General features: G+C 35.4%; 8 protein-coding genes across 22 annotated transcripts; 5 read left to right on the top strand and 3 right to left on the bottom strand.

Annotated features, from left to right (window-relative positions):
* The first annotated feature begins 6272 nt into the window (after window positions 1–6272).
* On the top strand, window positions 6273–18584 carry G2484-1 (protein). 12 transcript variants are annotated; one of them, XM_078299670.1, is made up of 17 exons: window positions 6273–6698; window positions 7601–8610; window positions 8962–9144; window positions 9518–9664; window positions 9978–10288; window positions 10953–11308; window positions 11395–11447; window positions 11543–11656; window positions 11898–13442; window positions 14424–14530; window positions 14617–14725; window positions 14833–15013; window positions 16652–16719; window positions 16798–16913; window positions 17226–17900; window positions 18016–18109; window positions 18248–18584. In XM_078299670.1, the coding sequence occupies exons 2-17, from the start codon at window positions 7611–7613 to the stop codon at window positions 18262–18264; spliced, it is 5076 nt and encodes a 1691-aa protein (XP_078155796.1). In that variant the 5' UTR covers window positions 6273–6698; window positions 7601–7610; the 3' UTR covers window positions 18265–18584. The 12 variants fall into 12 exon arrangements, 10 of the variants coding, with proteins under 10 accessions (XP_078155796.1, XP_078155795.1, XP_078155793.1 ...); XM_078299669.1 differs by having other exon boundaries at window positions 18245–18584; XM_078299667.1 differs by having other exon boundaries at window positions 14830–15013; window positions 18245–18584.
* Window positions 18585–24091: 5507 nt separating this feature from the next.
* LOC144551616 (DNA-directed RNA polymerases II, IV and V subunit 9A) lies at window positions 24092–26516 on the top strand. 2 transcript variants are annotated; one of them, XM_078299657.1, is made up of 4 exons: window positions 24092–24245; window positions 24914–24989; window positions 25111–25269; window positions 26229–26516. In XM_078299657.1, the coding sequence occupies exons 1-4, from the start codon at window positions 24217–24219 to the stop codon at window positions 26307–26309; spliced, it is 345 nt and encodes a 114-aa protein (XP_078155783.1). In that variant the 5' UTR covers window positions 24092–24216; the 3' UTR covers window positions 26310–26516. The 2 variants fall into 2 exon arrangements, with proteins under 2 accessions (XP_078155783.1, XP_078155782.1); XM_078299656.1 differs by having other exon boundaries at window positions 24182–24336.
* Window positions 26517–27200: 684 nt separating this feature from the next.
* On the top strand, window positions 27201–31772 carry LOC144551615 (DNA-directed RNA polymerases II, IV and V subunit 9B-like). Of its 3 annotated transcripts, XM_078299654.1 has the most exons (5): window positions 27201–27317; window positions 27422–27537; window positions 30223–30298; window positions 30418–30576; window positions 31498–31772. In XM_078299654.1, exons 2-5 carry the CDS (start codon window positions 27470–27472, stop codon window positions 31576–31578), a joined length of 384 nt encoding a protein of 127 aa, XP_078155780.1. In that variant the 5' UTR covers window positions 27201–27317; window positions 27422–27469; the 3' UTR covers window positions 31579–31772. The 3 variants fall into 3 exon arrangements, with proteins under 3 accessions (XP_078155780.1, XP_078155779.1, XP_078155781.1); XM_078299653.1 differs by having other exon boundaries at window positions 27248–27537; XM_078299655.1 differs by lacking the exons at window positions 27201–27317; window positions 27422–27537 and adding an exon at window positions 29694–30011.
* A 3710-nt stretch (window positions 31773–35482) lies between these two features.
* On the top strand, window positions 35483–37874 carry LOC144551614 (2-oxoglutarate-dependent dioxygenase 11-like). Its single transcript, XM_078299652.1, is given in 6 exon segments — window positions 35483–35751; window positions 35883–36087; window positions 36090–36129; window positions 36634–36802; window positions 36918–37073; window positions 37536–37874. Coding segments are annotated over 6 exon segments (1053 nt in total). The 5' UTR covers window positions 35483–35517; the 3' UTR covers window positions 37785–37874.
* A 744-nt stretch (window positions 37875–38618) lies between these two features.
* Window positions 38619–43535, bottom strand: LOC144551869 (anthocyanidin 3-O-glucoside 6''-O-acyltransferase-like). The gene is made up of 2 exons (XM_078299967.1): window positions 42809–43535; window positions 38619–39329 (listed from the first exon to the last, which is right to left on the bottom strand). The coding sequence occupies exons 1-2, from the start codon at window positions 43472–43474 to the stop codon at window positions 38619–38621; spliced, it is 1377 nt and encodes a 458-aa protein (XP_078156093.1). The 5' UTR covers window positions 43475–43535.
* A 968-nt stretch (window positions 43536–44503) lies between these two features.
* LOC144551974 (phenolic glucoside malonyltransferase 2-like) lies at window positions 44504–47808 on the bottom strand. The gene is made up of 2 exons (XM_078300083.1): window positions 47090–47808; window positions 44504–45344 (listed from the first exon to the last, which is right to left on the bottom strand). Exons 1-2 carry the CDS (start codon window positions 47753–47755, stop codon window positions 44634–44636), a joined length of 1377 nt encoding a protein of 458 aa, XP_078156209.1. The 5' UTR covers window positions 47756–47808; the 3' UTR covers window positions 44504–44633.
* A 2970-nt stretch (window positions 47809–50778) lies between these two features.
* Window positions 50779–51624, bottom strand: LOC144551094 (uncharacterized). The gene is made up of 2 exons (XM_078298902.1): window positions 51451–51624; window positions 50779–51150 (listed from the first exon to the last, which is right to left on the bottom strand). Exons 1-2 carry the CDS (start codon window positions 51583–51585, stop codon window positions 50788–50790), a joined length of 498 nt encoding a protein of 165 aa, XP_078155028.1. The 5' UTR covers window positions 51586–51624; the 3' UTR covers window positions 50779–50787.
* Window positions 51625–61773: 10149 nt separating this feature from the next.
* Window positions 61774–63317, top strand: LOC144551613 (metalloendoproteinase 1-MMP-like). Its single transcript, XM_078299650.1, has one exon. It carries the CDS (start codon window positions 62096–62098, stop codon window positions 63143–63145), a length of 1050 nt encoding a protein of 349 aa, XP_078155776.1. The 5' UTR covers window positions 61774–62095; the 3' UTR covers window positions 63146–63317.
* Window positions 63318–67335: the final 4018 nt, after the last annotated feature.

Genomic DNA, 67335 nt, shown 5'->3' with positions numbered 1-67335 from the left:
ACACCAGCCGTTAGCAGTACTATGCCTTCTTTTCTTATTGTGCCGGGTGGGATGTTATGCCACTGGACCCAGACTTCCATAGTCATCACTTTAGGTGTCATTATGTCAGATTGTCATTGTGCCCTTTTGAGGGTGACCGTGTCTCATCTGTATGACCAGACACCGCGATTCATTGCCCTTGTCAGTTCTTGCTCAGTTGGAAATTCAACAAGATAGATGTTTCTAGCCACTGTGGTAAATGCAATATGAGAGTTGGACCCCCATGCTCTGATCATATTGGAGGATAATTGATTATGGATTGAGGTGCGTTATGATATTACTCTAACCATGGCATATTTTTTCCAGTCACGGCTAGTGAGGGCCTATTGCGGCAGGGAGACTGTTCTCCGTTGTCTCGTGGGAGAGCCCATTGTGGCAAACTGGGCTATCAGTGCCTCATCTGCATCATCCATTGGGTAGGAGCTCTTGGTGTGATGTGAAAGAGGGTGGTTTGTGTATATTTGTGAGATTAGGGATGAAAGGGAGTTAGGCCCAAAGAGATTGTGTTTGGCAGATATATAACTTACATGTTCTTTATCTGCATTAATGGGCCTGGTGGCATTAAATGTTTCGGCATGTTGATAGCACAGAGGGGTGGCATTAATGGGCTAGTGGTGTTTGGGGTTTCTTTTTTGAAGGGGGAAGATTATTGTACGCAGTCCAAAGTGGTCTGGGTTTTTTGTCTTGTAGTAGGGGTTGTATCTCTGTTTTGGGACTGTTTTTCTGGCCTTTAGATATTTAGACTTATCTATCCCTATTGTGTTGACACAAACTTTAGAGAATTTTTTTGGCAAGTGGTTGGGGGCAAGAGGGATGCTGCAGGTGTTGGGGAGCAGTGTATCATGATTTTGTGGTTGGGGTGGACAAAAGGGGATGAATCTGAGCACTAGGAATTCTCACACCCTGACAGATGTCGTTTTGGTGTAAGTTGGTCTGGTTTTGATCAGATCATTGTGGGGATTTGGTAAGAAGAGTTTCTGTAGAGGTGCTTTTGGGTTGATGTACCCGTTAGCCGGTGGACCAGGTGTGGGGGATAGTTGACTAGGGTCAAAGTTGGTGTGCCACGGTTCATGGCTTTCCTGGTTTGTTCTTGTCGACGGCGGGGAACTGCTCGGAGTGGATGGGGCTTGCCTGAGCATATGTCTTATTCTCTCGTGAGCGTCGATGAGCGACTTTCTCATTTCTGATTCCCCTTGGCCTGATCCTTCATCCACATCGCGGCCCCAGTTGTTCAGATCATTATAAGGAGGGTGTCAGTATTCCGGTGGTATCCAGCCTACATATTTCCAGCTGTCACACCCCAAATCCACCGGGGTCTGACAGCCTGCCGCGTGTATCTATCAGGGGTCACATATACACGCAAGGCAGTGGATCTTTTATATGCATTGCCAATATCCTCACTCGCTGTCTCCGTGTAATAAACCTGAAAAATATCGGGAGGGTGGGGGTGAGAATAAATTCTCAGTGCGAATTTGCCACAGTTCAGACTATTGAACTTGCAATCAAACTCCATATTCAAAAATGAAACCCAAACAATAATAATGCAAACATATATATATATAATCATAAATAACAGAATGCCAATGCTCGACAACAATTAATCAACCTGAAACACAGTTCACGGAATTTCCAAGATGAATTTCAAAACACAACATATATTTGGCTTAACTTATTTCATTAGGGCTGGTAGCAACTACAGATGTTCTTTCGAGCTGGACCGTTATCAAACCCACATCTGTAGGGTTACAGACGCCTACAGATGGCCAACCAAGCTGGACCCTTTATCAGACACCCATCTGCAATTGCCGTTTGGCTTAACCATTTCCTAAGGTCCGGTTACAAGTCACCAATACAGGTCAACTTGACAAATGCAATAACATGGAATCAAAGTTACCAATACAGGTCAACTTTGCTAAATCTCAAGCAAATATATCAAAGCCACACATATAGGTCAGCCTCGCAAAATCATCACAGGTCAACGCATAAGTCAGCAGCGTCACCTCATCCAGCCGCCTAAACAGGTCGGTCTGGCAAATTCTCACAGGTCAACGCATAAGTCAGCAGCGTCACCTCATCCAGCCACCTAAACAGGTCGGTCTGGCAAATTCGAACAGGTCAACGCATAAGTCAGCAGCGTCACCTTATCCAGCCACCTAAACAGGTCGGCCTGGCAAATTCGTAAACACAGGTCAACGGATAGGTCACCGTCACCTTATCCAGCCACCTAAACAGGTCGGTCTGGCAGATTCATTCACATCAAGAACAATTTATAGAACTAATCAAATAATAACCATACCAACATGCCAAGTAATCTTAACCAACCAATTCAAATCATTCTCAGTTATGCAAGAATCAATCTACAGCATGAATTCCAAAATATGCAACAATTAATCATTCAACATGACAAACGAATAAACAGTTTAATTCCTGAAAATAAAGTATCAAACAAGTCCAAGAATCCCGCACCTTAGTATGACGAGCGTACCGCTTAATTACTGATTGGGCGTCTCGAATTACCTCGCGATATCTTGCTCGACTGAGCCTACACCTATATTATACGATTACTTGGTTTAGTTCGGTTACATTCTCAAAACTTAAATTCCAAAAGCCGTCTTTCAATTCGTCAATTCTTTTATACCTTTCGGCTCATTTATAATCATTTTAATTCAAGTCCAATTCCAAATTTACATATACACATCATGTCATATTCATTTTTATCACTTAACCTCCATAAAAATTCACACACTTGCACCTTAGTCATATAAACCATACACCTTTCCATATATAGACACAATTTGCAAAATTTACCAATTTAGTCCTTGTTCAACCCAAGGCCGAAAATATAAAAGAGATGAACAAGAGTTATCAAATATACACATCTAATCAATTTATTCTCATACTAATTTGGTGGTTGTACGTATAAAAGATTTAAGAGGCACCCAATAATTTTCCCCAATTACACAAACCATAAATCAATCAAAACCAAATAAATTTCAGATTTTACAATTTTTCCAACTATACAAACCAGAATTAAGAGGTGTTAGAGTAATCGAGAGAGGCCAATTCACACAAGAGGAAGTCACAAGCAAGCCGGTGCCAAGAGGGGGGTCTTGTTTCACAGCTCCTCAAATCCGACAAATCAACGAGTCTCAAACACCTCTAGAAATCAACAAAGACAGCACCACGCCAACACCAGCACGACACTAAGCGAGCATCGGGACAGCATCAATCAAGCACCGAGGCAACACCAAGCCTAAACCCTAGTTTCTAGGGTTTCACGGGAGGGGAGGGGAGGCGGGAAAAAAGGAGGGGCAGGGGTTTCGGCCGGGTCTGGTGGGTCGAACCGAGAAGGAAAGAGAGAGAGATGGGGCGGCGGGCTGGCCATGGCAGCGGCGGAAGGGGAGGGGGCGGAGCCCCCCCTGTTTTTGGCGCTGCAGAGAAGAAGGGGGCGGGAGGGGCTGGGGCCCACGGACAGGGAAGGAGAGGAGAGAACGGGGGCGGTTCCGGTGGGGATCGCCGGCGACGGAAGAGGGGAGGGCGGGGCCCTCTCTGGTTTTGGCGGAGAGGAGAGGGAAGGGGGGCGGGGCTGTGGGGATGGGCTCACGGGTAGGGAAGGAGAGGAGAGAAAGAGAGAAGGGAGGGGTGGTTTATTAATGGGACTGCTTTAAGATTCGTGCTGGCTGAGATGAGTGTTTGTGATAATTCCAAAATTCACATTATAACTTTTAAGATCCGTGGTAGATTTAATCGGATGGTCCAAACAATTTCAGAATTTCATTATGGCCCTTTTAATTGGTTTCAACTCCGTTTCTTTTATAAATTCGAATCGAAAATTCATAATATTTTTGTAACTATATTTGTACATATAATTTGTGTATTTATCTCTCAATTTAAGATTCACATAATTCGATCTCTTTTTATATAATTATATATATATTCAATTAGTTCTCTAAAAATTCTAAATGAACTAGTTTTATAAATTCTAAAATCCAATTGTACGAATAATTTCGTATAATTTTGTTCTTATTTGGAATTCAATTTATTTATTTATTTACACAAATCAAATTAAATAAATTTCTTCTTTTCTACAATTTCAAGGAATTGTAGCGAATTTTCTAAGTTTCTAATTTACCGAATAATTATAATTTTATCCCTAGTGCTATATTTTATTTTATTCTAAATCTCTAAATTTTATTATACATAATTTCATACATTATTTATATTACGAAATTTTAGTTTCGTTTTAGTTGGTCAGAAAATTTCTGAACGATCGTTGAGTTAATTAAACTTTTTATTTAAGTCAATTGATCGATTTATCAAATTAAATCAAGTTTTAAAATTTCAGAATGTAACACCAGCCTAATACTTGGATGAAGTATTTTTTCCATTTTCCCATAAAAGGTATAACAGTAGTGTAAGGAATCCGTTTGGGATCAACATAGTTTACCCATAAATTGATGATGCTCCTGTCCTTACCCGTCATTGTGTTGTCTGCCATGTGGTCAACTTGACCGAAGTCTGTGACGAGCTGATGTGTGAAGTATGGATGCCAAAATTCATGGGGGAAATTAGTAATTCGAATTCTGACCTGATAGTTCTTTGGTTGTGGTAGGGTTGTGGCGTCAGGATCCTAATTGGTGAACCACTAAGCAAAAGCTGAACCCCATGTCATGCTATTATCCACCACCACATTCCGATCGACAGACTCCGGGAGCTGGATACGGTAACTATCGTGTGTGCATTGCCAATGGGGGTAGTTTGTAGTGGTGCCTCCATAAGAGTTCCTGAGATATGTCAGCACTTTCGTTATGCGACCAAATCCATGTCCATTGTGTCGTTGCGCGGTGACCATAATATATCTCTCCAGAAGGGGTAGCAGTTGGTGGTAGATGCCATTGGCTGGGAGGTAGATACAATTTTGGTGGATTTGGTGATCAATAAAGGGGAATTCGCCCTCTATGTGTTTGTGGAAATTACTGGGTTTGGGGGCGGGTATTAGTTTTCGAGAGGAGATAGGTAGAGAGGAAATTCGGATCTCTTTAATGGCTGTAATAAATGTAACTATATTGAATGATTGTAATAAATGTGAAAAAGGATAATATGGAAATAATTGGTAGAAATGAAATTATGCCGATAGCGAGAGAATTTCGTTAAATTGGTTAAACCAAAGAGTACAGGTAGAGGAGGATAAGTGAGCTTGGTAAGAGAGATGGGTTACGGTGTGGCAGTTCAGGTGAACTCACCGGGGGTTTGAGATTTTTAGGCCATGGTGATAAGGTAATTTTATTTAAAGCAATTGATTTATAATAAACCGAAGTATATAAATAAGCCGGGGTATTAAGAAATAAATTGGGATATTAAGAAATAAACTGGGGCAATCCAAACCAAATTCACAATATATAAAAGTTTGGTCGGTTTGGTTATTTCTGTTTTGCAAATTTTCGAACCAAACTGAACCAAAATTATACTTCAGTTTTAAAAAGCAAACCGAACCATTTGATCTAAACTAATTCGATTCAGTTCAAAACCAACTAAACTGGACCTAATAAACACCCCTAGTCACAATCTTAGAGCATCTCCAATCACCAATTAAAGTTAATTGCTAAATAGCCACGTCACTGAATTTAGCAATTAAAGAGATTCATAATTGCTAACCCCGCAATTACTTCTAATTTCTTAACATGTCTCCACAGCGATATTATTTTAGACAATGAAAATTAAACATTTCAACAGTGCATCTTTAAAAAATGATTTCTTATGAAGCAATTTTGCTGAATAATTGCTAAATAAACAATCCTTCTACAACCCACAAATTGAATTAGTAATTACACGTAGAATTTAGCAAACGGAAAAAAAGCACGATGCAGATGCTTACATACGATGCAGATGCTTACATAGTTACATTCATATTTCGATTTCAAACAAAAAGTTTTTCTCGATTACTGAGACCGGTTTGTTCCGGGTGCAGCGGAGTATCCCTCGTATTTGACGGTTCGAAATTACCAGGCGTGCGACTGTGCCAGCTTTTAAGCGACCTGGGCCCAAAGAGGGTGTCGAAGTTCCGAAGAGAACCGGTTCGTAGTCCAGGACGACCCCACCGAACAGTTTATTAGAAACTTTAGTATCTATAGTCCAGGTTTACGTAAAAATTGATACTAATCGACGGAGCACAAATAAGCCATAGGCGCAACTCCAACACTGCCTACGGGCTACAATCAAAAAAAAAAAAAAAAAACTCCAACACTGACAAGTGTCCCTACACCATTGCAAGTACGTGGGGTCTATGGTCAGTTAATGATTCTTCTCTGACATCATCGTTTTTGCCACTGGAAATCCTAACTCCGAGGTAAGAGTCTGAAAAGAGTTGGTGCAGGTGTGTTTTGTGCGCATTACAAGTGCTTTTCCTACTATTTTTCCTCGCTCTTTCTTTCCCTCTCTCTCGACTTCTCAGTTCTTCTAGTTCGGTTTGTTATTTGCTACTAGTGGTGGTTTTTAATTTGGCAAAACGAGCTCTCATGTCGAGAATTAGCTGTTCTAGGGTTTTGGTCTTACTAGGTGATGAAACCGAGGAGAGCCGCTAGATTTAGGGTTCCAAGGACTAACGACTTAGATTTCTTCTACGGATGGAGCGGGGTGCAAGCATAGACTTCCTTTTCCAGGTATTAGCCTTTTCAATCCCTTTTTCAGGAGTTTTTTTTTAACTTTTGTGCTCGACTACATGCAATTGCTCCCTGTTGCTAATGTTTCTCTTCCATGGTTGTGATAGGTCCAAATTAGGTTGTTTTTGACGTAAGTTCAAAAGTTTTAATTAGAAATTAGGGTTTTAGTTTGTCCAAAGGTCACAACCATGTCCAAATTAGGTTGTTTTTGACGTAAGTTCAAAAGTTTTAATTAGAAATTAGGGTTTTGGTTTGTCCAAAGGTTGCCTTTATTTTGAATTTGGGTTTCTATCGGTGGGAATTTCTATCAGCAGACAAAGGAAGGGAGCTTTGCCAATTGTTGAGCTGGCGATGATTAATTTTAATTACAATATTTAATTGATCAATGGAACTTCTTAATTGACGACGGATGCGTTTTCTTTGACTGCAATTTGGGCTTTGGATGCCAATTAATTTCTTAATTTATAGGGCTTTGATTGTGCAAGTTGATGTACCCAGATTTGAGGTTGGTTTTGGCATGGTTGGACAAATCTAATCAGTTTTTTTGTCCATGTGATGATAAATGTAAAATACATCCCCTCCTGAACATGCCAAAGAGCACAAATTGAACACAAGTAAAATGAAAAATGAAGGAATAATTCCAGAGAAACATTTTTTTTTTTTTCATTTTAGTCTACTCCCCAATAATTGGTTTTCCTTTATCAAATTCAACAGAACTTAATTTTTAAAAGATTCTGATTATTTCATGACTGTTCTAAATTTTTGTCTGTTCCACTTTGGAATCTCATGGGTTTTAAATGAAAACCAAAATTAATGGAACTTAAATCCTTAGGAGTCTGATATTGTTATGCTATGAGTTTGTTCTGCCTTATCAAAGGACGTCAACTGTTTTGTGTTTTCAGGTCTCTATCCATGGATTATGATGAGAATGACTTTCAGAACCAAAACTTTGAACTAACTAAAGAAGACACTAGCAAATTTCCTTCAATTTTACTCCCATTTTCTCTTCCAAAATTTGATATTGACGAGCCTCTTCACGTCCCTGTCAGGTTCGATTCCCTAGCTGAACCAGACTGTTTATTCACCATAACAGGCCTGTGCTCGGGTAGTAATTGGATCAACGACTTCTCACCTCAGAACAGCACAACAAAATCAAAAAATGTGTGGTCGGAGGCCACTTCGTCAGAATCTGTTGAGATGCTGTTGAAGTCTGTCAGAGAAGAAAAGCCCATAATGGACAGCGGGGTTCCACGTGAGACTTTAAATGGTACTGATTATTCTCACATGATGGATATGGATCCAAGTGGTAGCATGCTTGACCATTCTAATGACCGTCAGATGAGGTCTAGTGCTGAGGAGTGCATTACCGAAGAGAAACATATAGAAAATTCTCTTGATTCGACCAAGTTGCCTGAGAGCTCTGAGGGTTTGTTAGAGGCTATTACTTACCCAATCAGAAATTTAAACAAGGAGATGCAAAACAAGGAAATATCTCCTTTAGCTGAGCGTTATGGTATAGATGCTCAGTTTGAAAATGTTAGCTACCCTCGAATAGGTACTCCTCTAGTAAGGTCTGGCGAAGAAAACAAGGAACTTTCTGATGAAATTTTAAATATGGGGGAAAAAGAAAAAGCCCATCTGGAGACTGAACAGTTGGTTAAGGAGGATTGTGAAAATACCAAAGATCTTACCAGTTCCATTGATGAGAGAAAACAGAAGGATATGGCTGCAGCAAATGATGAACAGGGTGTAATTGGCAAAGAGACTTCTTCTAAGGAGAGAGATTTAACTTCTATTACTGACAATGTTGTATCTGATGGCATGGTACATGATTCCCTGAAAAGTAAAAGTAATGAACAGGTCACGACTAGAGATGGCTCAGTGGTGGGTGATGCTATGAAGGAGCAATCTGGTAAGCTTATTTTCTTTGTGACTTCATTTATGAACTTCTTATTACTGTGTTCTTTTGTAATCATGTGCATGTACAATTCGTTTTCCCTTGCGCCCTCAATAGCTTATAGTTTGCACACCGTTTGAACCTTTGATTTTTCTATGTTTATACAAACTTTTTTTAGAAATGATATTCCTCTTCATTTTTATTTGTTTATATGAAATTTTTGGAGCACACATCCAAGTATGAATGATATTTTGCCATTTTGGAGTCTACCGATGCAAAAAGGAAGATTTTTTAATATTGCATGTGTATAGAACCCTTTATAAAACAATATCCTTGCCATGGAGATCAATAATGACATTTTAGCAGGATCTGATCGTACTGCAGAAGTTGAAACACCACCATCAATGCCAGCACAGGATAGTATGAGGCCATCTGAGCATAGTTCTGGAAAAGGAAAAGAGGCTTCTACAGACCTTTCAGACTCTGTTATGGCTCCTGAAGCAGCTAATATTGGTTCAGTGTCAAAAGAGACCCTTCCGCCCCAAGCAGGTAATTTTTTAACTTCTTGAACTTCTCAATTTCAGTTGGTACTTGCTTGCATATGATTGTAAGGTAATGATATGCTCAGTTTTTCACTATATAAATTAAGTCTCACTTAAATCTCAGTTGTTCAATTAAGCCTTAATAACCTACAATTGTGCAATTAAGCTAAATATTATATGTTGCCTTAATGATGTTATGTTTTGTAATCTTCCATGAAATAAAGGACTAATTTGGCCTCTGTTTAATTGCAAACCTGTAACAAGCACAATGGTTTGCCAAAAATAAAAGCACAATAAATGGGGCAAATGTGATGTAGCCAGTGCCATTTTTGACCTCAGTATTGACTAAAGGAGTCTTTGTTTCATTGCTGTTTACACAGATGGTGACAAGATCTTGACCCCTCCACCTCCATCTATGGAGGGCAAATCTTCTCCCATGGCGTCTGAAACTGATCTGGATATTGGTATAGGCAAAGCTAATGCTATCTCAGCGGATGAGGCACAAGGATCAAACCCTTGTACAGAAGGTCTCTCTCTCCCTCCTCTCCTCTCCTTTCCTTTCTCTCTCACTCTCACACTCTTCCTCTCTCTCCCTCCTCTTCTTCCCCTCTCTCAGCCTTTATTCACACAAATACAGAAATCCTGCTTTTATGGCAATTTGCAACTATGGTTTGCTTTTTTCCTGGATTTTTTGGGTTATCTTGGTCCAATTTGTAGTAAAGTAAGAGTCGGTTTATCAAAAACTGATCTCAGTATGTCCTGCTCAAGTGTAATGTTATCCAATGAACTTGCTCTGAGACATATGTTTATACATAATGTTTTGATCTCCAATGATCTCAGATGTTGCAAAAGATGACACCATAACAGCTGGCACAGGCACTGACAACAACCAAAGTTCTACCGAACTAACTTGTGGTTCACCTACCATCATTAGTGGTCGTCTAGATGAGACTAAAGAAGATGGTGTTTTAGACGACCTTGCTCAGGATGCAAATAAAGCAAAACATGGTTTAGAGTGTTCAAACCGTGATACCATAGCTTCTGAGGATGATAAGAGCTTCTCCTTCAATGTGGTGGCGAATATACCTGAGAGAGAGACTGTGCCTAACTGGAAGCCTTTTCCCAGTATGAAGTCGCCTGATATTGCCACGGTAAAACTCCCTTACATGCAAGCATGCGAAATATAGTAGACATGAATTGTATTTTCTCTCATTTTCTGTTCACTCTTCTATAAAGGTGAAGATAAATGTTGATCTTCATGCTCAGGAGTTGTTTTGCAAAAGAATATGAAAAAAGCCAAAATTTCCAATATATATTATCCGATTCTGACTCATGAAGCATGTATTCAGGAGTCTAGCTTCAACAACAGCATAATTTACCCTCGAAAAAATTACCTAAGAAATTCAGTGTCATTTTTATATGTACAGTATCTTGCTTTTATAACCTGAAAGTGCCTGCTAAGATTCATTTTAGTATGACCTAGCCCATTTGAAGGGAAGTTTAAAAATAGGAGAGGTTAGTCCAAATGCTCTCTTACGAGTCTGAAAACTATATATAGGAGAGTCCAATCATAGTAATTTGTTCTTTTGGCCAATTTTTTTCACTTTGCAAAATGATGTATGATCTTTTTGTTATGGAACAAGAACACTATAACTACTCTAATTGCATATTGCAAAAAAGTGGGTCCATGTGTGCTTAGGACTTTGTGGGCAGGTTCTTGGATACATGCTTTAAAAAAAATTTCCTGTATGATCATCAATTTAAATCTTCATATTTTGATTCATGTGTACATCTATGATTGAAACTTGATCATAGCCTTCAAAGGGGAGTTCCAAAGGTGGAGCCCTCCCTGGCAACACCACGAAAAACAAATATGAGGCCACAAACGTCGTCAACACTCCCAAAACTGAGGAAAAGACACCTGACCCTTCTCCAAAGAAAAAGCATGAGAGGAAAAAGACTCAAGCAGCCCCATCTCCCATAAAAATGGAGCCAACGAAGAAACGTCCTCCAGGTAGTAGTGGCAGGGCTCGTGTCAAAACCCCATCTTCAGCATCTGGTTTGCCTGATCTGAGTGCTTCAGCTTCTTCAACTCAATTGGCACAACAACCTTTCACTGATTTACAGCATGTGCAGTTGCGTGCACAGATCTTTGCTTATGGATCTCTTATGTGAGTGCGACTAGGTGTATTTTTTGTCACCATGATTGGGTTCTTTTTCTTTTACTGTTCTTATCTTTTGTTCTTTTACAATGTAGTCAAGGGGTGCCACCAAGTGAAACTTATATGGTCTCTGCCTTTGGAGATTCGGGTTAGTGTAACACTTTGGCCCTTTTTTCGTTTTGGTATTGTAAGTTTTATCTTTCTTGTGTTTGTTTATTATTGTTGGAAACTTGTTAATGTCAGGTGCCGGAAGGAAAAAGTGGGAGGCAGCTTGGCGTACTGCCATGGAGAGATATCAGAATCAGAAGTCACCTCTGAGTGCGAGTTCTCCTGAGACACCTGGTAGTTCTCAACCAGGTAATTTCTCATATAGAAAGTATGAACCAATGATTGCAATTTCATCTGGTACAATAAAACTTTTGGCTGGTATGCATCTGATCCTCACTGGACCATCAATATACCAGTATTGTACTAGATTTCCTATACTAGAAAATCAACTTCCACTTGAGACTACCATATCCCTGATACATTTAATGTTTTGTTTGTTATTTGTTGCATTACTGTATCATATGATGTCTATTCATTCTGGACTCTATAGTGCACCGGTCAACTGAAAGCGCATCCAAGGAAAGTGCTGCAAAAAGAAAGTCATCTGCTCCTGGGAAAAAAGCTAGTACTAAATCTGAAGTCCCCACAACTCTTACTGTGCCATCAGTATCTCCTATACTTCCTGCATCCCTGCCAAGGGGAACACACCTTGACTTCACCCAGAATGTGTCTCCATCTCCAATGTTTAACCCATATCAACCATTGCAAGTAAAACACCAGCCGTCTGGAACAGGGACACCATGGTTATCTCCTTCGCACCCAAACCCTTGGTTACTTTCCACCCAGAGCTCTGTTTTTAAGACTACAACGGTTTCACCCGTTCCAACTGCTGCTACTATCTCTACCACTGTTGAAGCATCAAAGATAACACCCCGTAGAAAGACACCATCCGCATCGGTACCACTGCCCCCTTTGCCAGTTGTTTTCCCACCTACTAATTTTCCAGCAATCGCTTCTGCTGCAAATACTACTGCAAGCATAGCACCTGTTTCTGCTCCATCAAATGTTATAGCTACAGTATCTCCTCCAGCAAGCATAGGGGCAACGGATACACAAAAAATAACAGTTGTTTCTCCTCTTCCTACTGTACCCCCAACGACAACACCTAAAACAAGAAAGAGGAAGAAAGCACCTGGTACTCCAGCGACAGAGCCTGAGAAACTACAAGTTTCATCACCTATGGCCTTGATCCCTACAAGTAGTTCTCCCTCGACTCAACCAAAAATTATTTTTACTGGACAGCTAGCTTCTGGCACATCTCTTGTTACCCCCACCTCACCTATTCCAAGTTACCCAGTGGTAAGTGCTAACATCTCCGTGGGACCCAGCGAGCATAACAAGACTGTTTCTGAAGATACAAGCTCTAGAATCGAGCAATCTAAGTTGCATGCTGAAGATGCAGCTGCACATGCGGCTGCAGCAGTCAGGTATAGTCAAAGTGTGTGGTCCCAGCTTGGTGCACAACGAAACTCTGGTCTTACCTCAGATGTTCAACAGAAGTTAGCTTCAGCTGCAGTTGCTGCTGCCGCGGCTGCTGCTGTCGCCAAAGCTGCAGCAGCTGCTGCTAAAGTTGCATCAGAAGCTGCATTACAAGCCAAGATGATGGCTGAGGAGTCAGTGAGGCCTCCTCTCATGTCTGAAAAAACTGGGCCCCTTGGATCTGTGCAGGCTTCATTCATTTCTATGGCTAGAGAGACTGCAAAGCAAAGAGTGGAAGCTACTTCTGCTGCTGCAAAACGAGCTGAGAACTTGGATGCAGTGATCAGAGCAGCTGAGGTTGCGGCTGAAGCAGTGTCTCAGGCTGGAGTTGTGGTTGCTATGGGAGATCCTCTGCCACTGGGGATAAAAGACCTGTTGGAGGCTGGTCCTGAAGGGTACTGGAAGGCACATTTTTCTAAAACAGAGATAGAGAAGCAGCTTCCTGCCACAACTAGTCACCTCCAACTCGAGATTGGAGAAGCTCGGCCAGAGAATCAGGAAAAGGTGAAGGAGCAGTCTTTAAGTACTCAAAAGGTGCCGAGAAATACTGAAGCAGGTAACATTTTTTAGCCATTCTATCTGCTTTGTTTTGTAAAGTGCCATGCAGGCAACATGCATTGACTAGCTCTTGTTGAGTGCTAGCATAAGATAATTGTTTTTATTAGCATAATTATCTTATTTTTTTTTTTAAAAAAAAGAGGAGAAAAAATATCTTTGGTTTGTTCTCAATTAAAGAGTTAAGGACTGGTCATTATAGTATCTGTTGTTTATTGATTGTTTGAACCAGTGTTTTTAAATCTGACCGCATGGACCGCATATGCGTATGCAGTCGGCAGCCATGCTTAGAACATCATGCAGTCCCTCTCATGCGGTTTTGAATATGTGGGTGCAAAATTTAATATGCGGCGCATGGAACCAAAATTAAATATGCGTTATGTGGACCCAACACAAAATCTCAAATTCAATTGCTCTCTGACTCTCTCCTCCAAACCTAAATCGATCGTCTCTCTGGCTTATTTAGAATTCAATCCCTATTAAGAAATGCATATCAGAATGGATATGCTCAAAAGAAAATTACAAGCAAATTAAATAAGCTGATTACTAGTAATGTTCATTTTGGTCTGATACGCACATTGGTTTTTTACACAATTACTAGAAAGACAATTCTAGTTTCTGATATGCACATTGTTTGTAATTTTGTATAATCTGTTTTGCTGTTTAGAATAGAGCTGCATATATAATTGCTGCTTCTATAAGTTGTTTTGTTGTTTAGAACAGATCCACATATTATAATTGTTGCATACATAATTTTTTACATGAATTTATGTGGAAATAAATTCAAATGCACACATATGAATATATATATACATACATACATATGTGAATCCTCATTTTGAAATCTGCATATGTGGCCACATAACGCATATGCGGTATGCAGTATCCTTCTGCATGCATGAAGAAAACCGCATTTAAAAACGTTGGTTTGAACATCTGTTTAAATTTTTACACATTTACTGTTATGTGTTGCCTGTCACAGGGAAAGCAACAGATGTCCCAGTTGCTTCTGAGAAAGATTTTACTGTCAATGAGCTGCCTTCAGCAAAAGAGAAGGAAATTGGCTTCCAGAAAGGATCCCAAATTGAGGTTAGTAATTTCATACTATTATGTTTTCTTTCCATATTTCTTTTCGTGCTTGTAATTCTGATATGTTGTCTTGTAATTTATGGTAGGTGTTTGCTGATGAGGCCAGCCACAAAGGAGTTTGGTTTCATGCTACAGTTCTAGATGTGGAAGAAAACCGGATACATGTATGCTACACTGATCGCTTTGCTGATGAAGGTATTCTTTTTCCATCTAGTGTTTTCATTCTGTCATTTCACTTGTCTTTTTTTCTTTTAATTTATTATGGACCAACCAGCCTCATAGCATTACCTGGATTGAAGCAGAATTGGGGCAAGTCAAAGAGTGGATTGTACTCAGAAATGAAGGTGACAAGCCCCCAAGAGTACGTGCCGCTCATCCAGCGACTGGTCCGAAACCAGAAGGAACAAGGAAGCGTCGTAGGGAGGCTGTTGGGACTTCTTCCTGGGATGTCGGAGATCATGTTGATGCTTGGATCAGAGATGGGTAAGTTGTTCTTTTCTGGACTTTGCTTGTACTTCCCGATGCTTCCTCTGATTTGCTTGACACATTTGAGGGTTATTTGCAATCACATTAAGTTGATAATGAGAGGATGATTTTTCTTTTTATTTTAGAAAAAGTGACACACCAGAGGTGCCACCTGTTTCATTCGAAACATCGAACCTATGTTTTACAAAACTCAATTGCTACATTTGAGCACCTTGCTCAGAAATAACATCGAATCAACTATGGTACCCCGCTACTGATAATCCATGTACCAGTAATAAACCAGCCTAACCCTGTTCGTATATTTATAACAGCTATAAATTTTTTAGCTGTGCTCTCTAACTATCTAGCTAATACAGCAGCAACCATCAAACTTAAAATTTGCCACGAACTCCAAGATTTATCATAAAAATATGCTAAAATATAAGAAGTTTTTATTTTAGTTCCTCCTTATGCTATGATTTGCGTTGTGCCAACGCTGCCACCATGCTTGCTATCATCTCTTGTCCTCCAGGTTGAGGCACACCATCTCCATCCATCAATCCCAGACTCTTCTCTATTTGCATCATAAAATCCTCTACCCCTCTGGAATGTTTAGAGAGTAATTGCCTCCAATTATTCCCTAAACCAATCAGCCAATAGTGTTGCAGTGAATTAACAAAAGCAGCAATTGACTTTCCAGTCTCTGGTACCCCTTCTTTAAACACTATTCGATTTCTCTCCATCCAGGAACTCCACAGGATTATAGAAAAAAACAATTTCATAGCATTTTCTTAAATATTAGGTATTTCTACTATAGCCCTCCAAATTTTTGCAACTGAAGTAGAAGTCATCTCACAGTGATTGTATCTTGTTAACCAAATCCAAAGTTTGATGCACTGTTTTGAACAAACAGGTGATCAACTGTTTCTCTACCATCGCAGAACACATAAATTTCACTATCTATCCACTTTCTTTTATATATAATATCTCTAAGTCAAAAATCTCTTTTGTGAACCATTCAACAAAATGTCTTTATCTTTAATGGCACCTTTGTTTTCCAAATTTTGCCTAACTAAGTACAACTGTTACCACCAAAGTTCAGCCACTTGTACAGAGATTTTACTGGAAATTGTCCACAACTATCCCAATTCCATGGCAGCTTATCAGTGTCATTACCAAGGTTTCACTATTTTTGAGTTTTGATCAGATCAGCCCATTCTTGGGCTAAATCTCCATGTAAGCTTTTTCTAAATTGTAAATTAACAATATCATTCCTTAAAAACAAATATGCAAGGATACATGTTGCTGATAGCACACCCTGTACAGTTTAGGAAACAAATATGCAAGGGTGATATTTCTGCATTATCAATCCTGCCGGAAATCAATATGTGTACCATTTTCCGCCTGAAAGTAACATCTCGTTTGAACTGTCTTTGCAATCAATTACAGCTTTCCAAAAATAGTAGAAGCTACTTATCCTATTCCTGTACTTGTTAGTACAATAATTTCCCACAGACGAGAGGATTAAATTTAGTGTGAAGAATGACTAAATCGGACTTAAGCTCAGAAGTACAATATCTTATTTTTAGTGAAAGGTGAATATAGTCTAACAGTGCTTGCTTGTTCAGCTTATAATTTGACTTTTTTTTCTCACAGTTGGAGAGAAGGAATTGTGACTGAGAAGAGCGATGGAGATGGAACCAAATACACCGTTCAGTTCCTAGGTAAGTTCAGTAACGGTTCATTACCTCATAATCTGTATTTGCTGTGTGAGTAGTATTTAGGCTCTTCTGTGAATGCAGTTGCAGGTGGGTCTTCAGTTGTGGAATCTTGGCATCTACGACCATCTCTCATCTGGCAGGATGGCCAGTGGTCTCTGTGGTCACGCTCCGTTGCCAAGAAAACTCATCCAAAAGAGGTTACTTTTAATTTCATTTAGTTAAATCTCCCCCTCTATAACCTCAATTTCCTGCATTCTATTGTTTGGTGGCATGGTAGGGGTTACGAGGTTAGTAAAAAGACATTATTCTGTCTGAGGGATTAGTAAGGCTGCTGAATTGTGTTAATTGAGGTGTAGTTCCACAAAATTGAGAGGTTCATTATAGAACTGGGGGAACAGGTATGGTTATTATTCTCTTGCTGCTGAAGCAAGGTTCAGCACCAGCTTGCACCTAATTTGGCAGCACTTCTATTAAATTTAAAGTTTAAAATGAAATTGGTGTTTATGCAGGGCGAATCTCCTTATGAAAAGCGTCAGAGGTTTGGCCAGCTTGAATCAGATCCTAATCAAGCAACAACTGCTGCAAATGCTAACCCAGGGCCTGTTCTCCAGAAAAAGTCCGAAGATTCTAGACCACTGAATTTGCCAGCTGATGATAAGGTTTTAACCATGGGGAAATTTACAATGGGTGACCCAAACTCAAAGCGTGCGCGCGCAGGTTCCCAGAAGGAAGGTTCCAGGGTAGTATTTGGTGTGCCAAGACCAGGCAAGAAGAAAAAGTATATGGACGTGAGCAAGCACTATGACGGAGGGAAGCCTGACAAGGTAGCTGCTACTGCCACTGAAGCAAACTCTAACCCTAGTGTTAAACCTGCAAATTATCTGATGCCCCAAAATAGGGCACCCAAATCAAAAGCCGAGCCGAAAGCGAAGGAAGCTGCCGACTCCAAACAAAGGGCTGGAGTTAAATCTGGAAAATCTCATGCCTTGAACAGCAGTGAAACTAGCTTAGATTCCTTGTCAGAACAGCGGGTTCCGCCTAGGAAGAAATTAGGCATGTCCCACGAGCATGATGTAGGAGGTAAAGGAAAGGCCATTTCTTCTGCTGCTGGAAATGCTGATAGTTCACTTGCTGACTCATCTGAACCACGGAGGTCTAATCGTCGTATCCAACCCACCTCTAGGGTAAGTGTTTTTTTTTTTTTTTAAACAAAGAAAGCTGTTACTTACATGTTCGTTGATGTAGATACAACTTTTAACATCATATTGTGTATATTTTTTGGAAAATTATTTTATTTAGTTGCTGGAGGGGTTACAGAGTTCTCTCATGATAGCCAAGGTACCAACTGACAAGGGTACACGAACTACCCTCAAAGGTGGAGTGCCTTCAAAAGGTACATGTCCAGTGTTTCTTTTTCAATAACTTCTCTTTCTCATTGATTAAATTATGTATATTTTTTTTTCATTAATAATTTACTTTGTTGGTTAACTTCGGTTTTTCTTTGTATTTGATATTTAAAATACTGAAGCAGACCGAGTAAATGGCTGAAAGGAGGTCAGAAGCAGTGTTAAGAATCTCGTGTACATAGAGGTGTACCCTGTTAAAATTGGTGTGTAGATCTTGGGTTGAAAAGCTTTGTTTTTCTGGTTCTGATGTAAAATGTTAGCTAGCTTAAGTTAGGTATTTTTCTTTTTGTTATATTTAGTTGGTTGTTGTTTAGTTTACTGCTGACATGTTGTATCCTAGCTAAACAGAAAACTTAGGTGTAAGCAAAGGATGCAAATTCCTTGACGCTAATGCTCCGGTCGTGTTATGTTGAATCAGCTTCGGCGCCTTTAATAACTTAAAGAGGAGTGTATTTTAGTTGTTGAATAATGGGTCTATTGTTCCTGTAAGAGCAGATTGTATTAGAATTTAGTGTATACTCTCGTATAGTCGTATTGTTTCATGGGACATGCTGCCCCAGGCCGCCATAGGATATTATTTTAATTTAAGGGCTGTTGTCTTACATTTATTATTCCCGTTAGTCTAGATCTCCGCAGCAGTTTTGTTATTCAAATAAATTATACAAGCTGTTTTTTTTTTTTTTTTGGAAAAGTACTGCAAATGCTACATGTATCATATCTGATATGGTGCGTGCAAGAGATCGATACCTATGTCCCTCGTTTCGACATATTACCTTGCTCGTCAATCTTCAGTCTTATTGCGACTTCGCATCTCCTAAAATACACTATATCTGCACTGTTTATCACGAATCATAATTATTTTCTCTTCAGTATCTATTTGCATGCAAAATCAGATGGCGCTACTCTCACGACTGTGTTGTATGGATACATCATACATGGATATAGACAGAGCAATACGACAATTTTGAAAAATCTTAAATACGATGTGTCTATTATTTTAATAATTTAATACTTGTATTATATAAATCAAATATAAAAAATCCTGCGGTTATAACAATAAATATACATTAAATAACGAAATTATATTTTAAATATCATTGTTAGTCAATTCTAGCATCAAATGGGAGTTGGTGTAATGGTAGAGGGGAAGTTTGCTACACAAATTGGTGCATCCGATACGTATCGAGTCTGTATTGTCCAGCGATAATACTTTGTTTAATTATACCACTTTTACTAGGAGTAGCCTTTTTAGTGCTAGCTGAACGTAAAGTAATGGCTTTTGTGCAGCATCGAAAGGGTGCAACGTAACGTGCAGTTCGAATAAAATAAATAAATAATAAATAGGTAGGAGAAAAAACAAGAAGATTCGTATATGATTTGGATCATACACTATATATGAGAAAAACCCTTGTTTTTTATCATACACTGTATTATTTTCATTGCTTCTTTTTCCTTTCATCATTTCACCTGCTTTTACTACATAAATAAGATTTCTTTTACCTAGTCCGCTCAAGATCGATAAGAAAAGAAGGCTTAGAAGGAACTGGCCGATAAACCCGCGGGCAAGGACTCCCCTTATGTGCCGATCACTAGCTTCGGCTGTAATCAATCAAATCCTTCATAGTATTTACCACCTATGATATCTGCACAGTTGCTTTTTTTTATCCAATTTAGTGGCATTGAAACTGAAGCCAAAGAAGAAAAAAAATGAAATACTACAAGCTATGAGTACTTTGAACTGAATAATCTAGCACCGCACATATCTCTTAGTGTACCCCAGATCATTTCAAAGTGGTACTTCCAAAGCTTTCGTCATTTGTCGTTCATTTGCCACCAATCTACTAAAAGCATAGATCAATAACTAATTGCTCATAACGAGCTTGTTGAATCCTTGGTCTACGCGGATCAGGGGCCCAGCTAACGCGTGAAGCACTCCGCCTGCGGAGTACGGTCGCAAGACCGAAACTCAAAGGAATTGACGGGGGCCATAAATCCGCTCTGTTTTAATGGATCTAGGCCATGTATGAAGTCCTGGGTCGGGCTCTTTTTCTCACCTCCAAAACCCAGTTATTGTGGTACCCGTATTGGAATTCGATACGGATACGGAGATCATTATGGAATATCTGAGTAACATACTTGTACGCTGAAGATGGACCCACATACTGAGATTGGCTTTACATTTCTATTGACGTTGACAAGTACGGCTAATGCACTTTCTTTAGTATTTCAACAATATATTTTTAATCTTTAAAATATATCGAATCAATTTCAAATGACAAATTCAAACCGTTCAAACTAATCTTCTTAATGAGAACTTTGTTTCCACACACACACATATATATATATATTATATATAGAGAGAGAGGGATCAAGTTACAACAATTTTTGAGTTACAACCAGGGGCGGAAGGTAATGGTTTCAAAAGGAGGCTTAGCTACCCCCATCTATTGAAAATTTGTAATTTTGTCCATTGAATTTTATAATTTTTATATGTATTAATACTTTTAGCCCCCTCTATAAAATAAAATTACACTACTATTTGTTTTCTAGCCCCCGTCATCTCAATATTCTAGTTCCGCCCCTGGTTACAACAAGTTACAACAAGCATTTTTTACATTTTCAAAGTCCAAATCGTCAATCCAAACCGTTAGATGTGATCTCTACAATAAAATGTGCTTGGAGACCAAATTTTACATTTTTTGAAATTTTTTTACTATTTATTAAGATGGGTACAAAATTCAATGGTATGAAATTGACTAGTTTTTGTACCCATCTTAATAAATAGTAAAAAAATTCCAAAAAATGTAAAATTTGGTCTCCAAGCACATTTTATTGTAGAGATCACATCTAACAGTTTGGATCGACGATTTGAACTTTAAAAATGTAGAAAATACTTGTTGTAACTTGTTGTAACTCAAAAATTGTTGTAACTTGATCCCTCCTCATATATATATTAGTTTTCAAATTTATTTACTATCAAGTCAATTGGTCAACATATGAAGGATTTTGTGCGCATTTAAATGCACTATTTTATTCTTTTTTTTACCGCTTAACTTGATAATAAATAAATTTGAAATTAAATTTTTGTATATGGAAATGAAGCTCTCATTAAAGAGATCGGTTTGAACAATTTGAATTTGTCAGTTGAAACTAATTCAATAGATTTTGAAGATCATAAGTATATTGTTAAAATACTATAGGAAGTGAGTGAGCCGTATTTGACATTGACACCACACAATTCACAATATTATATAATAGACAATTAGGCCCTTCAATAAATTTCTTTCATCGCGAACAAATTTCTTATATAATTGCTACAATCTAGATAATTTTAGTTATTTAACTGAATATTTTTATACTTTAGCCAATAAACCAAAATCATAAAGAATGTTTTTATTATGCATACAATAAATCTTTTTAATATGTTTCGAAAGTCAAAATATGTATAAAGAGTCTACAAATAAAATATCCAATATAGTGCATTTTTTTTTATTAAGTTTATTCGGGAACATACGGACTTATATATTTAACCAAGTATTTTTTACAAAATAAATCACACAGAAATTGCGTTCACCCTGCGAGTTGCCCCCAGAGTGGCCCAGACGATGCGTATAAACTAGGCGCTTAAATGGTTGGATACGGATCGGATATTAAACGTTACGAATACAGATCAGATATCGGACGGATACGAATATTTTTAATAATTAACTTGTTGGTTACAAAACATCTATTATATTATTAAAATATTAGTCACTAATTATGTCATAGTATTATATTATTCATTAAAATATATATTTATATACAATTTAATAAATTAATTTGAAAACATATAGCATATTTGTTGTGGTTTAAAAGTGTAAACGGTCGGATACGGATAGTTAAAAATCTTACTGTTAAATTTTTTCAGATACAAATACAAATAATTTAGGTAATTTTTTAAATTCGGATTTGAACGAAATTAGATAATATCCTATCCGTTTACACCCCTTTATACCCGGGGTCCGTATCCCACAGGTATTCGAGGGTGCAACAGAGAATGAACGGTCTTTGGAGGATTAAAATTTTAATCTTTATTAAGAAACACTTGTTGGTTTGAAAAGAATTAAGAATAAAAAAAATAAAATATAGGTTATAGTGTGCAAATATCGAAATACTCTCATATACTTTTTCTTCCCAAATATGCTGAATTCGGTAGTGACTTCTTTAACAGTAATCAGTATTGTTTCATACTTGTTCCTTTGTTGCTTAGATAATTTACTTGATTATGTGGATGTTTAAAGCTTTGATTAATTAATTATGGATATTAAAAGCTGAGAGCAAGCTTAGAATAATATAATTAAAGGGATTAAAAGAATCCAATGTTTATTATGATCTGGAGCGGAGTCAGACTTTTGAACAATAAAGATCAAACATGTATGAGATTAATTATATAAAAAAATTTGAACTATGAAAAACAATTGTATACAAATTTTATACAGAGAATGATATCAATTTTACTGTACCATGACATTTTACGTTAAATTATATAGAAAATTAAACATAAATATTCAAATATTTGAAAATTAAATAGGAATTGATCCTATATTCCTATTGAATCTCTTAGAACCGCCTCCGATTATGATAGAATCATTATAGGAGTCCGCTCAGGTTACTTGAAGTGCAATAAAAAAAATCAAACCATTCTTTTAAATCTGACACAAATCTTCAAACGGACTTTCTGTAGTCATAATAGGCATCAGATTCTTTGTCTGACTCGGACTAAATCTAGACCGTTCATTCTCTGTTACACCTAGTGTGGGAAAAATGGCACGGCGGAGCCGGCTCCGTCACGGAACGGCACGGCACGTGTTATTGTTCCATGCTGTGACTCGCGTGTCGCATGCCATGATCATTCCTTGACATTTTGGTCACGGCACGGCACACAAAAGATCTGGTCATGGCACGGCACGTAATCACGCGAGTCACGTATAATTAGGACCATTAAATGGTGAATCATGAATAAACTAACTTAAATTATGAAAAATAGTTAAATGTGAGAAACGTAATTAGTCATGTTTGGATACGGTACGTGAATAGTCATGGCACGCGAGTCACGACGTAACTCGCGTGCCGTGATCACCCCTTGATATTTTGATCACGACACGGATCACTGTTCACTTGATCACGATACGAGACCAAAATTATGACGTATTAATCACAGCATGGCACGGCACGGCACGTTTTTTCCACACTAGTTACACCCTCACGTACCTGTGCGGATACAAACCCATATAAACTCCAGACACGGTTGAGTCTGTATGCCTTCAGATACCTGAGGCCATGAGAAATCAACAGTTCGGATTAATTCCAGTATAGGTCAAACTCAATCTGGTGTGTATAGAAATTATCGGGGTCTGTTTTGAGATTCGTGCCAGGTTTAAAAAACGGTTCGGATCTATTTGTTCTATTGCACTGGATGTGAATTCGACACTGTTAGACTCGGTTCATTGGGTCCGTTTTAATCGGCTTTGAACCGAACCGAATTAATTTGGACCAAATGGTTCAATTTTTTCGGTTTGATGGTTCGGTCCGGTTTGCTTTCTAAAACTGAATTATAACTTTGGCTCGGTTCGGTTTAAAAAATTTCAAAATCAAAATAACCAAACCGATCGAACTTTTATATATTATGTATTTGGTCCGAACTGTCCCGGATTATTTTTTAATATCCTAATTTATTTCTTAATCAATTACTTTAAATACTTCAATTTATTTCTTAATATCCAGAGTTTATTTTTTAATATCCAATTTATTTATTAATATACTTTGATTTATTATAAATCAATTATTTAATATATTTCAGTTTGAATCAAACAAAATTAAAATTTTAATTCGGTTCGATTCCGTTGCAATACTAAACCAGTTCAGTTCGGTTTGAAACCGAATTATAACTTTCATTTACCTAATCGAACCGAACCGATGAACACCCCTTCGCACCATCGCCAATCTACAATAGCAGAATAAAAAGAAAAAAAATACTAATATCAGCGGGGGAAGAGACGAGAGCGGTCACCATCTCCACTGGCCACTGCCGATTCACCTTTCCTCAGCAGTAACCATGAGTGCCATGAAATTTTGTCGTGAATGGTAGGTCCCTCCCCACCCCCCTCTTTCTGTCTCTCTCTCCGAAGTAGGGAGAGGAAAAGCTGGGTTCGGACAAGCCTTAGGCTTGATAAAGGCTAATACCTAATATGGGTATTTGGGGATTGGGGACTCGGGGTACTAAGGTTCTGATCTTAAAAGCTATCTGTATTGCAATTTATTTTTTTATTTCTAAAAGCATGTGTGTTGTTTCCTAATTTAAGTTTTGAATGTAACGTAATTTCTAATTTAGAATCCCAAACAAGTTGGAGTAGGCTAGAAATGGAACCTAACTGGTGGTTGGTTTGAGGGTTTCATTTCCATAAAAAAGGCTGTTTTTTTTTAAGCTGGCTTGCCATGCCTTATTACAACCCTCTTGGCTTGGGACAGGCTGTGTAGAAACTAGACAGGCGGAGTTACGTAATTTCTAATTTAGAAATATTTCTTTAAAAAAAATCGCTTTCTAACTATTTCTGTTAGTTCTCGTTTGCTCTTCCGTAGTAATAATTGTAATAATTGCTGACGTGGTTACTAGAAAATATAAAAGTTAATTGTGCAAGCTTAGAGGTTCAAAAATTAAAATGAACTTAAGTTCTATTTAGTACTCGACAGCTGTTTTAATTGCTTCTTAATTTTACTGATGTATATATACTTACTATGATACGTTTGTGCAGTAACAACATACTTTACCCCAGGGAGGACAGGGATCAGAAGATCCTCCTTTTTGCTTGCCGCAATTGCGAGCATCAGGTCTCCTCTTATTCCTCTTTTGGTTCAATATATACATACAATATTGTTATCAATCATCGCCGGTAAATTTACCTGAAATTGCCTTGTCTAAAGAACATGTTTTTCGGAAACTCATGTGCAGGAGGTGGCAGACAACAACTGTGTGTACCGAAATGAGGTGCACCACACAGCAGCTGAGCGCACTCAGGTGTTGCAGGACGTCGCAGGGGACCCCACCCTCCCTCGCACAAAAACTGTCAAGTGTGCCCAGTGCGGCCATCCTGAGGCTGTCTTCTTCCAGGTATGTACAAGGAGCAAAACGGCAAAATTTTCTTGGTCTCAGTCTGGTACCGACCAGTAGGGTTGTTTTCTGATTCTTTGGCTGGAGAAATCAGTTTGAAAGGAATACAAATTGAAAATAAGATGAGCAAGAATGTCATGTTCTGAACTTTTTGGGGATAATGGGATGCTTTTGTTGGATGGATACTTGTGCTTCAGTTAGTGAAGTATCAGTATGTTGAACTGTAATGTACCCATCAGAATGGTACCGCTACAGTTTTTTGTCCAAAGTCTTGCTTTTTATTTTGATTTTGTTTTTTTCTGGCTTATTTTCTTGGTTTAATTTGGGTTGAATTGAGGACAGAGTAAAGCTGAACTTAAGGATTAGACCCCTGCGTTTTTCCTATCCTGGGTTGAATAGGATGTTTTGCGACTTAGTTTTATGTGCCTGAAATTAATGTTTAATTCTCACTTGTTATTAAACCCTAAACCCTAAAATGTAAACAGAAAGGATAAAAATGTAATTTTACCAGATCTTTTGCATGTGGGTCAGGTCTGGCATTGGTATCATTTGGTGTTTACCAGAATCAGGGTTCTTGATCTGTTACCAACTTGAGCAATTTGATCCTTTTTGTTTGAGCTAATAATTTCTCTTGACTTGTTTGGTTCTTTGTTGCATATTGAGGTACGTATGTAGATGCTTATTTGGACTAAATTGAGAACTTCTGAAGCTAACCTAGACTTAATTGCACAATTAGGGTGCATTGAGCTCTTTTGGGTAATGTTAGAATTTGAGTATGCGTACCATCCCACTGTTTTGCTGTGATGGAAAAATTCTGTTCTAGTATGTATTTTGCCAAACCAGAAATTGTTGGCCTTAGAAGTGCTTCTAAGGTTGTGCCATTTGACTCAACTCGATTTACCCTTTTAATATAGTGCATTGATCTGAGAAATAATTTAATTTGGTTTTCTGATCTACAGGCTACTGCTAGAGGTGAAGAAGGAATGACACTTTTCTTTGTCTGTTGCAACACTAACTGTGGCTATAGGTGGAGAGATTAGAGGTCATTTGATGATTTCAAGCTATAAAAATGTTCGGCTTTAGTTTAGTTTTACTGTTGACGTTCTATACAAAGGGGGAACTGTAGCTTTTGTGGACTAGGCTGAGAGAGCGTACTTTTAGTTTTGTCATTGCTGAGCAGTGCAAGTTCTTAAATTCTTATTTGATACTGTGAATGGACTCATTTCCAACATTACCTTCGATTTTGACTTCCGTGTGATTTTGTTTTTTATTCATTAATTTGGATGCCTTAACATGATAAAAAAATGTGGAAATGAGCTAAGATTGTGACTTATTTCCACAGAAGATGATGCAATTTCTGACTACAATTTCCTGGTAGTTGCTATATTGTGCTTCTTTCATTGGTAATAATCCTTGATGTTTATCTAGGTGAACGGATTTTGAAGTGCTCTGAAATGTAACAGTTACATGTGGTTCTGACAAGGTTTGTTAATGTTGAATTTAAGGTTGGATTAGTTCTGGATCGGAAGTAACTCAAATTTTGAGTTTAAATCAGGACCGTCTGATCAGAATTTGGGCCAATTCGGTCCGAGGTGGAATGCATGGTACCGTATATTCAATAAGTAGCTGAGAAATAATAAAGGATTTATGAGTAAACTGCTGGTACCATATATTAAAATTTTTGGCATATTCCGTGCAACAAGCATCCCTCTATTAGTTTCAGATTCAGAAGCTGGGTTGAGCAGATGCTGTGTATCTTCAATATATAGTCGTTTGATAGTAGAAATTTGACATTCTGCCGGATGTACCAGGTCGTAAATTCATTTATATTGGATTCCTTTTGTATTTAAACTTGTTTGTCGGTAGTTGGGGACTTGGGGCACACTGCTCAAAGGGCAGGTCAGTAATCCTCAGAGCATAAATTAGTGGATTTAAGGTTTAGCTCTGGCCTAATTCTATTTTGGTTGACCTTATTTGACCTGAAACATAAGGAGCTTATTGACAGCTTTCTGTAGTTCATTTTAATTGCTTCAAGTTGGGCTTTTCTGGTACTCTCTTCCCACTTTAGTGTATAATTTATTTATTTTCTAATAAAACAGTTTGGCATATGCTTTTTGCTGTTCCGACAAGTAACAATTGTTCTCATCTCAAGCATCACGACCCTCCAAGTAAACAATGTTCATGGTCTTCAATTAAAGAGATGATATCTGGATCCCTGCCAGATTCGTTGAAGTGGCTTTTATACTCAATCTTGGAGATTGCTTTCAGGCAAGGATTCTATGTTGAAATTTGAATCATTGAACACAAAATATAGACCTCAAACTGAATATTTGATCTATATTCAATATTATCAGCAGAAAAAATTTCAGTTATCTATTTTCTATATTCAATACTAGTAAAGTTGCATCAAAAAAAAAAACTGAAAATTTTCTGCTGATAATACAATGTAAAGAAGCAAAATTGGCTGGTAGTAAACAATGCAAATAAAAATCCTTGTTTTTAAGGTGTTCCTTACAAACCAAAACAAAAAAACCCACTATTTTAACTCGATGTTTCTTTTTAACTAATTGGGTAATTCTGGCACATCCAAGTTTTTATGTACATCCTTTTTTAAGATACATCCTATACGTAAAATTTAAACTTGAGAAATATAGTTACTGCCATTTTTTATTCAAGAAAATGGTATTTTTCCTCAATTTACATTTTTGTTGATGAAAGAAATAGTTTGCATTAAATCTATAGACCTAAGATCAAAGATCAAGATGCAATTTTCCTTATATAAAAGATATTCAATTTGATATATTGGAAAGAGTAGAATCCCTAGTTGAAAGTGTGGCCTGTGCACTCACTCTCTTTCTTTTCCTTGAGGTTGATTGAAATTACTTTTCTGCCCTAAAAATTAAGTGCTATTATTTTGGATGTATGGTTGAGACATTATGCACAGGAAAACTTGTATGCTTCAGACATTATGTGCATAAAAATTAAGTGCTATAATTTTGGATGTACGCTTGAGATATTATGTACATAAAAACTTGTATGCACTCTAGAATTACTAAAGCATGTTTAATTAGTTCACTTGAAACCATATATAGTAAATTTGTTTGTGTCCTCCTTGATCTGTGTACAAGACCTACATTGTACCTTCAGGTTAAAATAGAACCTTATTATTTTACAAGAAATTGTAAATTCTGTGGGTTTTAACAAAAATTGTAGGATTCACTCCTGTGCTCTTCCACTTGTATCTGCAAATCTAAAAATTTACTAAAATTGTTAATCTATTTTAGAGAAATATTCTCCTGCGCCAATAGTCTTTTCCCGTGCAATTCCCCCAGTGTTGTTTTTTTTATCAACATCTTTTCTTTCCAAGAAACTAGTTGAGTACTTACTTTATACATTTATTGTTTTCTCTGACCATCTGGTTCTGTCCAAGACCAGTGACTGGCTGACTGCTGCCACCTTTTACTGGCGACTTAAAGAGACCATCTCCTTCTCCAGTGGCCTTCTTCTCGTTTGGCATTATTTGACTCCTCCGGCAACAATCTCTTCTGGAATGCCTCCTTTTTCTGGGAGGACAGTCTTTCTCTTTGGTAATTTTTGCACGGTCTCCTTGTAGACAACCACGACTCAAACAATATCTGCTTCCTCAGGCAATCATTCAAGTCCTACCTCCTTATTTTGTTTCTCCTAGCTGTTGCCTTCCAGACCTTTATGGTGCTACTATATCATGTTATGTAGAAGGGGTAAAAGTATATTTAAGGGTTTGTCGTAACAAAAATAATTGCTTGCCTATGTGAAATAATCACTGCTGTGAATTAAATAATCACTTCCCTCATTCATATTAGGTTCTCAAGTGAATATTCAATTTAGTATAATTGTGTGTTCAAAATATTCTCTTCATAGAAGCAAAACTCAAGTGCAAAATATACAATTAATCATAATTACTTGTTCTGACTAGAACAGTCAATTGTTATGGCAAAAAATTCACTTATTTTGACCAAAATAATCACTTTCAGAGTCTCTGTCTACCATAGTATTGAATCCATGTTCGTCATATTGAAGTTGTGGACAAGTCCATGCGATAAAATGGCCAATGAAACATTGGCTTTTTACTTCTAAAAGATCCATCATGTATTTTCTATCTTTGGCCTTGGAAAAATGTGAGAGAGTTTTCCAACATTCAATTATTTAATTAAATTAACACGAGCAACATCAATAGTCCTGAGTGAATTAAGAGCAATTTACTCTGTGAAGAACCAAATAAATGTAATTGTCCGGGAAAATTGATCATTCAAATCTAATATCTCAAAATTTGAATTTGTTATTCGTTTTCTGTTGCCGATAATAATATAATTGGTAATTTGGTATTTAAGAAATCTAAACTTACAATTATTTTGATCATAAATTATAGGATTATTTCGTCAATTTAATTACCATCCATCTTTCCTATCCTCCAGAAAGAAAGTCACAGTTGAACCAAATCCCCCTAACATTTGCTACTATATCTTTATTTCCGCACTATATCATTTCAATTTATCAATTAATGACATTCCAATAGTATATCAATTTCTTTTTATAGGGTTGCAATTTATCAATCCTTTTGTCAATCAATTTCTACTATACCAAATTATCAATCAATTGCTACTATATAATCTTATCGATCCGCAGAGAGGATCGATCCCCATTTCCACTACCAAATTAACCGCAGCAGTAATAATGAATACTATGAAATTTTGTCGCGAATGGTACGTCTTCTCTATCCCTCAAAAATCAATCGAGGATTTGAGCCGTAGGACTGAATAGCTATTATCTAGTATAGGTATTTGGAGATTTAGGAATTAGGGTTTTATATATTATATTGTAGAATTGGATTCTTTATTGATCAATGTCTGTGATTTATTTAGTCAAAACAGACTGAATACTAACAGAAAAGATTACTAGAATACATTCATGCAGTAATAACATGCTTTACCCAAGGGAGAACAGAAGGAACAAGGTCCTCTATTACGCCTGTCGCAATTGCGACTATCAGGTATCGCCTTCTTTTCCTCTCGTTTCAATTTAGACAAACAAGATTTTGGCAATCATCACCTGTAAATCACCCCTTAAATTGCACTTATCTAAAATCACTTTTTTATGAACTTGTGTCAGGAGGCAGCAGATAATAACTGTGTGTACCGAAATGAGGTGCACCATACAGCAGCTGAGCACACTCAGGTATTACTAGATTTGATGGAAGACCCCACCATTCCTCGCACGAAGGCCATCAAGTGTGCCAACTGTGGGAAATCCGAGGTTGCCTACTTTCAGGTATTACAAGTGGGAATAAGCAATATTTATCGTAATCTCAGTCTGGTACCAGCCAATAGGGTTATTTTCTGATTCTTTGGCTGGAGAAAATAATCCAAAGGAAAGACACGGATATTGATACTAAATGCAGTAGAGTACATGTTTCAGAATTGGGGCTATATGAGGTTTCTCTTGATGGATGGACACTTATTTTAGTAGTGTTTCAGTTAGCCAAGTATAGGTATGCTCGACTGTAATGTACTACCATATGTACCAGCACAATCTTTTTCTCCCAAATGTTGTTCCTTCTAATTTGAATTTTGTTCTGGCTTTTTTATGTTTATTTGGGTTAATTTGAGGACAATTTGAAGCTGAATTTTCATCCATCACCTGTTGAATAGGGATGGTTTGTGATTTCTTTTGGTATCAGGCCTGATATTGATGTTTAAGCCTTACTTTGAGGTTATACAAAGTTGCATCTTATATGCTTTAACCGAAAAGATTGTGTACTTAATTTTTGGCATTTGGTAAGGTTTGACACTTGTATACACAAGTGTGTACCAGAAATCAGGGTACTTGTTCTTTTACTGGTTTGAGATATTTGTTATTTTTACGAGTTGATTTTATTTCTTGATTTGTTTGCTGGTTAATTGCATAATTGAGGGTCAATTGAGGCTGATCTCGGTTACATTAATAACTTCTAAAACTAAAACCTAGCGTAAGCTAAAGCTCAATTGGTCAGGTTAGGGATAGCTGCAGAATTTATGCCCCGTATTATACCATTCCCGTACTGTGCTATGAAAGGTTCGGTATAAGGACCCACCAAATCATAAATTCTTGACCTTATCAGCATTTCTAGGGTTTATCCACCAACCTTAGTAGCACTTAATTCTCCAATATCTCAGAACAGGGAGGTTTTAATTTTGCTTTTCTGATATACAGGCTCCAGCTAGAGGTGAAGAAAAAATGACACTTTTCTTTGTCTGTTGCAATACTAATTGCGGTTTTAAGTGGAGAGAGTAGTTTTATGTCTTCAAAATATGTATTGCTACTTTGGTTTTGCTGTCATTGTTCTATTGCAAAGTGGAACTTAGTTTTTCCATAAAATGTTGATCAGTGCACCTTTACTCTCTTGTTGAGTGATGCATGTTGTTAAACATTTGTTGATAACTTCAGATATCAAACTCTTATGGGTACTTTACATGTACTCATTTCTAGTACTACCTTCATTCTGAGTTAAAGGTTATTGTTTATCTCTGCAAAAGTTGCACATTCTGAGTTTGAATTTGCTGGTAGGTGCTATATTGAAAAGCAACTAAAATAGTAAAATGTAAATTGTGCTTGTGCTTGTGCATATTATCAATCACTTGGTGGGCTCTAGTAAATAGAAAATGCGGGCGAACAATGGTTAGGCAAACCATTGGAGAAACCTTTTATTGGATATTGTGCTGAATTTTACTAAATTGGGCCGAGTATAAATTAATTCTGAACCAGATGCAAACAGAGTTGTGGGCCTAATTTTGAGCAATCTGCGAACTCAATTTTGGGCCACAACACGCAGTAACCCAATTTTAAGTTACGTGTGATTACGGAGTCTGATGTTTAAAATGCAGTTTTCGTTGCATGCTAATGGATATTTTCATATTCATACTTATTAAAATTGATTTTATTCATACCCTATTCATGTTCATTAAAAATTGATCTTATTCTACTCTATCATTATCCGTTAATATTATCGGGTAACGAAACAGTAGCAGTGAATAATATAATAATTAGTTTTATTATATTTTACAAATTAAATATAAAAAATTTATTCATTTCACATATATGTAATTGTATTTCTAAAAAAAAAAAAAATGTGCAATCAATTCCAACTAAATTATTCTTTATAAAGTAAGAAAATTCAAAAACACGAATATATATTTAGATTTTATAATTATCCTACCCTATAGGTATGAAATAGTCATTACTCATATCCTTACCTATTTAGTTAACGAAATTTGTTTTTTATCCATATTCATACTCATATCCATTTTTTTTGAAAAATAGTGGTATTACCACCGATTTCATAGAAATCAAAGTATACCTGATATGGTACCTAAAATAGGTACCAAAATCAAATATGAAAAGTCATACATCAAGTTATCATCAACAAACATAAAAACATACAAGGAGAGATAGTACTACAACAAAAGCTAAACTGGAAACAAAATGAATACTAAGCAAAATAAAAGTCTCAAAAAACAATCATATCATAGGAGACTAGTAATCCAAGAGATCCTCATCCGACATCTCGTCTCCACACATATGATCTGAGGGGTTGCTAGCTCCAAGAGCTTGAATGGATACCTCTTCCTCCTCCAGTATCAGATCTAGAAGGTCCTTAATTTTAAGCATTAGACTTAATTCATACTCATATCCATTAAGTTAACGAAAAAAAATCCTTACCCATACCCTCCTTATCGAATACGATACGGGTCGGGTAAACGGCTAAAAAGTACCATTGACACCCCCAGTTAGGATACGCAGATAGTATACTATATATTGATGTATGTTTCGATCAACTTTAAAAACTTACTATTTTAATAAAATAAAAAAAGTTTTTAATGAATTTTAGTTGATTTCGTTGAGTTGGGGTTCAGTTCGAGTTTGATTCATCAATAACTTGACTTGTTGAGAACTCAAAACCAATTCGAACGAGCTAATTGCCAAAAATTAACGAATTGAATTTGAGCAAGCCGCGAGCTGTGAATTTTTTCTACCTATCGTAATCAAACCCAGTCCATAGGTTGATTTTGTCTAAATTAAATTTTGAGTTAATGGTATCGATAGTACAATGTCAATTTCGGCTTTATTGGACATATATCTCTCTATCAATTAGCTTAGAAGATTTTCTTAGAAATTTATAAACAAGGATGCTGTTTCAGAACATTAACCAATTTTTTGTGGTCCATATTAATTTAATCGAATGGTTACTTTCACAAAGTTTACGATTAGAGAAATTAAAAAAAAAATTAAAAATTTAATGATAGATAATATAAGCATCTCACACATGTCGGCTAGAAAAAAAAATGAATATTTAATTATTTTTGTTATTGTCGGCTGGAAAAAATTACAACCTTTTTTTATGAAAAAAATAATATATTCAATTAAAATTTTAGATATAAAAATCTCGCAAAGAGGACGATGGTTTTTATTTTAGATATAAAAATCTCAAGCGTTTGAAGTTTTTTTGGTAAGTTTATTTATTTCAGCTAAAGAAATATATCTAATAAGATTGATTAAAAATAATAATAGAGAGAATGTGATCCAGTACTCCAAAAGAGAATATATGAGAAGAGGGGTAGAGAATGGGTGATGTTTATTTGTTTTATTTGTTTCCTCTCTTTACCTTTATTTTTTATTTTTACTTTAATAAAGTTATTTACTTATATTTTCTTTCTAGCTTGAATTTATGAGAAGGTTTTATTTGTTTCATATTACTAAATTTTAAAGGGGAGAATATGCTAACTCTATATATTAATTATTTAAATTTTGTAACTTTTGAGTCAGAGTGTAGACGTGGTCAACTTATTAATTAAAAGTTAATGAAAGGTAAAAATATTATTTTATTTTTTAGTTAAAAGTTAATGATTAATTAGATAATTAGATTAAACTATTTTAGTTTATTGAGTACAAAGAAAATATGAAAGATTTTTAAATATAGATTGAAAAATAAGATGCATTGAGATTTTGATGAAAAAAAAAGGAATATAGAAGCAAATCACCCTTTTTTTCTATTATTCTCCTGTTCATCTACTATTTTCAAGCCCAAATTTTATCTCCTAAGGGCTTGCTCCAGAAGGAGGGACGCGGAGGGAAGGAATGGCAGCAGAGGTGAAAACTCTGAAAATCTGGTCAGCCCAGATTAAGTCCCCTGCTCCAGAAGAAGAGAATCAGAGAGGGAGAGAAGGGGAACGAGGGGGTTCGGAGGGAAGAGTCAACGCAATTTTGAGCGAAATTTGTCACCCCCGATTCGTGGTGTAGATTTCACTGTTACGAGGGTAGCCTTCCACTTCGTTCCCTTCCCTCCCGTCCCTTTAATGAGGCGATACTGGAGCACAACCTAAGGGTGCTCAAACGGCCAAAATTTTTAAATACACCATACCCCAAAAAAGATAAACCAAACCACCACGGTTTTTGAAAAATTCGAATTTTGACACGGTCGTATCTCCAAGGTGCAGCCATCTTTTTGCAGGCCGCATCCCCTAGATGCGGCTACACTTTTTTTTGTTCAGATTGAATTGCCATACGAGAAGGAGATCAAAAAAAAAAAATGGGCCGCATCCCCTAGATGCGGCCCGTATAAAAGTGGCTACATCTAGGCGATGTGGCCATGTCAAAATTCAAAATTTTCAAAAACCGTGGTGATTTGGTTTATCTTATTTAGAGTTATGGTATATTTAAAAATTTCAACTCAAACGGTCAGTTCGGTTCAAACAAAAGTAAAATGATCAAACCATTTTTTTTTTGTTTTCAAAAATAGAACCGAATCGATTAAATCTATCAACCGATTAAGAATTGAACCGAACAAACCAAAGTAAGTTTTAGTTTGTTTGGTTTAAACCGAAGTAAACCTATTGGTATCATTATTAACGAAATGAATACAACATTGTCATTCAGAAGTTTGGTTTGATTCAGTCAAATTTGATTTAATGAAATCATTATAATACTAATAAAATTAGAGACGAACTAATAAAAACCAATTAGTTCAGTTTAGTCGATTTTAAGAAGTCTAAACCGAACTAATCCATTTAAACCGAACTTATTCAAAATTTCAAGTAACCGATCCATTTAAATCAAAATTTTCCGGTTCGGTTAAAAACGGAACAAACCGAACCATTTGAACACCCCTAATCTCAAGTACTAATCAGCTCCTCCTCCAGACCTTGTCAGTTGTTACTACTACTACTCACTAGTAAAATGGAGATGGTGGGTTCACTTCCGGTGGCCAACGTGCAGGCTCTCGCTGCCGCTTCAAACGGTGACCATGTGCCACCTAGGTACATCCGACCAGAGGCCTCGGCCGATCCAGTCTCATCCAACGGTGGAGATGCAATCCCTGTCATCGATTTCTCTAGGCTGATCGATCCCCAGCTCTCACCCACGGAGTCTCAGCTCCTAGCCCAAGCTTGCGAGGAATGGGGCTTTTTCCAGGTTTTTATTAATTTTTCAATCCTCTTGTTAATTGAGGACTTAGTAGGCCTAATTTTCCAATGGGTACTCCAGCTTAAAAGAGGCTAATTAAGCTCATCTTTTGGAAAATAATAAAAAGCTAATGATTGCAGTTGATCAACCATAGTGTTTCAACTGAGCTAGTTGAGAGAGTGAAGAGTGACATAGAGGGGTTCTTTAAATTACCATTGGAAACAAAGAGGCGATTTGCTCAGCAGCCTGGCCAGCTCGAGGGTTATGGCCAGTTGTTTGTGGTTTCAGAGGAACAGAAGCTGGATTGGGGCGATGTTCTTTATCTCAATACATTGCCAATTGATAGTAGAATTTAAGAATCTGGCCAGATGTACCTTCTAGCTTCAGGTTACAATTTCATGTTATTAGATTGATTGTTTATGAGTTGATATCTTCATTTGGATAAGGTCAGGTCATGGATCCTCATAGCATAAATGGATTGGCTGAATTTTATGTTGAGATCAGTGTTAGTCCTATTTTGGTTGGCTTACTTGACCTGAAATAAAGATGTTCAGAGCAGCCTTTTGTTTTTCATTTTATTCTCGTAATTGGCTATATTTAGGCATTTTATTTACTTATAGGTACTTGCTGTTTTGTTGTGGATTGTGGAACTTGTATGGTATTGAAAGCCCTCTTGTCGCTTTTAACCTGTATTCCTAACAATACCTTGATTATGAGAGCCTCATCTAGTCTCCAACTCATTGATGGACCCGGGCAACACATGCACATATGCACATGCACAAAGACAAAAATAATAAATGATAATGAAACTAAGAGCGACGATATGTGGACCAATCCTGCAATTTGTTCTTCATGTAGTTGTAACTATTTTTTGTTGCTATTATCTTATAGGCCTACACTAGATAAATACTCGTCAGAGTTGAATCAAATTGTGCATTCTCTCTTAACCATAGTTGCAAAGAATCTAGGACTAGAACCTGAGGTCCTTACTGAGAAGTGCAAAGATGGCGTTCAGTCAGTAAGGATAAACTACTACCCCCCATGTCTCCAATATGACAAGGTTAGCCATTATTAATTTATATTTATTTATTTTTACATTTTATTCCCCTACTATTTCACTTCCATTTTCACACCCAGTAAATGAACCTATGTTTGAAAAAAAAAAAAAAAAAAAGGTAATGGGATTCTCACCTCACTCAGATGGCGATCTGCTCACCATGGTGCTCCAAGTAAACAATGTTGAAGGCCTTCAAATAAAAAGAGATGGCACCTGGGTTCCTGTCAGGCCCCTCGAAGGGGCATTTGTGGTCAATCTTGGAGATTGCTTTCAGGCAAGAATTACTATACTAAAATGTTAAACCATTGTGCAAAGTTACTGGTCTTGTACCAAATATTTTTTTCAATTTATTGAAAGACCATATTTTGAGTTATTCAATTTCAATTTATGGGGATTAAATGAATTTTTGGCTTAGATAAGGATCTCCAAATGAAGTTCCAACAAAAGAATTACAAATAAACATTTAAATAAACAAGTTTAGCTGGTACCAAACTGACAGCATGGGTTTAAGAAGTACAAACTGATATTAAAATCCTTGCTTTGTAGAATGTTCCTCGCCCTCAAAAGATTAACTAAGTTTTATTTTAACTGTTTTTCTTTAATTTTACTTATCCAACAAGTTCTCTCAAAAGTAATATTTTAATACATTTGTTGGTTTTCCCCTCTTTTATCTGGATACAAGACCTAAATTGTTGTAAAGGTGGATATACAACAATTTTTTTTTTTTTTTGTGCAGATCTTTACAAATGGCAAATACAAGAGTATCGAGCACCGGGCTGTAATAAATCCAGAGAAAGAGCGGCTCTCTATAGCAGCATTTCATAGCCCGAACTTGCATGCCTTGATTGGGCCTCTAACTGAGCTTAGAAAAAATGAATACGAGATGTACAAGACCGTCGACCATGAAAATTATATGAGGCTCTTTTTCTCCTCGAAGCTAGAAGGAAAGAGTTTCTTGGACCAAATGAGGTTACATTCCAGTTAAACTTTGTTGCATTTTGGTTTGATCTTTATCATAACTTTGCTAGAAGTTCTTCGAGTTTATCCATCGGTTCAAGGATTCACTTGGACTGTTGGACTGTTCTTTATAAATAAATTAATTAATTAATAATAGCACCGCTGAGATATATTTCTGGTGTTCACATCCTTTCTAATTTGACAAAAAAGACTCAGTAAATTTCAGTTTGGTTTTGCCCAAAGTTATGGAAATTCTAATTTTAGCATGAAATTTGGACCGACATGCATATTAAATAGTTAAGGAAAATACAATTTCCTCTCATGTAAAGAGATATTTGTTGCCCACACCTTTCATTTGTAAATTAAGGGACAATTTGCCCAAGTTATGAATTGTCTTTTGATCAATCATCCCTAAATTTCACTGATGTTACCGAACTTCACTGAAGTTATAGATTGTCCCTCAATTTTTTTCTTCTAAAATCACTAGAATTTCATCTTTCTGAATTGACATTTTATGTTTGCTTTTCATCAAATAAGTGATAAAATTGACGCCCTCATTTACCCATCCACCTTTCTGTACCCATGCTCACCATCTTTCATAACCTTTTCTGTTTGTTTTCAATTTTTTGAGTATTTTCTCATTTCAATTTCTCTTCCAGAAACTAATTAGAGAAACCTAATAAATGAAATGAGTATTCAAAGAGGCGTCACTAAGAAACTAAATGCACAATGAATTATTTGAATAGTCAAAATGATTAAATAGTGATATATATTCAATTAAAATAAACTGTTGGCAAGTTATAAAACTTGTACAATATTATTGTTGTTAACATAACTCAATATTATTGTTGCTCATCATCAATCATAACCTTGCCATTCCATGAGAGTCGGACTGCCCTTGCTGTGCCAGTCCAGCAAGAAATGATTTTGCAAACACCTCCATTTGCCCTCCGGCAAGTGCTACAGTAACCTGAACTGAGCCTTTCTCCTTACCTGCAAACATAGACACCTCTCCATCGCAGTTCATTGAAACCAGCTCCACCCGACTCGGCCTTCCCCAACCGAAATCCATCTCATAGGCTCCCCACCTAGCGGACCCTGCCACCATGACATTCATCCCAGCTGGTCGGTTCTTGAACTCTTCGGCCCATCTCTCTACCCTGTCCAGTGGCCTCTCCCTCACTTCTTTCACTGCACTTGCAATTGCTAGGCATGCATTTGCGAGTCCTTTTGGTGAGGTGAGGTCTTGACAAGTTGATCTGGCCTGTACTCCGCGAATGCAGTTACCGGTGAATAAGACATTGTTCTTGCTGTATTTGAAATATGCCCGGAGGTCAACGAGCAGCCAGAGGGATGTGGCATCGTTCTCTTTTGGGAGGCGCTTGGTTTTGGCTAGACTGACCCAAACATGAGCAGCAATTGCGATGGAGGCTGATGGCATGGAGATGGTTTGGCCATCAGATTGTATGCCGGCACATTGCTTGAGGAATTGAATTGTTGTGTTGTCAAGCATGAAGGTGCGTCGTGCAAGCTTGTGGTGCTCTTGGAGCAATGGTGTCGGTGCTTGTGGCAACTGTAGCAAGGATGCAAAAAGTAAATTTCTCGAATAAATCATTAAAGAAGCTATTAATTATAGTTGCATAAAATTTGAGAAGTTACACATTACATTAAAAACTTGCATCTCCATCCATCGACATGTTTTGAGATATAAAGAAAAGTGTTCGCTGTAAATGAGATAGTGACAAATGAATTATTTGGATTCGGTGAGGTGAGGTCAAAAATTCGTGATTCAGGAATAATTCAGGTATAATGCGATAATGATTTGGAATTATCCGGATCAGAAATCTCAATCCTGCAAGAGAAAAAAATTTAAAAAAATATATTTTGAAAAAAATTCACGAATAATTTGTAAAATTTGGAGAAAATTCGTAAATTTCGTGAATTATTTGAGTTTAATTCGGTCAACCAAATAATTCGGCGTTCGATTCGGTATCACCCAAAAAATAAATTATTCGGGTTTAATTCACAAATCTTGTGACTGTGAATTATGAGACTAGTTTATCTAGAGGTTACTAAACTATAGGTAGCAACCAGGTCCTGCCTCATGTATGGATTCAAATGATATATGTGGAAAAAAAATACTGTGCTGAAAAAGACGGGAGAAAACAAGTACAGCACGACATGTTGTAGTAATCAAATCTATCGATATAGCCTTGGTCCAAGTCAATACCAAAAAAAAAAAAGTACAGCACTAAGAAAGTGCTTTGCTGACAGGAATCCTGACTGAAATTCTGGCGTTTCTTTCAATTTATTTTTATTTTTATTCCAACTGGGTTTCTAGGAGGCGCACCACTGGAGAAATAATTTTGGAGCAAGGACTGCAATAGATCAAATATTTTCCTCGCAATAGGTCCTAATCAAATCCAACCGTCCACTCTCTGAATGGAAACACATCGATCCTCAATTTCTGAAACAGCCTTCTTTGATAGTCATCGCGTTTCTAAACCTCGTAGGAGAAGACATCTTAACGGGGATAGAATTTGTAATTGAAATGTTTCTTCATTCATTCATTCAACAGAGATACTTACATGTACCCATATTTCTAGAGTAATGAACATTGATTAACAGAATCACTTGGTATAACCGTATAATGGGCTCCTAGCCGACCGATTGGAACTTCGGCCTATTTGAATTATAGGGGGTCCGCTTTAAGTTTGGTAGAAGATTAATTAAAATTGACGACTCAGATCTCATTCTACCCGCTCGGTATTGCACTGGATCTAAATCCATCAGTTACAGGCTTACAGAATATTGTATAGTCTTTAATTATTTCTAGTACATCTAGGATCAGAGCCGAAGCCACTATTGATTATTACTAATACGGAGGCAAGGCTGTACGAATGAAAAACATTTGGTCAACTAGCTAGGCAGTTCAGAAGATAATATATATATATATATATATATATAGAGTTAGGCTGGGGTGCTATGGATAGCATAGAGGCCTCTATGCTACGGCTCAATATTCGAGTTTTCAAAATCCAAACGGTCGATCCGAACCGTTCATCTTATTCTCCATATTAATATCTGCTTGGAGACCAAATTTTATAATTTTCTGAATTTTTTTACTATTTATTAAGCCACTTTGAAAATCGCTAATCCAACGGTTTTACTGTTTTGTGCAGCCACCGTTGGATCAACAATTTTGTAAAATACTTAATAAATAGTAAAAAAATTCAGAAAAATGTAAAATTTGGTCTCCAAGCAGATATTAATATGGAGAATAAGATGAACGGTTCGGATCGACCGTTTGGATTTTGAAAACTCGAATATTGAGCCGTAGCATAGAGGCCTCTATGCTATCCATAGCACCCCAGCCTAACTCTATATATATATATATAGAGAGAGAGAGAGAGAGAGATGGGCTATGGTGCATTGCAATGCATATGCACCCTTGTGCATTGGACCATAAATCACCGATTCAAAGTCCAAATAACCGATTCAAACCGTTCATCTTGTTCTCCATATTAATATGTGCTTGGAGACCAAATTTTACATTTTTTGGAATTTTTTTACTATTTATTAAGCTACTTTGAAAATCGCTAATCCGGTGGTCAAGAAATTTTTACTGTTTTTACTGTTCACCCAGATTTTCAATAAATCTAAAAATATAGTAAAAAAATTCAAAAAAATGTAAAATTTGGCCTCCAAGCACATATTAATATGGAGAACAAGATGAACGGCTTGGATCGGTCATTTGGACTTTGAATCGGTGATTTATAGTCCAATGCACAAGGGTGCCTATGCATTGCAATGCACCATAGCCCATCTCTCTCTCTCTCTCTCTCTCTCTGTATATATATATATATATATAGAGTACGGCTAACGCGCTTCCTCTAGCATATGGGCCGAAATGCTTCCGGTGGAAATTTGAAATTTCAAAATCCAAAAAGTCGATCTGAACCGTTCATCTTCTTCTCCATATTAATATCTGCTTGGAGACCAAATTTTACATTTTTCTGAATTTTTTTACTATTTATTAAGCCATTTTGAAAATCGCTGATCCAACGGTAGCTTCTGATTTTTACTGTTTGGTAAGCCACCGTTGGATCAGCAATTTTCAAAGTGGCTTAATAAATAGTAAAAAATTTCAGAAAAATGTAAAATTTGGTCTCCAAGCAGATATTAATATGGAGAAGAAGATGAACGGTTCAGATTGACTTTTTGGATTTTGAAATTTCAAATTTCCACCGGAAGCATTTCGGCCCATATGCTAGAGGAAGCGCGTTAGCCGTACTCTATATATATATATATATATTTTATCAAACAGTATAAAGCACACCTCTCCTTCGGCATAGCCATCAGAGGAGGATACCTCCTATTTTATTAAACATAATTAAACAAGTTATTACAATGTGCACCTAATACATCCGCACAATACAAATTATTTATAAAATGGAGAATAAAACTTAAGGATTTAAAAATAAAACTATTTATTTACTTGTAAGCAGGGGCAAACCCAGGATTTTCTTCAGAGGAGGGCAAAAAAATATCGAATCGGGTTTAAATAGCTTATCGGATTTAAACTCATTAACTAATTGGGTAGTCGATAAAAAAAACAATGTTTTGACTTATATTTTCCAATACCATGACTTATAATTTCTGATCCTATAGCTTATAATTAATATTACTAATCATAATTTAAAAAATTTATTTTGATTTTAACACTAAATTTAATCTAAATTACAACTCAAACATTCAGAGGGGACAAAATTTTTTCAGAAAGGAGCAAAGTCAATCGGTATCAATAGATCACCACTAAAACTCAAAATCTATGAGAGACGGCTACCCCTGTGCTACAGTAGATCCGTCCCTGCTTGTAAGTCCAGTTTGTTACATTAATCTAAGTATCTGGATATATATAACGCTTGGGCGGTAAGTTCAGTGCATAATAAATATATTTAGCAGGGTAAACCACTAAATATGAATTAATTGAACTACTAAAAGAGATATACAATTTAAAAACCAGGCACTAGTTAAAATTGAGACTTTTACCTGAGGTAAACCTGGCGCCAGAAGTCTCATGAACCGCCTAGCAATCTCTTCCTTGTGTGGATGCAGAATCAACCCCCGGTCATGTGAAGTCTGAAAGCACGGACGAAACGACACGCTATTCTCACGACAAATCGCTGCCCATGTTTCCATGAACCGCCAAAACCCAATACCATCCATAGCACAATGGTGGAGTGCGGTCCCCACTGCAACCCCACCACTGACGAACTTTGTGATCTGAACAGCAAAAACTGGCGTGGGAAGCTTATCGATACTAAAATACGGTACAAGCTTCTTGAATGCTTCGATGTCAATGGTTTCTTCACAGATGAGGCGATGGATGTCAAGGTCTGAGTCTGCCTCGATAACAGAGACACCACAATCGGGGGATGAAGTATCAATGACAAGTTGATCTGTGGAAGGCCAGTAGGTCAGCTTACCGGCAAGAGGGTGGAAGAAAGACAGGGCTTGCATGAGAGAAGTTTTGAACAAGTGCAGAGAAGAAGAGGAGAGGATGGAATCAGGGTAAAGCAAGAGATCTTGTACCGGTTGTCGTAGGTGGATCCACCGGGCGTCCAAGAAAGAAAGCGGTACGATTTTGCCAGGTGGAGGGTAAGGCCCGGGAGGGAGCAGTACATGCGACATGTCAATTACGCGAACTCCTGGCATTTTTGGGGTTGTAGGGTAGTCTCATATGGTTGAGGGGTGAACCGAAAGCCTAAGTTGATGTATCAGCCTTTGGGTTAACACCTGATCATAATAATTGACCTAGAATATTGTGTGGGGTATATTTATTAGTACTGGTGAGCTGTTTTGAGTCAGCATCAATAGATTAGAATATGTATTGTACCTATTAATTAGTAGTTTAGTACCTGATCATAATACTTAATTGACCTAGCATGTGTCGTGTATTTATTGTAGTACTGGCCATTTCATTATGGTTATATTGTGCGTCGACACTGTTGTGCTGTTTTGAGTCAGCATCAATTTTTTTCTTCTAAAATCACTAGAATTTCATCTTTCTGAATTGACATTTTATGTTTGCTTTTCATCAAATAAGTGATAAAATTGACGCCCTCATTTACCCATCCGCCTTTCCGTACCCATGCTCACCATCTTTCATAACCTTTTCTGTTTGTTTTCAATTTTTTTAGTATTATCTCATGAGTGAGTCTATGGTACTATGCATATTACGATTTGGTCCGTAATACAGCTTAATATTTGACTTTTCAAAATCCTAACGGTCGATCCGAACCATTTATCTTGTTCTCCATATTAATATGTGTTTGGAGACCAAATTTTACATTTTTTTAAATTTTTTACTATTTGTTTAGATTTATTGAAAATCACTGTTTTTGGATGGTCCAGAATTTTCAGATCAAGTGATTTTCTAAATATCTAAACAAATAGTAAACAAATTTCAAAAAATGTAAAATTTGGTCTCCAAACACATATTAATATGGAGAACAAGATGAACGGTTCGGATCGACCAATAGGATTTTGAAAAGTCGAATATTAAGCCGTATTACGGACCAACCCATGATATGCATAGTACCATAGACTCACTCTTATCTCATTTCAATTTCTCTTCCAGAAACTAATTAGAGAAACCTAATAAATGAAACGAGTATTCAAAGTGGCGTCACTGGAAATCTGGAATAGGGATAGAGCTGCCACTAAGAAACTAAATGCATATTGAATTATTTGAATAGTCAAAATGATTAAATAGTAATATATATTCAATTAAAATAAACTGTTGGCAAGTTATAAAACTTGTACAATATTATTGTTGTTAACATAACTCAATATTATTGTTGCTCATCATCAATCATAACCTTGCCATTCCATGAGAGTCGGACTGCCCTTGCTGTGCCAGTCCAGCAAGAAATGATTTTGCAAACACCTCCATTTGCCCTCCGGCAAGTGCTACGGTAACCTGAACTGAGCCTTTCTCCTTACCAGCAAACATAGACACCTCTCCATCACAGTTCATTGAAACCAGCTCCACCCGACTCGGCCTTCCCCAACCAAAATCCATCTCATAGGCTCCCCACCTAGCGGACCCTGCCACCATGACATTCATCCCAGCTGGTCGGTTCTTGAACTCTTCGGGCCATCTCTCTACCCTGTCCAGTGGCCTCTCCCTCACTTCTTTCACTGCACTTGCAATTGCTAGGCATGCATTTGCGAGTCCTTTTGGTGAGGTGAGGTCTTGACAAGTTGATCTGGCCTGTACTCCGCGAATGCAGTTACCAGTGAATAAGACATTGTTCTTGCTGTGTTTGAAGTATGCCCGGAGGTCAACGAGCAGCCAGAGGGATGTGGCATCGTTCTCTTTTGAGAGGCATTTGGTTTTGGCCAGACAGACCCAAACATGAGCAGCAATTGCGATGGAGGCTGATGGCGTGTAGATGGTTTGGCCATCGGATTGTATGCTGGCACATTGCTTGAGGAATTGAATTGTTGTGTTGTCAAGAGTGAAGGTGCGTCGTGCAAGCTTGAGGTGCTCTTGGAGCAATGGTGTTGGCGCTTGTGGCAACTGTAGCAAGGATGCAAAAAGTAAAATTCTCAAATAAATTATTAAAGAAGTTGTTATAGTTGCATAAAATTTGAGAAGTTGGCCATTACATTAAAAACTTGCATGTCCATCCATCGACATGTTATGAGATATAAAGAAAAGTGTTCGCTGTAAATGAGATAGTGACAAATGAATTATTTGGGTTTGGTTCGGGGGGTAAAAATTCATGATTCATAAATAATTCGGGTATAATTCAGAAATTATTTGGAATTATCCAAACTAGAGATCTCAGTCCTACAAGAGAAAAAAATTAAAAAAAATATATTATGGGAAAAATTCACGAATAATTCGTAAAATTTGGAGAAAATTTGTAAATTTCATGAATTATTTGGGTTTAATTCGGTCAACCGAATAATTCGGCGTTCGATTCGGTATCACCAAAAAAATAAATTATTCGGGTTTAATTCACAAATCTTGTGACTGTGAATTATGAGACTAGTTTCTCTAGAGGTTACTGAACTATAGGTAGCAAGCAGGTCCTGCCTCATGTATGGATTCAAATGATATATGTGGAAAAAAAATACTCTGCTGAAAAAGACGGGAGAAAACAAGTACAGCACGACAAGTTGCAGTAATCAAATCTATCAATGCAGCCTTGCTAGTCAATACCAAGTTTTCAAGAAAAAAAAAAACGAGTACAGCACTAAGAAAGTGCTTTTCTGACAGGGATCCTGACTGAAATTCTGGCGCTTCTTTCAATTTATTTTTATTTTTATTCCAACTGGGTTTCTAGGAGGCGCACCACTGGATAAAATATATTTTGAGCAAGGACTGCAATAGATCAAATATTTTCCTCGCATAGGTCCTAATCAAATCCAACCGTCCACTCTCTGAATGGAAACACATCGATCCTCAATTTCTGAAACAGCCTTCTTTGATAGCCATCGCGTTTCTAAACCTCGTAGGAGAAGACATCTTAACGGGGATAGAATTTGTAATTTAAATGTTTCTTCATTCATTCATTCAACAGAGATACTTACATGTACCCATATTTCTAGAGTAATGAACATTGATTAACAGAATCACTTGGTATAACCGTATAATGGGCTCCTAACCGAGCGATTGGAACTTCGGCCTATTTGAATTATAGGGGGTCCGCTTTAAGTTTCGTAGAAGATTAATTAAAATTGACGACTCAGATCTCATTCTACCCGCTCGGTATTGCACTGGATCTAAATTCATCAGTTACAGGCTTACAGAATATTGTATAGTCTTTAATTATTTCTAGTACATCTAGGATCAGAGCTGAAGCCACTATTACTAATACGGAGGCAAGGCTGTACGAATAAAAAACATTTGGTCAACTAGCTAGGCAGTTCAGAAGATAATGTGTATATATATATATTTTATCAAACATGATAAAGCACACTTCTCCTTCGGCATAGCCATCGGAGGAGGATACCTCCTATTATATTAAATATAATTAAACAAGTTATTACAATGTGCACCTAATACATCCGCACAATACAAATTATTTATAAAATGGAGAATAAAACTTAAGGATTTAAAAATAAAACTATTTATTTACTTGTAAGTCTAGTTTGTTACATTAATCTAAGTATCTGGATATATATAACGCTTGCGCGGTAAGTTCAGTGCATAATAAATATATTTAGCAGGGTAAACCACTAAATATGAATTAATTGAACTACTAAAAAAGATATACAATTTAGAAACCAGGCACTAGTTAAAATTGAGACTTTTACCTGAGGTAAACCTGGCGCCAGAAGTCTCATGAACCGCCTAGCAATCTCTTCCTTGTGTGGATGCAGAATCAACCCCCGGTCATGTGAAGTCTGAAAGCACGGACGAAACGACACGCTATTCTCACGACAAATCGCTGCCCATGTTTCCATGAACCGCCAAAACCCAATACCATCCATAGCACAATGGTGGAGTGCGGTCCCCACTGCAACCCCACCACTGACGAACTTTGTGATCTGAACGGCAAAAACTGGCGTGGGAAGCTTATCGATACTAAAATACGGTACAAGCTTCTTGAATGCTTCGATGTCAATGGTTTCTTCACTGATGAGACGATGGATGTCAAGGTCTGAGTCTGCCTCGATAACAGAGACACCACAATCGGGGGATGAAGTATCAATGACAAGTTGATCTGTGGAAGGCCAGTAGGTGAGCTTACCGGCAAGAGGGTGGAAGAAAGACAGGGCTTGCATGAGAGAAGTTTTGAACAAGTGCAGAGAAGAAGAGGAGAGGATGGAATCAGGGTAAAGCAAGAGATCTTGTACCGGTTGTCGTAGGTTGATCCACCGGGCGTCCAAGAAAGAAAGCGGTACGATTTTGCCAGGTGGAGGGTAAGGCCCCGGAGGGAGCGGTACATGCGACATATCAATTACACGAACTCCTAGCATTTTTGGGGTTGTCGGATAGCCTCCGTTGGTTGAAGGGTGAACCGAAAGCCTAAGTTGATGCATCAACCTTTGGGTTAGCACTTGATCATAAAACTTGACCTAGAATGTGTGTGGTGTATTTATTAGTACCGATCATTCCATTATATATGGTTCTTTTGTGCATCGACACAGACACTGTTGTGCTGTTTTGATGAGTCAGCATCAATAGATTAGAATGTGTGTTGTACCTACTAATTAGTACTTTATCATAATACTTAATTGACCTAGAATGTGTGTGTACCTACTAATTAGTACTTGATCATAATACTTATTGACCTAGAATGTGTCGTGTATTTATTATATTACTGGCCATTCCATTATATTTATATATATGGTTATATTGTGCGTCGAGCATTGTTTTGCTGTTTTGAGTCAGCATCAAGCCATCAATAGATTAGAGAGAGCATTGGTCCCTTGATTTCTTTTATTTATATATATCATCAATTTAATGAGTAAGCCTTGGGTGTTATGGATAACATAAGGTCATCCGTGTTATGGCCTCAAAAACCTATTGTATAAACTTCAAACTTCGATTTAAATAGCTCAATAAATTGGTTATATAATAAACTTGTAGAATACTAATTTTTACTATTTTTTATGATTTATGAAATATGGCCCATAATAGCCTAAAAATAAAATAAAATAAAATTGTCATATTTTAGACTATTTTTTTGTCATCTTTCATAAATCATAAAAAATAATAAAAAAATTTCAAAAATAGTAAAAATTAATATTCTACAAATTTATTATATAGCAAATTTATTGAACTATTTAAATCAAAGTTTAAAGTTTATACGATAGATTTTTAAAACCGTAGCACAGATGACCTTATTCTATCATAGCACCCAAGCCTTACTCCAATTTAATTATGTATATACGTGTCGGATGGAAGAGAAGTCTGTACATTGTTTACACAAGCCCAATAGGCCTTTAAACATCAAAATTGTAAGCCTAAATAGAGGTGTTTTACCTAAAAAATAATGAGAGACATGATGCTTGTGTAGTTGTGTTGTGAGTTTTCTACCATAGTTATACTATTTTATTTACTATTTAATTTAATAATGTAAAATGTTTAAAATTTTAAAAGGGATTATTGATTTTATTTCATTCTAAAATGCATTCACGTAAAAAAGAAGAAGAAGGTAACTTTCGGAATTTGTTTTATGTAAGATCAGAAGTCCAAAATTAAATCAACCATTCGTTGTGGTTTCTATTTTTTATTTTGTAATTTCTAAATTATTATTCAAAACTTACTTTGAAATGGGTCACAAAATTTAATTTATGATGGTATATTCGATAGCCTTAATTGTCATAAAGTACAATTGAGTACACAACGGCATATGATGACTGTTGGTCAATTGCTCTAGCTAGTAATGACTTATGAGGTTTTTGAATGATTTAATATCAATGTTATGCACATGTGTATATATATTATTCTTTTCAGAGCAACTTCCCGTATGACAAAACGAATAAAAGGAGTTCTCATGAATATAATTCGTGTGATACCCATATATATTCGAATAAAATAAATTTAAGAATAAAATCTGTGTTATCACTTACTCGTGTAATAGACTTTTGAATTAGCTTACGAAATATACCATTATGTTGTTATATTATTTGCAATTATAGTCATATTATAATCAAACTTTGAATTTTAGACCTTGTAATATTATTTTTGAATTTCAAACTTTATTAATATGCATGGGCGACAGGGCGAGTCATCATTGTTCTAAATTTCTAATTATTTTATTTGAGACTATGCTGCTCCCCTCCTCCGGTTTTTTTTTTATTAATAGAAAAAATAAAAATAAAAATAAAATATACCGTTTTGCTAGATTTTGAAAAATAGAAAAAACGTTATGGTTTATAACATTCAGGACACTGTAGCTGGACTTCATAGATTATAACGTGCAGCTACAATATCTTTGATTAATTAGTAATCATTAACGATCGGATTAATTGGACGTTATAGGTCCAACTACAGTAATCTGAACGTTATAAACTATAATGTTTTTTCTATTTTCCAAAATTTCACTAAAGTGTACCCATAATCGATATTTTATTTTTATTTTCCTATTAATGAAAAAACGGCCAAAATTGTCAGAGTTCCAAATAGAGCAACCACCAAAATTGTCAGAGGTTTCTTCTCTTTCCTTTAAATGTACGTAGGCTAATCTGTGCCCTACATCTGTTAATTTCGAAGAAAAGCAATGACAATGTGCGCCTGGCAGTACTAAAAGCTAATCATTGACTACTTCAGGTCCTTGGTTTCCTTTGGTGGGCAGTGGGCTGGTGGGCCTTTCTTATATGATATGATGCTTTCACAGTTGCTAATTTTTTGCAAAAGAAGCAATGTAGTACAAATAGTGCTGCTGTATTATGCAGTAACTTTTTACAATATAGTACAACAGTTACTATTTGATCTCTTTCACAGTGTCTAGTGGTGGCCTGCGCCGCCAGATCCTGCAAAAGCATGAAAATAGGATTACCATATTTTATTTTATTTTATTTTAATAATGGTTTATCTGGAAATCTCATCCTTAAAACGTGCATATTTTATTTCTGGCAAGGATTAATTAGCTAAAAATAACTTCATACCGTTGGCCGTATTTGCAAAGTCATTTATAATGTAAAAATATAGTTTAATTTCTCAAGATCATTGTTCAAATGTACTTAATTTACAAAAGTGATAGTACGAAATTTACACGATTTTTTAAATTAGCATGTACGAGCAATTTAACTTTAAATATGCTACATATATAATTAAGCCTAGTTCTATATTCCTCTCAGAACAAGAAACCCCATTAACAAATACCACGCAAAATTTGTGGTTATACATGAAAACAGCACATGTGGAAAGAAGATTTCAATTTCATCGGAAGCCAACAGTAGATATTGACAATCGTTACAATCATAATAGGCACTAAATAAACCTTACAGTATCATCCAGGTTGAACTAATCTTAAAACTAATTAAAGGGTTAATATAATTTACTACAAAGCCATTAGATCTGTCTTAATCCTCTCTGAAGCACCGGCCTCCGAAACGTGCGCTGTGACTGTGATACGAGTAACACCAGAATCAGAAACAATGGTGACCATGAAGACATCTACCAAATGCATCACAAAAACTAGTAAAACTTGGGAAAGCAACCCGGGTCGAGAAGCAAAGGAAATGCCGAAGAATGTCATATTTTCTGAAACTGTAACCTCTACTGCGGATGTGTTATTCTGCTGAGTCTGTGGAATTGGCCGCAGTACTGGAAGTGCCATTTGCTGTTGTTTTAAAAACACAAGTTTACCCTCAAGGTATCGTATGTATTTGATCGTTTCATCAACGACCTTCGACCTTGTTGCCTGAAATCAAAGTGATTTATATGAGCAGCAAAATTTCATCTCTATATTCAGTTCACAATAAATTCAATAAATGATGGATGTGAAAATGTAATATATAATAAAAGGTCACACATGTACTTGCGAAAAGGAGTATATAGCATAATATTTTTTTAAATTCCAAGCAAGTAAAATGAACTACCAGACAGAAGGAAAAGAAAGTTTTACAGAAAGCACACAAAAGAAAAATTAAAATAAAATTACCTTTAAGATGAAACGAAAGAAAAACGAAGGATGTGTTATGATAGAGAAATTAAAGAGAACCTTTGGGAAAAGAGTGGGAACCAATGACTGAAGTACAGTGTAGTACACGGCTGCTTTCTCCCTTCTCAACCGCTCGGTGATCGGAGCATCATTTTGATCTCTTTTTCTTTTTGGCGAGGTAGAGACCTGCTCCATTCTCTGTCTCTCTTTCTTTCTCTCTGCTCTTTTCCTTTGGAAGATGTTTTGCAATTTTTGAGAGAGATTGGAGCAACATATATATATATATATATATATAAAATTACTAATGCCTTGGTCAAGAGGAAAGTTTGTTGGTCAAACGACGACTTGCTGTAACGGCTCTAGAAATACAGTTCAAGCTAGCTAAGCTAGCATTGCTGAGTCTGAATTAAATAACGAATCTTGTCCATTATTTTTTCAATCAGACGGTCTGAAATAGTTTTGAGCCGGTCTCCAAGGGGTATATAAGCAACCCGTTACGGAAATAAATCTGCTCCGATTCTAAATAATCCACCCCTTTACTTTTTAGAATGCACAAATCTCAAAAATTACTTCTTTTTTATGCACGAATCTCCAAATAGATGAATGGATAGATTTAAAATAGCAGCGTGATGTGATTTCAAAGAATCACACCAGATTTGTATCCGACTATCCGTTACCTAATAGGTCCTCAAAAGAATTCCAGTTATACCCTTAATTAATTTCAAAAGAATTACGTCCTCATTGAAGCAAAGCTCATAATTGCGTACTTGTGGTTGATTCAGCCTAATTGATATATAATAGTATATCGACATAAAGATATTTTTTTATTAGCGATCGGAACATTCGTAAGGATATATCGACAATATCTCTTGTAGATATTGTCCCATTTTTTTACTTGATTTTCGATAAATTTATTGAAATACGTTAGATTAGTATTATAATTAATTGGATTATTAAGTAAACGAGGAACTCACGGATTCCATGATAATCCATTATCAATCTAATCATGCCTATGTAGTTTGGAAGATGATTAATACAGTATTATTATTTTTTTGCTTCAAAATACAAATATTAATAACAAACAAAATAGGAGGTCTACTTTTTAATCGTTTCCCTGGAAATTGTATATATGTATCTTCCCGGCGCCATAACAACTAATACTCCTTTATTAATTAGCGTTTTATCTTGTTCACTAGTAAGTATAAATTGTTACCAGAACATTGTTAATGTTTGAATGGTACGCCGAGTCCAGGTACCATTAGCTTTTTTTTCCGCAAAATTTAACCTGATATATAAGTTCTGAATTCTGATACGCTGATCTGCTAAATTAGGAATGTCGACATATTGACCTTGAAGTATGCCTCATTGCCTTGTGAATTCAGATACGCACCTCTTTTTTTTTTTTTTTGAGAACTTAGCAGCAGCCAGCAGCTGCCAAGGAGACTGTCACACACTTTCATAGTACGTAGCTGCAAGCCAGCAACAGTCAATATTTGTTAATTTTTAGTAAAGGGTATAGATGAACTTTTTTATTTGATAATTAAACAATATGAACTCTTTTATTTGATAGTTTTTAGTAAAGGGTATAGATGAAAATTTGTTGAAAGATAAAAATTAACTTTAGGATTGTATTAATTAAAGCACAGTCAATATTTTCATTACCGAACAGACTAATTTGAATGGAACTTGATATTAGGCCCCATTAAATGCCGTTGTGTAGGGGTGAAAATGGGTCGGATATTATTCAACAGAATATGATCTGTATTCGAAAATTAGATGCGGATATCTGATATCCGAATATTCATGCAGATAGTGGTATGAATATAGTTGTGAATTTTAGTTATATGTATCCAAATAGTAGATGTATATCATATAATTTAATATATATTATGAAAATATTTATGTATATATCTACGGATATCTGATATCCGATCCGTATCCGTACCCGGCAAAAAAAAAAAAAAAAAAAAAAAGGATACGGATATGTTTTTATCACTATTTGATTCGTTTTCAACCCTATGTTGTAGTAAGCTACCGCATTTAAGGATGCAAACGGATCATATATTATACGTCCATATTCAGATCTGTATCCAAAATTAGATATACGAATATATGTGCGGATACATATACGATATGATTTTGAATTTTAATTAGCTGTATCCGAATAGTAGATATGTATCATATAGTTTAATATATATTATGAAAATATTTATGTGTATATTTTTGAGGAGGGTTCAAATGCCTCCATTTTTTGTGCCTCCGTCATGCCTCCATTTTTAAAAACTTAAATAACTCAAAGTTTAAAACTTAAACGTCAAAATAAAACCGTTAGATGTGATCTATGTTATTTTCTCTATGTGTCCATAAAAAATTATCACATTTTGATTTTGCTTTTATATGAATCAATAAGTTAAAAAATCAACGTCTAGAAATAATTCACATTAGTATACATTTTTACAAGCTAAGATGATAACCAAAACAAAGTTGAAATGCCATAATTTTTTACACGTGCATAAATAAAATGATGTAGTTCATATCCAACGGTTTTATTTTGAATTTTAAGATTTAAATTTTGAGTTATTAAAGTTTTAAAAAATGGAGACATGATGGAGGCACAAAAAATGGAGGCATTTGAACCCTCCTCATCTATGAATATTCAATATCTAATCCGTATATGTTTAATATCCAATATGTATCTGTATTAGAAAAATAAAAACGAATATAGATATAGTTTTACCACTATCCGATCCGTATCCAATCCGTTTGCACCCCTAAGTCCGGGTTACTCATAAAATACCTTCCATTAGGTTTTATTATTTTAAATGTTCAATTTGATTTGTGTCTTGGTGTAATAGTGTGTGTATAGTAATACCTGATATCTGAGAACAGTAGCAGAGCTTGTTACGTGTCTTTGAGGAATTGTAATATTGTATCTATTAATTTTTTTAACGGATGGTATAATTCACTAATTATAATATATATCAATTATATAAGGATTTGGACTTTTTAAAGCATAAAATATTATAAAAAAAATTAAGGGCTGAAGGCTTGAACATAATTAAAATACTAGAGCAGAGACAAGCCTAGAAAAAGCCCAAAATAGATCCCAATCCTAGAGCTGATTATATACATAAAAAAAAAAATGAAATGAAATTATTTGGACAGGCAATAAATTTGAAAGCCCAAAGTGCATCTGAATCCTATGTCCATGAATTCACTTCTGAAAATCCAAGCAATTTGCAAGATTCATTGAGGCAAGGAAGAATTTGCATAAAGCAAGCAATGTTTTTTTACAATTACGCAAGTACAAAAAAATTAGTATTTGATCCAGAAGTTTTGTAAGTTCTTGTTAGGCTGGTTAGTCAATTTTTTTTTTTTTTTTTTGGTTTCTGGTTAGTCAATTGTTTAGTCAGACTTAGTGTATGCGGTGGAGATTTTTTACATTTAAGTTCAGTTACCAGTGGTCGTCAAATTTAATTAGTTGACGGTCAAACCTACTTAGTCACCTATGAAAATTAATTAATCAGTCTAAATTTTAAAATTGAAATAATAAAAAGAAAGTCTTTATCCTCCTCTCCCTGTGCTTCCAAATTTTCATTAGAACTCTTCAGCAAAAAAAATATTTAGAAATAAGTTGCAAGAAAATAACATCAGGACTTAGTTGCAAGGTAAAATTTTCAATTTTCGATTTACCTTATTGCCTCATTTTTCATGATTTATTGAAAACCCTGTCGTAATTAATAATTATTCCAAGGTCCATAACCTTATTTTCCAGACCTAGCGGTGCTTAGGATTGAGATGTTTTTTTATTCCACACTTGATTTGACTGTAGCTGAAAAGCACCTCTCTTACGAGTTGGTTATTCTACATCTCCTTGTTACCAACTTTTTCCTCTTTCATCAAGGCGTATCTACAAATTATCACAAACATCTTTTTGTAATTTTTTTTGCACTAAAGGATAGCAACTGTCTCTTCCATTTTAATATGAGAAAAGATTCCCTCACAACATTTGAAAGTTACATCTTATTACAAATCAATTTTATAATTTTTAAAGTCTAAATAGTTGATCCAAACTGTTCAACATGATATTTATATTAAAATGTAGTTGAAGATCAAGTTTTATATTTTTTTTGAATTTTTTACTATTTATTAAGTATTTTACAAAGTGTTGTTTTCAGACAATTATAAATCACTGGAAAAACATTAATTTTGTAAAATACTTAATAAATAGTAAAAAAAAATGTAAAATTTGACCTCCAACCACATTTTAATATAGATAACATGTTGAACGGTTTGGATCGACTGTTTAGACTTTGAAAATTGCAAAATTAAATTGTGGTAAGATGTTGTAAGTAGATCCCTCCTCTTTTAATATATCATCCAAATTTTATGAATTTTTTTTTTGAATGCTTGGTAGGGACTACTAAGTTGTATAAAATAAATATGTTTACATCACAGCATTCTAGTATCCCTCAACACTATGCTATTTCTTACGAAAATAAATTTGTTGTAATTCTTGGGGAATTTTAGGACCCTGTAATCCCGATTCCAACCATTGGTCTTTCTCGAGATGTGTGCATGAAACTTACTTTTTTTATAAAGTTTTCGAGATCTGTGCACTGAAAAAATTGATGGTTGATATTGGAATTTCAGGACCTGTAATTCCTCCCAGAATTACAGCAGATTTGGTCTCATTTCTTGCACCGGTCTTCTTACATAGTGTCGTCTTCTCAATAATCTTACTAGCCAGTAATACCGGTGACATAACCGAACCTCTGAAGATAGCCTCATTCTACTGCTTTCACACATACCACACCACACATGAATTTTGTTGCCCATTTTCTTTTTCTCTTCTTCCCTCCCAATATCATGAATGAAGAAAAGATCCATATCTACAAAACTGAGTCCCCTCTTACTCAACCCTACTTCAACTAAAACCCATACACAATTAATACACTCACAGTAAAAAAAAAGAAAAAAAAAGTGTAGGGAAGTTTCTAAACTAAAATACTTACAAATTTAATCAAGGCTATAATATCTAGCACACAATTTCAATTGGTCAAGGCAATTAGTATGAAGTACAAATAATATCATGTGTTCTGTGTTCATGTGTCATATGACTCATATCTTTGTTTGCAAAAGCAAACAAAAAGGTTGGTACACTTGCACGCCAAACATATAACCGCCCAATATCTGAGCAACACTCCGGGGCAGTGCCATCATTTTATAAACTAACACGGGCCCCACAGACCTAATTTTATTTGGTGGGTCATGTGGGTCCCACCTGCTGATAACGGCATTATTGGTGAAATATATATATAACTTGTACCTTGTATTGTAGTTTGTAGATCATTAATATGTCTTGTTTTTTTTTTTGTAATGAAAATTAGTCAGTGAAAATTTTAGTACCCAAAAAGTTGTGCCTTTTACATATAATTATTGCATTTGTAAATTGAAAAAGATACCATGTCTTTAAATTATTATTTTTTTTGTTGAAAATAGATGATTTTTTATCCTAGAGGATGTAATTTGCAAAAGGCGTTTTCAATTTGGTAGTGTTGTATAAGACAGCATCTGATTTGTTTATCAAGTTAATTTATTTCCGAAATTTTTTAAGATCAATTTATCAATTTTGATGTTTACTTCAATTTAAATTTCATTAAAAGAGTATGAATGGTTCAATTAATGATAGAACTAGTATAATTTAATTAGAAAAGTTATTGTAATAAAGCCAATCTATACAAAAATAATTTAAATTTCCTATCAAAAAAACTACTTGGTGATAATTGGATCTCTTTTTATTTGCACTCTTACAAGTCTCCAATTGTGTTCATTATATTTCAAAAAATATATATACATTTGTTCACAAAAATATGTATATCTTACTAGAATTAAAAATTCTGAAAGCTGTGTTTTTACTTATTTAACAAAAAAAAATAACTTAAATATTACCGATGATTACTTAAAAAAAGATCACAGAACTTTATAAACTAGGTAAATATTTTTATGCATATAGAATTATAGATATAGTTGTTTTTATGTTAAGGATAAATACAGATAAGATACAAAACATAGTGTATGAATTATTTCCCGATCAAATTTAATATTTTACTATAAAAATAGTACACAAAATAATAAGTTTTTAATCTAGTGACAAAAATAACTTTCTAAACATTAAATAATAATTAAAAAACTAAATCTTTATCTTTCTTTTAAAAAAAATAGAACAATTTTGTTTATTTATTTCCCGTGACACAAAATAGTACACAAAACAATATACAAAATAATCAGTTTTTAATCTAGTAACAAAAATAACTTTTTGAACATTAAATGATAATTAAAAACTAGAATAGTACAGATTTTGTTTTAAAAAAATCAAAGGGGCACGCAAAACAGAATTTTGTTTCTTTATTTCCCATAGGATTTCATCGCCAGGTGTCCGCCTCAGTTGTTACTTGTTAGTTTAACAATTAGGTAGATAGTTCCGTACCGGATTGAAACTGGTATAAAGTCTCCCATATGGATAAATTATTTTCTAAGTATATTTTTGAGAAAATACTGTTTCTAGTATATAACAGTTGAAAACCGGTAGGCATAATAATCTATGTTAGTTGTGTTTGGTTGGGAGACAATCATCATCTCTTTCTGATAAGATCTTTCGTCATATTTTGCCACGTGGATGGATCAACCTTTTCCTCTTGTCCTCTTTCAGTGATAATGATAAAGGCTTCCGCCCCAGCGCCCCTGTATTAATTTCAAATTTTCAATACACCCTAATGAATGAATTTCATTATTTTGAGAAACAAGATTTTTTTTTAATCCAAAATTCAATTGTTCATCATATATCAACAAGGTTGTCATTTCCCAAAGAATTGGGAGTGATTATTAATTTTGCCATGATTTTTTTTTTTAAATTCGGATCGTTCTTTCAAAATTTTATATCAGTCCGGACTAATCTGGTTGGAAATAGAATTTACGGACCTCTTTAATATTCGTGCGGATTCTGATTTAGTGGTCCTGATCTGAACATAAATATTCATCTATCAATACTTTATGGTTAGCTTCAAAAAAATATAACTGTAAGATAACTTTAAATATTAGTATAAGATAAGAATTGATTTTATCGTCGGTAATAAAATTGAAGTCAATTGTATTATGTGTGATTAAAAAAAAAACTAGTTCATTGAATAATTTGAGTTACCTTGAGAAAAAAAATCAGCACAAATTGATTTGGACTAATCAATGTCTCGGTGACCACACATACTTTGTTATCACCATTTATATTCCAAATTAAATAAAATGTGTTACTAAAGATTGAACACGCTAACGATTAACGAAGTCAAAATCTTAGAAGGAATGACAATCAATTTTCATGACTCATCATACTCCATTACATCATGTCTTGGAAAATATTGAAGAACAATTATTTGGTACTTGATTTTAAGAGTCACAAATTCACAATGAAAATATCAGAACTAATACAAAACATCAAAATCAATCTAAAATCTGAAAATGACAGGGGCGGCTTGGAAATTTTCGGATTTCAAATGAATTGCTCTTTCATTGAGTTTTGCAATATAATATGTTACCAAAATCAGCACGGTGTAGGGTCCGAATTTGAGTTCTAGAGCCATATAATTAAGCTGAGTCTATGCAATCACATTCAAATTGGAAAATGAATATGGAGCAAGTCACTGTCAAGTTGGGCCCACTAGTCGACATCCAGTCATCCACACATGACCCGTGCGGCACACTCTTGGTCCAGGAGAAACCAATGCGGTGCACCGTGTGCACCACAAAGTTGTGATAAGGGGCTCCACCAATTCTCTGGAATTTTTACAGGTGGAATCTTTCCCCAATCAAAAAAAAAATATGAACATCAAATCAATTGAATTGGTTTATGTAAAAAGAGGTTTGTGCTGCTAAGAAACGATATTGGCAAAATTATATCACCCCATAATATTTGAATGTAACACAATTCTTTTGATAAACAAAACATACACTAGCATAAATTAAATGCATATCATTTTTCTAACTGATATTTAGTAATAATATTGGGACAAAAAAGTCGCACTTACAACATTTGAAAGTTATAACATCTTCCAACAATTTAGTTTTGCGATTCTCAAAGTCCAAATCATCGATCCAAACCGTTAAACATGACCTCTATATTAAAATATGCTTTAAGGTCAAAATTTACATTTTTTTTTTAAATTTGTTTATCATTTATTAAGTATTTTACAAAACTGTTGTTTTTAGACAATTCTGGACCATTGAAAATGACAGTTTTGTAAAATACTTAATATATAGTAAAAGAGTTTAAAAAAAAAATGTAAAATTTGATCTCCAAACACATTTTAATATAGATATCATATTCAACGGTTTGAATCGACTGTTTAGATTTTGAAAATTACAAAATCAAATTGTTGTAAAATGTTGTAAATGGATCCCTCCTCAAATATTAATCGCCTTTGTATACTTTCATACAAAAAAAACAGAGAAATTTTAAGATGATCCTCAAATATTAATCGCCTTTGTATACTTTCATACAAAAAAAACAAAGAAATTTTAAGATGATCAATATTTTAATTTATTGTCCTCAACAACTCTCTACTTTTTTTTTGTTAGCTATTTAAGAAGCTTTGTTAGTTCCTTTGGAAATTTGGCCATAAGTTTTTGTAAAAAAAAAAGGATAGATAAGATGTACTATTTTACAACTCAATAAGAAAAACTAAAAAGAGAAGTATTCTAGAAAGTAGATAAGATAAACCCATATCAAGTGAAAGGAGAGACCCAGGAAAAGACCAACACACACAAAAAAAAAAAAAAAGCCAAGTCTCTCTTTTCCTATTTTCTCTTTTTTTTTTTAATACATAATTGACCAGTCCAAAGGAAATAACCTGCCATATTGACATTGACACGGCATGGGTCCATGAAATGGTATAATTGGAACTTGGAACCTTCTCTGAATAGTCTTTTTTTTTGAAACATTGGTAGCAGCTCCTCTGAATAGTCTGAATAGAGGACTCGAGATTGACCCGGGGTTATAGTCTAGGTGGGGGCCATCCATACGGACCAGTCAATTTCAAAAAACAAATTTTAAGGAAATTCAATTTCAAGTGTTCAATTATGCATAGTTATCCGTTATCCCAAGAGACCGGAGCACCCAGCCTAACTGTTTTAACGGTCAACCAATATGGAAAATGTTTCACTGTATTGAAAAATAATTAGGAAGTGTTATGGGGTAAAAGATATTCCAAAAGTCAATTTAATTTCACGGAAGATCGTTTGACCTTCACAATTCTACCTCAAAAAAAATAATAATAAATTCACACAAGATAGAGATAAGATGAAAAAAAGTATATAATTGATGCGTTGTGTGAAGTTAAAATAACTCTGTCAATATATTTATACTTTATTATGTTTTATTGGATAGAACTACGGTGTTCTTAAATTTATCAAGCTCCATGGTGAACTCAAATCTAAAATCCGTTAAATTGGCTTCAAATGGCGAATCCGAACCGTTGAAACCCGCCTACCTTATAAGTGATTCGTCTACATGTGAAAATTTTAAACATATGAATTAATTTAGTATAAAGTCGAGCGGTCAAAATTAGAAAGTTAATAAATTAATTGTAATGCATTCATTTTTTGAATTTTTTTATTTTGACTCTGTGCAAAATTAAATTTTTTTTTACATGTAGACGCATCCCTCGTAAGATGTAGGCGGATTTCAACGGTTCGAGTTTATCATTTGAAGCTCATTTAAAGAGTTTAAGACTTGAGTTCACCAAGGACTTGGTGAACTTAAGAACACCCTCGTTCTACTTTGTTTTATTTATCTCAATCATACAACTTTCTACTATTGTGTTTGCTACTATATTAAAAGTAATCAGAAATTTGTGTTGTTATGTTTAGATGCAACAAATTCTAATCAAGTACTAACTTTTATAATTATATGTGAATTAGGCATGAAAAGACGCGACACTCGTCACGATGACCAAGATCAATTTTCTAAATTATTCTTGCAAGAGAAAGTCAAAGTATTAGAATATTGTTGTGTATTAAATTACATTTAAAGAAGGAAATTCTAATACCCTCTGTTTTATATTATTTGTGAAATACAAATAATTCAATTAATCATCTTTTTTAAGAAAAAAAATCTAACAAATCAATCTTGATACATACAAATCTGAACTGCTTCGGCCCTACCAACTACCAAGGTCCATTTATATATGCGACACGAATTGCACTGAAATACTAGAACTTTACTTCTTATGCATGCAGCCAAAACTTGAATCATACTAACAGAATCTAAATTAATATATAATTATAGTTCATAAAACAAATATCCATCCATCTAAGAGCCTATAAATCAGAACTTCATGAAAACATAATATGAAATTAAGACCATAAATAGAGTAGGCACAAGCAGCCTTTAAAAGCTAGTGCTTTTGTGTGGTAAGTCAGTTGGTCACCAAACGCTGATCAAACCATAATATGGTCTCCTTTGTGCCTTGTGCCATATATCCATCTCTCCATCAGATTCTCCCCTTCTATTCCCCACACCTTTCCCCAAACTAACCAAAATTATACCAATTCCAAATAACGAGAATAACCATCTTTATTCTCAATTACACCTCCTGTGCCTTCTCCCTCCTTAATTCCCTTCAAAACCATTGCTAGCAGCTAGCTATAGCACTTGATGCCCCCTTTTCTCCTCCTCATCCCCCATCTTCTCTTGGTACCAATAATTTTCTCATGCCATGTGACTCTCGCAAGACATGCACCGGAGACAACTGCATGGCGATCGTTCAGCCATCTCGTAGATACCGAACGCGGGAGCCATGTGACAGGCTTGTCAGAACTAAAACAGTATTTCGCACGGTTCGGATACCTCCATATGCCCGACCCGAAAAACCTTACTGATTCGTTTGATGATCGGTTTGAATCTGCGGTCAACCTGTACCAAAATCGTCTCGGCTTACTGGTCACAGGCAAGCTTGATGCAGCTACTTTGACTCAAATCATGTCGCCACGGTGCGGTATCAGCGATTTCACTAGTACACCGGGCAAGTTACATAAGGTGCAACACTTTGCCTTCTTCCCGGGCAAGCCGAGGTGGAACAGCCCGGGACCATTTGAATTAACATACGCAATATCCCGCACTGCTGCTATAAACTACCTATCATATGATGATGTCAGGGCTGTCTTTCGCCGTGCCTTTGACAGGTGGGCTCAAGTGATCCCGGTTCGATTTTTTGAGTCAGAAGATTATCAATCAGCTAACGTGAAAATAGGATTTTACCAAGGTGATCATGGTGATGGCGAACCATTCGATGGCGTCTTGGGGATTCTTGCACACGGTTTTTCGCCAGAGAGCGGCAGGTTGCACCTGGATGCAGCTGAGACATGGTCGGTTGACTTCTCAAAGGAGAAGTCAAGTGTGGCCGTGGATTTGGAGTCGGTAGCTACGCATGAAATCGGGCATGTGCTGGGGCTTGCACACTCGCCGGTGAAAGATGCGGTGATGTACCCGAGCCTATCACCACGCTCAAAGAAGTTCGATTTAACCGTGGATGATGTTCAGGGTGTACAGATGCTTTACGGGTCGAGACCGGGTTTCACTTATAGTGAACTTATGGAGTCCGAGAAGTCATCGGCCGGTACCAGGCCGTACCAGGGCTGGTGGGGTTTCAGTAGGGGTCTGTGGCTGGTGGTTTTGGGGGTGTTAGTAAAAATTGTGTTATTGTGATTTTTTTTTTTTTTTTTATGTTTGGTTACAGAAGGGTAAAATTAGAATTTTTAGGAGGAATTGAAGAAACAATTTCTTCCTAATTCTTTGTTAGGTTTATTTAGTTTTGTATAGAATTGTAGACACAGAAATTGAAGAACAGTAAATGAAAATACTTTTGAGTTAATGTCAATTAATTATGTGGACTTTGAGAAAAGAAGATAAAGGTGATGCAGATTGATGTGTAATTAAGTAGTTAAACGATTATAATAATTTTTTATATTAACTTTTGAAAATATATACTAAACTGCGACATAACGAGCAACCAATTTTTTTATTATACTTTCTCGAACTTTGTTCTAATAAGAATTCAAGTTGTTAATCGAGTAGAACTGATTGTTTTTAAGTTCACTAATTATTTTTTAACCCAATTTTAAAATTTATCGAATTAAATTTAAATGATGAATTTTAATCGTTGAAACTCTTGTACTTTGTGTTTACATGCAAAAAAAATTTTAATTTTTGAATTAATTTAACATAAAGTCAACCGGCTAAAATTAGAAGGTTCATAAATTAATTTTAATGCATTCATTTTTTGAACGTTTGTTTATCACTTTAACTTTATACAAAATTATTTTGAAAATTTAAAAATTTATATGCAAACATATTATTCGTAAGTAGACGGATTTCAACGATTCAGATTTTAGAATTGAATTCACAAATAGCCATTATAAACCCTTAGTTCTACTCGTGCTGCCACCAACATTAAAAAACTTTAATTTCACATGTCATGAATTTCCCGGATATTAAAATTATTAATTAGTTTAATAAAAATATATGTTTTAATACAAAGTTACATGCATTACACTTCCACGTAGGATCTAAGTATGTGGCACAAATCGAATGGATATATTTGTAGAAGATCTCGTTGAGATTCGTATCTTCCCTCCACCTGTCTCCCAAGATCAAATGGCATGCCATGCATAAACAGTGAATTGACCAAAAAAAAAAAAAAGTTAGTTGATATTTTACTAACCAGACCCGAATTCGTTAAGGACAATTAAAATCCATATCCTCTATGGCGAACTTTTTTCTAGAAACCACAAATAAATAAATAAATTTTATCAAACTAACTTGATTATTTTGTTTTTTACAAAAACTATAAGAATCAAAATATCATTTCGGTCCCTCTTTTTTTTGACCGAATTATCATTTTGGTCCCATCCGTTTTCACAAATTTTGAGAAAAAAATACGTTAAAAAATTAAAAATTGTGAAAATATTTGGGACAGAATTGTCATTTCGGTCCCAAAAAAAAATTCATAACCAAAATGGCATTTCAATTCTTATGATTTTTTGTAAAAATAAAAAATAAATAATCAGGTTGGTTTTATACAAATCTTTTTTTTAATTATGATTTATAAAAAAAAAAATTCCTCTATGGCACCAAAAAACCAAGCGTAACTAAAAAACTGCGGGGTTCATTCATGATATTTTGACACATGTCCCTTTCTTAAAATGGTGGGGATGGACCCCACGTGGCGATTTCTCATTTTTTTTTTTTTTTTTAATCTTCGCAGAAGCTAAACGTGGTGATTTCTCATCCAATTTTACTCATAATAAGCCTCTTTCTATGCGTATTTCTAAGAACTTGTACTGTATTTTGAGAAAATCCTCAAGCCCTCAATTCGATACTGAGGATTTTTGTAAAAAAAAAAAAAAAATTCAATCAAACTCTTTTATTATAATTTTTTATTATATTTTATAAAAAAATCCTTACATGAGAGATTAACATTACGTACTCTACACAGAGGGACTCTTTTTTTTAAATAGAATCAATTTTAATTATTTTAATAAAACAAGCACTATTAATTTGATTTTTATAAAAAGCAGCTCCACTGGGAGAATTTAAATTTTATTATAAGGAATCTGCGTTGGTCATTTCTACTTATTCTTTGTCCGATGAAGCTGTTTTTTTTATAAAAATCAACTCAATATTGCTTATTCTCTTAAAATAATTAAAATTGATTCTATGTTTAAAAAAAACATCTCCACAGAGTTTCTATTTTTTGTCCTTTTTTCATTTCTATGAGGAAATCATGTAGTATATATATATATTAAAGTAAATATATATAGAGTTAGGCTGGGGTGCTATGGATAGCATAGTGGCATCTATGCTACGGCTCAATATTCGAGTTTTCAAAATCCAAACGGTCGATCCGAACCGTTCATTTTATTCTCCATATTAATATCTTCTTGGAGACCAAATTTTATAATTTTCTGAATTTTTTTACTATTTATTAAGCCACTTTGAAAATCGCTAATCCAACGGTTTTACTGTTTTGTGCAGCCACCGTTGGATCAACAATTTTGTAAAATACTTAATAAATAGTAAAAAAATTCAGAAAAATGTAAAATTTGGTCTCCAAACAGATATTAATATGGAGAATAAGATGAACGGTTCGGATCGACCGTTTGGATTTTGAAAACTCGAATATTGAGCCGTAGCATAGAGGCCTCTATGCTATCCATAGCACCCCAGCCTAACTCATATATATATATATATATATAGAGAGAGAGAGAGAGAGAGAGAGTGTGACTAATGTGCATTCGAATGCATATGGGTCGAAATACATACAGTTCAAATTTAACTTTTCAAAATTCAAACGGTCGATCTGAACCGTTCATCTTGTTCTCCATATTAATATGTGCTTGGAGACCAAATTTTACATTTTTCTGAATTGTTTTACTATTTATAAAGTATTTTTAAAAATTGTTGATCCAACGGTGGCTGCTGATTTTACTATTTTGTTAAGCCACCGTTGGATCAACAATTTTTTAAAATACTTTATAAATAGTAAAACAATTCAGAAAAATGTAAAATTTGGTCTCCAAGCACATATTAATATAGAGAACAAGATAAACGGTTCGGATCGACCGTTTGGATTTTGAAAAGTCAAATTTGGACCGTATGTATTTCGGTCCATATACATTCGAATGCACATTAGTCACTCTATATATATATATATATATACAGTCCTTGAATTATCATCCGTTTATCCTTAAAATTTAAAAATATCATTCTTGTCCTTATAAATTTTAGTTTCTGTTTAGTATTCCTATGTTTAGAATTCATTGCATATAATGATATTTTTAATCAGACTTAGTGTCATCTTTTATAATTATAACAAGTGCAGATAGAGTCACCAAATCATACTAATAATATGAAAATTAATATAATTTTTCATAATGTCAAATAGCAAATAAATTGATATTGACATCAATATTCCTGCCATCATAAATTAATTAAAAATAACATTTACATACATGCATCTTTTCATAAATATTTTTACCATATGGATGCGACTGCATATCTTTATCTAGGTCTTTAATTGGTGATAATGACAGCACTATTTGTTCAAAATAAAAATGTAAGGATCAAATTGATATTTCTTAAAACTTTAAGGATTAAAATAATAAAATCAGTTACCATCTGTCATTTATGAATGGGCACAGTTCCTTTCACAAAACTTTGGTGTCACCTTCTGAGTTCTGACCTCACAATTCTGAAATCCAGACCAAGTTTTATCACCCCATCTCTATCATTCATTTTTATTTTATTTTTCCTTTTCTTGCATATATTGCGTGTTTTCTCTGACTCTAATGGTCTAATCCAATTTATATTTGAATTGATGAAATAGAATGTTAATAGCGTACGAGTTGTGACAAGTGACAACCTTTCATTTCTAATTTAGTAGAGCAGTTGATTGGTCAATGGTCAAACATGTCAGGTGCCAATTTGAGATACAAAATTGCGTGGAACAATACATGTGCTGTTAAGCATCGATCCATGATGAAATGTTACATTCAGTAGCACAGTGACAAATGAATTATTCGGGTTCGGTTTGGCGAGGTTAAAAATTCGTAATTCAGGTATAATTCAGGAATGATTCGGAATTATTCGGGCCAGAGATCTCAGTCATGTAAGAGAGCAAAAAAACAAATGTTCTGAAAAAAATTCGCGAATAATTCATAAAATTCAGGAAAATTTCGTAAAATTCACGAATTATTCGGGTTTAATTCGGTCAAAATTCAGTCAACCGACTAATTCAGCGTTCGATTCGGCATCACAAAAAAAGACAAATTATTCGTTTTTAATTCGCAAATCTTGTGACTATGTTCAGTCAAAGTTAGGTCAACCGAATAGTACGC

The sequence above is a fragment of the Carex rostrata genome, chromosome 3 (assembly GCF_964058835.1).
Source record: "Carex rostrata chromosome 3, lpCarRost1.2, whole genome shotgun sequence".
In the NCBI taxonomy this organism is placed as follows: Eukaryota; Viridiplantae; Streptophyta; class Magnoliopsida; order Poales; family Cyperaceae; genus Carex; species Carex rostrata.
Note: the sequence above shows the minus strand (reverse complement) of the source record. Positions and strands in the feature narration are given on the sequence as shown.

What these genes read in the sequence shown, in the direction of transcription:
- LOC144551613 (XM_078299650.1), top strand. Translation starts at nt 62,096, where the DNA reads ATGCCCCCTTTTCTCCTCCTCATCCCCCATCTTCTCTTGGTACCAATA.
- LOC144551974 (XM_078300083.1), bottom strand. Translation starts at nt 47,755, where the DNA reads ATGCTAGGAGTTCGTGTAATTGATATGTCGCATGTACCGCTCCCTCCG. An exon ending in TGGCGCCAGGTTTACCTCAG is followed by an intron (nt 45,345 to 47,089) that starts GTAAAAGTCTCA and finishes TCCTTGCTACAG; the next exon opens with TTGCCACAAGCGCCAACACC.
- LOC144551616 (XM_078299656.1), top strand. Translation starts at nt 24,243, where the DNA reads ATGGTAGGTCCCTCCCCACCCCCCTCTTTCTGTCTCTCTCTCCGAAGT. An exon ending in AAGCCTTAGGCTTGATAAAG is followed by an intron (nt 24,337 to 24,913) that starts GCTAATACCTAA and finishes ACGTTTGTGCAG; the next exon opens with TAACAACATACTTTACCCCA. An exon ending in CTGAGGCTGTCTTCTTCCAG is followed by an intron (nt 25,270 to 26,228) that starts GTATGTACAAGG and finishes TCTGATCTACAG; the next exon opens with GCTACTGCTAGAGGTGAAGA.
- LOC144551094 (XM_078298902.1), bottom strand. Translation starts at nt 51,585, where the DNA reads ATGGAGCAGGTCTCTACCTCGCCAAAAAGAAAAAGAGATCAAAATGAT. An exon ending in TTCCCACTCTTTTCCCAAAG is followed by an intron (nt 51,151 to 51,450) that starts GTTCTCTTTAAT and finishes CTTTGATTTCAG; the next exon opens with GCAACAAGGTCGAAGGTCGT.
- LOC144551615 (XM_078299653.1), top strand. Translation starts at nt 27,377, where the DNA reads ATGCTTTTTGCTGTTCCGACAAGTAACAATTGTTCTCATCTCAAGCAT. An exon ending in GTCGCAATTGCGACTATCAG is followed by an intron (nt 30,299 to 30,417) that starts GTATCGCCTTCT and finishes AACTTGTGTCAG; the next exon opens with GAGGCAGCAGATAATAACTG. An exon ending in CCGAGGTTGCCTACTTTCAG is followed by an intron (nt 30,577 to 31,497) that starts GTATTACAAGTG and finishes TCTGATATACAG; the next exon opens with GCTCCAGCTAGAGGTGAAGA.
- G2484-1 (XM_078299664.1), top strand. Translation starts at nt 7,611, where the DNA reads ATGGATTATGATGAGAATGACTTTCAGAACCAAAACTTTGAACTAACT. An exon ending in GACCCTTCCGCCCCAAGCAG is followed by an intron (nt 9,145 to 9,517) that starts GTAATTTTTTAA and finishes CTGTTTACACAG; the next exon opens with ATGGTGACAAGATCTTGACC. An exon ending in GATGCTTGGATCAGAGATGG is followed by an intron (nt 15,014 to 16,651) that starts GTAAGTTGTTCT and finishes TTTTTCTCACAG; the next exon opens with TTGGAGAGAAGGAATTGTGA.
- LOC144551869 (XM_078299967.1), bottom strand. Translation starts at nt 43,474, where the DNA reads ATGCCAGGAGTTCGCGTAATTGACATGTCGCATGTACTGCTCCCTCCC. An exon ending in TGGCGCCAGGTTTACCTCAG is followed by an intron (nt 39,330 to 42,808) that starts GTAAAAGTCTCA and finishes TCCTTGCTACAG; the next exon opens with TTGCCACAAGCACCGACACC.